The sequence below is a fragment of the Erpetoichthys calabaricus genome, chromosome 9 (assembly GCF_900747795.2).
Source record: "Erpetoichthys calabaricus chromosome 9, fErpCal1.3, whole genome shotgun sequence".
NCBI classification, from domain to species: Eukaryota; Metazoa; Chordata; class Cladistia; order Polypteriformes; family Polypteridae; genus Erpetoichthys; species Erpetoichthys calabaricus.
The window spans coordinates 158,704,522-158,776,610 of NC_041402.2; the positions used below are offsets into that span (position 1 = coordinate 158,704,522).

Below are 72,089 nucleotides of genomic sequence, written 5' to 3' on the forward strand. Positions count from 1 at the left end.
GCCCATCCACTTTTTTCCATAATAATAAGTTTTTAGTTACTAAATTTCAAATAAGTATATTATAAAAAAAATCAATAAAGATCAAAAGTAAACTTCTCTTAAAAATGACACCATTTGCAGGTACTGTAGGTTATTTAGAATTCTGTCAAAAGGATCAAAAGATCAACAGTCTGTTAAAACTCAATGAATATTTTAACATCAGCTAAGGAAGAGAGAAAAACAAAAAGTCCCACAGGAGGAAAATACATTCCTGGCATTTGATCTAGAATAATCGTTTTGAATTCACAGGGAATTAGCTGTCTTCAATGTGGCCACATATCTCATGGGTACAACAGTCATCACTTAGTTTTCATATCAATCCCAGTTCAGTTGTCATCTCAGGGCTGGCTTTGAGCTTTTATGCCTCATCGGATGACTTTGAGCTTTACTTGCCAGGGGCTACACAGGGAGGGCCTGGATTGATAAAGAGCAGGGTTTGATGTACAGTAATTGCCTAATGACAACTGGTTGGAGGTGTGCACTGGAAGTTGTGAAGTGTTAGCTAAACTGTTCACATTTATTGCTTGAAGTGTTTACGTTAGCAAGTTTTAAGTCTAAAGTTAAAAGCTTAGAATACTTGGGCATCTCAAATACTGTATGTGGCAAAATATCACTCAACTATTTCAACTATTGAAACCTGGGCAATAATTGCAAGATCACAGAGAGAGGCCTGTTCTAAAAGAATGCAGGAGTACCATAAGATAATATTCTACCAGTCCATACAATTTCTAGGTACAGTGGTGTGAAAAACTATTTGCCCCCTTCCTGATTTCTTATTCTTTTGCATGTTTGTCACACAAAATGTTTCTGATCATCAAACACATTTAACCATTAGTCAAATATAACACAAGTAAACACAAAATGCAGTTTTTAAATGATGGTTTTTATTATTTAGGGAGAAAAAAAAATCCAAACCTACATGGCCCTGTGTGAAAAAGTAATTGCCCCCTTGTTAAAAAATAACCTAACTGTGGTGTATCACACCTGAGTTCAATTTCCGTAGCCACCCCCAGGCCTGATTACTGCCACACCTGTTTCAATCAAGAAATCACTTAAATAGGAGCTGCCTGACACAGAGAAGTAGACCAAAAGCACCTCAAAAGATAGACATCATGCCAAGATACAAAGAAATTCAGGAACAAATGAGAACAGAAGTAATTGAGATCTATCAGTCTGGTAAAGGTTATAAAGCCATTTCTAAAGCTTTGGGACTCCAGCGAACCACAGTGAGAGCCATTATCCACAAATGGCAAAAACATGGAACAGTGGTGAACCTTTCCAGGAGTGGCCGGCCGACCAAAATTACCCCAAGAGCGCAGAGACGACTCATCCGAGAGGTCACAAAAGACCCCAGGACAACGTCTAAAGAACTGCAGGCCTCACTTGCCTCAATTAAGGTCAGTGTTCACGACTCCACCATAAGAAAGAGACTGGGCAAAAACGGCCTGCATGGCAGATTTCCAAGACGCAAACCACTGTTAAGCAAAAAGAACATTAGGGCTCGTCTCAATTTTGCTAAGAAACATCTCAATGATTGCCAAGACTTTTGGGAAAATACCTTGTGGACTGATGAGTCAAAAGTTGAACTTTTTGGAAGGCAAATGTCCCGTTACATCTGGCGTAAAAGGAACACAGCATTTCAGAAAAAGAACATCATACCAACAGTAAAATATGGTGGTGGTAGTGTGATGGTCTGGGGTTGTTTTGCTGCTTCAGGACCTGGAAGGCTTGCTGTGATAGATGGAACCATGAATTCTACTGTCTACCAAAAAATCCTGAAGGAGAATGTCCGGCCATCTGTTCGTCAACTCAAGCTGAAGCGATCATGGGTGCTGCAACAGGACAATGACCCAAAACACACCAGCAAATCCACCTCTGAATGGCTGAAGAAAAACAAAATGAAGACTTTGGAGTGGCCTAGTCAAAGTCCTGACCTGAATCCAATTGAGATGCTATGGCATGACCTTAAAAAGGCGGTTCATGCTAGAAAACCCTCAAATAAAGCTGAATTACAACAATTTTGCAAAGATGAGTGGGCCAAAATTCCTCCAGAGCGCTGTAAAAGACTCATTGCAAGTTATCGCAAACGCTTGATTGCAGTTATTGCTGCTAAGGGTGGCCCAACCAGTTATTAGGTTCAGGGGGCAATTACTTTTTCACACAGGGCCATGTAGGTTTGGATTTTTTTTTCTCCCTAAATAATAAAAACCACCATTTACAAACTGCATTTTGTGTTTACTTGTGTTATATTTGACTAATGGTTAAATGTATTTGTAATTTGTAATTGTGAATTTCCCATTGGGATTAATAAAGTATCTATCTATCTATCTATCTATCTATCTATCTATCTATCTATCTATCTATCTATCTATCTATGTGTTTGATGATCAGAAACATTTTGTGTGACAAACATGCAAAAGAATAAGAAATCAGGAAGGGGGCAAATAGTTTTTCACACCACTGTATATGGTCAGGGCAATGATCTACATTATAGAGAATAGCAGGAGTACCCAGCATTGCCCGGGAATCTATAACTGGTGAAATTCCCAAATGAAAGAAACAGAACATAGAAATTGAACAAACAGTTTTCTGATTGACATTTTATTGTAATAGGTAATACTAGGGGGCTCTGCCCCCTGCTCGCTTCGCTCGCCAACCCCTGGTGTTGGGAATGACAAAGAGCGTGATGTATGAATGAGATATAGAATAGTGTGACGGTGTAGATGATGCAAATAGAAAGCAAACAATAAAGTGTGTGGCACAGTGTAAAGGTTTATTTGAAAATTTCTTTGTACACGCCGTTTAAGTGTAAAAGGTAATTCCAGCTCAGAACTTGTAAGGTCATTTAAGATGGTTATTGTTGTGATCAGAGTCAAGTTTGTCAGAGCTTAGAAAGAGTTGTGTCTCTCCAGGAAGTAATGGAATGACTTGGGTATTAATGTTTTCCATATTAATATTTTTTGGACATAATATAGTGCGTTGTGTTAAAAGGGGCATTTGGTCTAATGAGATTGCTGTTCGAAATGTCTCTGTAACTAAGTTGTCGCAGATAAAGGCTTGAGGAATTGTAATAATATGTGCCTGAAGTCCAGCTGTTTTGGTGAGTGTACCATCTCTCAGTTGTAATAAGCAATTGTTATGATCTGGTTCTGGACATCGTATCTTTTTTACTAACTGTATCTTTTGAAAGCAATGCCAATTGTCTGCGTATTTTAAGGTGCACTGAACAATAGCTGAGTGCATGGCATCTGGAAGAATAGCTAATCACTGTCTAAAATCTCCTCCTCATAAAAGTACCTTTCCTTCAAATCGAATATTATTATTCATAAACGTTTGTAGAAGTTTATGAATGGTGTTGAGTAAGTGACTTCATGCCATTGAACATTCATCAATAAACAACATTTTTTCAAGACGGATGTCATGTGCAGTGCCACCGTTAATGTTCATAGTGGATACCGATTTGTAGGATCTAATGTAGTTGATAAAGATTTCACTTTCAGGTACATCGTCAGTTATAAGCCTCTGTAGATATTCAGTATATGAATGTAAAGAAGGCAGTCTAATTTGACCCTTTTGACAACAACGTGTAAATGTATAACTTGTATTTCCAGTTGTTTCTTCAGGGAAGTGAACTGAATGACAATGATTGCAAATGACATTCATTAATCCGAATGAATTTTACTGGTGTATGTTTTTCTTGTGCCGTTTGAGAGGCGCGTTGTTGCATGTGTAGTATTTGGGACGTGTTGTTTTGGAGCTCTAATCGATTTGCCTGTGCTGTGTGAGAAGCCCGTTGTAGCCTTCGCTGCCATTAACGTATGTCTGAGACGGGAGGTGTTTCGTTTTGAATCCGTGCCTGTTGCGATGCAGCACTTTGATTGATAGTTTGCGTCATGTGGATCTAGGATGTAGATTTGTGCATATTTGCGTTGTTGATTTGTTTCAGGGTGCACTGTTCCAATGCGATGCAGTATTTGTGCACATATGCGAAAGTAGTATGGGCCATTGCCTTTTGGTGGCCTGATATTTACTCCGGTAGATGCAAAAGCAAATGAACTATTGTAGGATCTAATGCAGTTCATAAAGTTTTTACTTTTAGGTACATCGTTAGTTAGAAGCTTTAGTTGAGCTTTGCGTTTTTGGAGTCGAGACATTTTTTCTTTTAGAAATATGGATAAGTAATAAGGAGAATTGCACTCACTGTTAATATGGAGCCTTTTCTGCGGTTGAACGGTTAATAGTGCCTTATTGTAATGAGATCCACCTATGCTGCATAGCCATCTATTTTGTTGTTTCTTTCGTTTTCGTGTGTTTGTTCCTGTTATCCTTTCCTTTTCGTTTTGTACCCGTGACCGTGTATTCATGACTTGTTTCTTTCTCAGCATGCGAAATATGGATAAGTAATAAGAAGGATCGCAGTCACTGTTAATATGTTTCTTTTTTTGCAGTTGAACGGTTAATAGTGCTTTATTGTAAGGAGATCCATCAATGCTGACACCTATGCTGTCTAGTGTGAAGGTGTTGATGTTCACTTTAGAATATGTGGCTTTGGGTGTCACTTCTTATGGATGTGTGTGTGTGTGTGTGGGGGGGGGGGGGGGGGGCGGGGTTGAGGATTGTTGTCGCGCAAGCGTCTTCTTTCTTTTTGTGTTCCTGTGTCTTGTTGAATCCCCCTCTTTGTGTGTGTCCCGTCCCTTGCTTGAAGGGTCTGTGGGGTGGTTTTGTGTTCTTTTTTTTGTGTTCCATGGGCTTGTTGAATCCCCCTCTTGGTGTGTGTCCCGTCCGGTGCCTGTGGGGGGGGGGGGTGCCTTGCTGTTGTGCGCGAGACTCTTTTTTTTTTTTTTTTTTTGGGTCTAGTTTCGTGTGCAATGTGTTTCGTGCTTTGCTTGCGTTTGAATACTTTTTTATGTGCCGTTTCCTTTTTTCGGTGCTCTTTGCGCCTCATTTCTCAATTTTTCCTGTGCTCACTCCTTTTTTCTGTGGTCTTGTCCGCCTCTCGCGGCCCCTCATCCGCCTCTCTCGCCCTCTTCTATCCGCCTTTCTCGGCTCCTCAGCCGACCCTCGCGGACTCTTTTTGCGCCTGCGCAGTACGTCTTTTTGCAGCTACGGCCCATTGCCGGATGTGCCTGCGTCCATCATCCGGTTTAGCATTCTCGGTTAGTAATATGGATAAGTGGTCATTCAAGAGCGTTTGGATACACTGTATATTTTTTTTTCTTGTGGTGTGAAAATGAACAAATTCTGAGGATTGCCCACTGTAGAACATGGCACGTAGAGTTGTCTGTGTGAAAAGGATGGATTTTCCAAAATGAACTTTGAGTGATTGCCCTTGAGCCTTATTAATTCACATAGCAAAACTGAAATGACCAGGAAAGTGTAGCCGTTTGAAATCAAACTGTTAATCATTTGGAATCAGCGGAATTGTTGGTCTGAAAACATTTTGACGTTTTGCGCAATGTTTCAGACGGCGTTGAAATAAACTTTTTTGTGGCATCGGAAGTGGAGTTGCTAATGGTATGTGTTTTTTTCGTTGGTATGGGTATATTAGCGAAAAGCAGGACAATTATAATGTGTTAAATGGTATTACATACGGAATAAGCACCAGAGGGAGATGAATGTACGTTATTTTAAAAACGTCTGAAAGTGAACAAATAGTACCATTCATTCAGAAAGAGCAAGACTGGAATCGTACTGTGAGTCAGAAAGCGAGCAAATAACACCACAAATACGGAAAGCCAGTCAAGCGCACTGGGTCGTTCACGTTTTACATCCATACGGCAGTTCCCCTTCACGTGATGAAAGTAGTCGGTTTTCTCATACTTGGACACTTCCGCCATCTCTTGGCAATTTAAAGAAACATTGGTAAAGAGCGATGCACAGGGACCAAATGTTTGAAATCAAAGGGTAAATCATTCGGAATCAGCGGAATTCTTGGTATGAAAACATCTTGACGTCTTGGGCAATGTTTGAAATGACCTTGAAATAGACTTTTTTGTGGCATCGGAAGTGGACTTTCTAATGCTACGGTTTTTTTTTTGGTGGCATGGGTATATTAGGGAAAAGCAGGACAATTATAATGTGTTACATAGTATTACGAACGGAATAAGCGGAATCAGTGGATTTCTTGGTATGAAAACATCTTGACGTCTTGCCAAATGTTTGAGACGGCCTTGAAATAGACTTTTTTGTGGCATCGGAAGTGGACTTTCTAATGCTACGTCTTTTTTTCGTTGGTATGGGTATATTAGCGAAAAGCAGGACAATTATAATGTGTTAAATGGTATTACATACGGAATAAGCACCAGAGTGAGATGAATGTACGTTATTTTAAAAACGTCTGAAAGCGAACAAATAGTACCATTCATTCAGAAAGAGCAAGACTGGAATCGTACTGTGAGTCGGAAAGCGAGCAAATAGCATCACAAATACGGAAAGCCAGTCACGCGCACTGGGTCGTTCATGTTTTACGTCCATACGGCAGTTCCCTTTCACGTGATGAAAGCAGTCGGCCTTCTGATGCTTGGACACTTCCGCCATCTCTTGGCAATTTAAAGAAACATTGGTAAAGGGGGATGCACAGGGACCAAATGTACTGCTAGATGGCGCCGGCGTTAACGTCTGCTGCAACGTGCGGCCATCTTGTCGATGATAAGTATGGGGACATGTGAAAAGGTGCCCTGCGCTTCACCCCGAACATTTTTCCCAAACAAACCCCATACCCCATGACCTCCTCCTGGTCACAAAGGAGCCCCATGCCCAGTTTGGTGGCAATCGGACGCCCGGTGCAGATTTATATGGTGGACAAACAAACATACATCCACTCTGCTTTATATATATTAGATAAACTATTCTACATTACAAAATGGACAAAGAAAATAAAATTCTTTATAAATAAATTTTTAACATTTATATAGCGCTTTTCTCACTACTCAAAGCACTCTCCACACAGGGAGGACCCAGGAAGCGAACCTACAATCTCCTTGCTGCAAAGCAGCAGCACTACCACTGCGCCACCTGTGAGGGAGTAGAAATAGTAATAGTAGAAGAGCCAAAACATTGGGAGTTTATTTAGACATTCTTGCAAGAATATTCTTCAATAGCTGAAGGTAAGACCTTATGTAGGTTTAGTCTTTTATAGTTAAGCTGTTACATATTTTCCCACCACAGAAACATTCTTTTCAGAAACTAATGAGTTGCTGTACAGTTTAGGTCCTGGGCCACTTTCACGTGTTGTGTTCCCACCACACAACAAGAACTGCGACGTTTATGCAAAATATATGAAATGCAAAGAGGAGAGATGTAATGCAGAGTGTGACACGATTTCACAGGGTAGATTATTGCTTCAATACGGTTCATAGTGTGGTACACCAGGGAGGCAGCTATGAGGAGTGATGTGGTGCAACGTGTGGCATGATTGGGAGACTGGGTGTTCACAGGGGAAACCCCCATTTTACTTCTTCCAAGTGATTGTGTCTTTACTGGGGAGATTATTGTGTTGATATTGTCTATGGAGCGGCACACCAAGGAGGCAGCTTTAAAGAGAAATGTGGTGTGAAGTGCAGCACTCCACCTTCACAGATAACTCCAAAGTCTAACAAGAACAACATTTATTTATATAGCCCCAGCAGACCCCCGTGACCCTGTGTTCGGATTCAGTGGGTTGGAAAATGGATGGATGGATGGATGGATGGATGGATGGATGGATGGATGGATTTTCATACAAACAATATAGCTCAAAGTGGTTTACAAGATGCCAAAGAGAAAGTTGCAAGAAAAGAAAAACCAATAAGATTAGGCAATAGCATTAAAGAATAAATAACAAAGAAAAAACAAATCTAAACGATCTTAAAAAAACAGATAAATATCAAGTAGAAGAGTAGCATTCTTATATACACTGGTATAAGGTAAGTGTCTAAAGATGATAAAATCAGATGGTGAAGAGTACGTAAAAAAACAAAAACAAAACATTTAGGCTGGAGAAAAAAAAATCTGCAGGGGTTCCAATGCCAAAAGACCACCCAGTCCCAACTGGGCAAGCTACTAACAGATATGTAAGATGGTGCCACTGCTTGTGGTCAGCCAATCAGCATAATTTATCATCTGAGCACCACACATTTTGTTCCTGGTTGAACAAAAAGTGCACACATCGGAGTAGGAGCTAAAAAGTACCAGGAACTACAAATGGCCTCTGCTGGGAATGTTACAAAAGGTCCTGCGTTTCTAAAGAGTCATTGGTTCCTGAAAAAAGTTCCTGTGGTAGGAAATCGCCAATTGACCCAATCTAGCTGGGCGAAATATTGAATGTTAGGGAAATTAATATCTTAAATAAAGAATAGTCGCAATCACCATTATTAATAAATTGATGATGGATGTCCTTAATTACAACAAGCTTGATGGTGCCTGTCATATGCAGAGGTCAGATAACTATGAAAAGCCTGTAGAATATAACAAAACAATGATCATTAATAAGTTTTGTTCATTTGTATAACACAGTAAAGGAACACACCAGTGTGCACAGCATACAGATAAATGGTTTAGCCTTCAACACACTTGTATCTTTTTATACCCAGAGATCCCGAAATAGTTTAACAGGTGAAATCCTTGTTACATATCTACAGTATATCTGAAAAGGAACTGCTTTTACTGTATATACATACTTACTGAAAACAAAATATAAAGTATTTATTGTCATTATTTCATCATTCCTTAGGTTACTGTGCAGGGAATGATAGGTACAGAATATTTTAGTCAAACAGGCAGACACATTAAGAATCACTTTACAAATTCATACAGAAAGTTTTTCCCAAACTTTGGTGAAGTTGCCCACTGCTTCACAAGGCCGGTTTGTAATCCTGTCCCAATCACTGTCTTTGTGGAGTCTGCACATCATCTGTATAAATTTGTTGTCAGATACTGTAATTATTTTTATCTTTCTTTGAATTTATTAAAAGCATGTAACATGTAACAAGTCAAACATAACAAAACTAAATTCATCTCAAATACCCACCCATGAGAAAGAGAAGAAGGCCAACAGAGTAAAACGTTTAGAGTAGTAAAGAGAGAAATGAGCCCTCTTCCCCAGTAAAAATGCTTATTCTAAAATGTTATTGATTAGATCCTGCCAGGTTTTAAAAAAGTTTTGAACAGATCCTCTAAGTGAGAATTTGATTTTTTCCAATTTTAAATAGTATATAACATCAGTTACTCACTGACTTAAAAGAGGTGGATTAGGATTCTTCCAGTTGACCAAGATAAGTCTACGTGCTAATAGTTAAGTAAAGGCAATTACAGTTTGTTTGTCATTCTCCACTTTAAGCCCATCTGGGATGGGTACACCAGTCACAGCTATTAATGGATTACGAGTAATTGTGACACCAAGGCTGTCTGATTTAAAGGTTTTTGTCCAGAATGATGTTAATTTGGTGTACGGCGAAAACATGTGGCTGTGGTGTTCCTGCTCTGTTCAGTAGAGGGCAGTATGCATGGAGGGGAGGAGGAGAAGAGGGAAGAGGATCGTTGGGTGGACTTGGAGTTGGTCATTAAAAAGGATTTTGGTAAAGGAGACTACGTGCTGTTTGTACTGGCTGAATACACAACAGTGGCCTAATGAGGCTAGAGCTCGATTGCAACGTTCGCATGTTGGACCTTGCCCTGGAAACATTTTAGACAATTTTAAACAAGACAGACAGATGTGCTTGATAAAAGATTTTAAATTGAATAATGGAATGGTTTACACATATGGAGCTCGACAGAATTCTGTTCATGGCTGCCTTCCACTCCTTTTCTGAAATGTTGAGTAAGAGATCCTATTCCCTGTGTACTATGGGATCTTTAAAAGGAAGGGACTTTAAAATGGGTTTATATATTATAGAAATGCTGTCTGAGTCTTCTTCAAGTCTGTACAAAATCTATTCTGGAATAGAAATAGGTGGGAGGTGAGGAAAACTGGGAAGATTTCATTTAGAAAAGTTTCTAAGGTGGAGATAGTGGAAAAAATATATTGATAACCAAGCTAAATTTGGAGTGCAATTGTTCGTAGAATGTTTTTCTTACATATTTGGCTATTTGGAGACTCAAAGGTCCTGGACATGCTAAATATAGCCTGTAATGAACTAGCTTGCCATTCAGACACTGGCTACCTACAACCCTTTCATCAAAGTAGTTTCAAAAGATATCTGTAACAGAAACGTTTGGCTTAATAAATCATTATCTTTTAGTGTGAATGACTGTCATGATGTCAATTTCAAGTCAGGTGCTACATAAGCATGTGCCATCCCTGCTAGGTTACTTATTTATAAAGCTAGAAGTGCCATGCAGAGAATAAAAATAAGGTCAGAAAAGCAAAGTTAAAATGACATAATATGTAAACAAACATGAAAATGTTTGAATAAAATGAATATGTTGCTTGAAAAAAAAAAATTAAATTATGATCAATATTAGATGGGTTACCAAATTTTGAGATACTGTAGCAGGCTATTACTTTATTCACACCCACAAAAACACTGAGTCCTCTACCATCCAATGTCTGTATTCTTTTGCCTATTTTAACCTTTTCTTTCTTCAGAAATGTTTTTTTTCTTTGAAACTCTGCCTCTAAGACCACCAACTTGGAATCAGTTTTCCACTGTTGCAGTCGACACCAGTACTTTGTGTGTATTTCAGGAAGCAGTAAACTGAGGACCTGCTTAGGTTTCTGTTTCTCCAACGGCAGACTCTAATGTCCTTATCTTCTTGTGCAGTTGAGTATCTGGGCTATTCTCTTTTTTTTTTTTATTTTGGTTACATCAATTTTCCCTTCTTCTTTTAAGACAGTTTTAGACATTTTTCTTGGCAATCTGTTGAATGGAAAACCCTTCATTTTACAAAATAATTGACTGGCATGTTTCTTGAGAAAGCTGTTTAATGTTGGTCACTTTTGATCCCAGAACTCAACTTTAGGTTTGCCAGTACCTTGCAACCCAAGTAAAGACAATTTACTAGCTTTACTGAGCAGAATAACATGATTTGGCCGTACCAACACAATTAAAATAGTTTCTCTAATAGACAATTAACATTTACACATGATTAAGGGTGAGCTAAGAGATTTTACTAACAGCTGGACTAATGGCAGCTGAAAATGGGGTTTTGCAGTCATATGTGAGTAATAAACTATAAATCAGTCATTTCAAGCAATATTAGCCATTTGTGACAGAATTCATTTATTGGCTATATCTTTAAATCAATTTAATAGTACGTTTATTTTTAAAAAGTAGTCAGTTTCCTTCAAAAACATGTGGTATATTATATACTAGGGTCGTCCAAAAATATTCAAGTTCTCCACAAGTCTAGTTTTATTCTTTATCAAATTTATTACAAACCCAAAAAATGTAAATAAAAATAAACAAAAACTTACAGTAACCATTAAATGTTATGTCAGGTGATCTGAAGAACAGAAAACTGTTCCACACTTGTAGGTCTACAACATTTAGCATGTTCTTTTATAAAAGAAAATATGTCTTGTCTTTGCAGAATTCCCCATCTTCTTTATTCTTCATTTCTGTTACTGCTCCCTGTGCGACAATATCAAACAGCTCTTGAAGATCACCTTGGAACATGTTTTCTTTCATTCTGTCACTTTCCTGCTGCTGTGTTCTGTTCTTCTTGAGTGCCAGATAGTACTCATATAGTTTTGAGAGTTTTCTGATGCATGAATCTACGTGATGTGTTGGTATTCTAGCTTGCTCCCAACCAGAGGGTGCCAGAGAGCCCCAAACCCCAGACACAAGTTCATTGACACTAGTCCCATTAAAATAAAACTGGTTTATGATCACAGTTACCTTCCACAAAGGTTCCAATAACACAATAAGCACAATTCTCTTCAGTTTCTCCCTCTTTACTCCTCCTCTACACCTCCAAGGCGAGTTTTGTCCACTTCCACCCGACTCCAACTCACCTGGAGTTATCTATTTTATCTTAGATCCAGAAGTACTTCCAGTGCTAGTGTATAGCCCGATGGAAGTACTTTCGAGTCAGTGGGAAGTCCTACAAGTGGTATAGTGGGTCCACAGCACAAATTGAAAAGGCCAGTTTTAATAGATGATCGCAGCTTAGAGGGGATGTGGTAGTGTGGCCAGAGTGGTTCCCGGGAGCTTCGTGATGCGGGCAGTCCTCACTTAAGTGCACAGGTGAGGAGTCGTCCGCATCCGTAATTGATGCCGGGACCTGCTAATTGACACACCTGATCCATGTCCCCGTAATATATAGTAGAAACGCAAGGTGGATAGGGGAGTCGGAAAAGAGGAAGAACTGGAACAGAGGTTAAGGGAGAAGAAGGCGACAGGTTGGAGAAAGCTGGTGCATGAGTGAGTGAGAGCGAGAGCTCCCCAGAAGCCTAAATGGGAGCATGGAGTAGAACCTGCACTGTCACACTACAATATAGGGATTGTTAACCCCTTCAGCTCCTCCTACCAGCCCCCACAGAACACCACAGGGCTGTATCAAGGGACTACAGGTTCCAGCATGCCCTGTGGGAGTCCATGTGGGAACTTTAAACCAGCTGCCACCTAACATCCCTGTGAAGGAAATGTACCGAATCGATTGTCCTTCCCAGTCCTATTATATGGACCACCTGAACGGGTATTGTTCCTGAATTTAACCCAGCCGGGGCGCCAGTGTATCCATTCTGGCATAGGCATCTTCTGCCTGTCTTCTGGGTGAGATAGGATGATCTTTGCCCTGTTTCTTGTGGTGGCATATGCCTGGCCTCCTGTCTACTTAAGGAACCATCCTCCTTCCCAGCAGCCAGTAGGGGGCATCTCAGACCCCAAACCGCAGACACAATTACATAGTTCACAAGGTACTTATCTTTATGCTTAATGAGTAGAACACCTCAAACAGGTTTCATGTTCCACCATACATATTGTTTTCTTTTCTTTCTCTTCCATTCTTCCCTGGCAAGCTTTATCCTTCCTCCACACCCAAGTTCAACTTCCCAAGTGTGGTGACGTAGCTCCTTTTATGCTGGTCCCAGGAGCACTTCTGGTGCAACAACACTGCACTACCTACTCTCAGGAGTTCCCTCTGGTGGTAAACGTGGCACCTCGCATACACACACACACACGTGTACCTGCATGCACAAACCTACTCATACATACACCCACCAAAAGGGCAAACACTTTGACTAGTTCACATAAAGAGGTTAAGCAGCACAACACACAACTCCTCAACAAACAAGCAAAAAAATCACCAGCAACTAAAAACTTTAGCAAGTGTAACTGTTACTGCAAATGTGAAGAATGGAATCAAAATGGTAGAAAGCTAGAAATTTTGGTGCCTCCAGTCTCTCTCAAAAAAATAAACTCTTTAAGAGATAATACTTTGGTTTGTCCCTCTTGTTTGCGCTCAAATGGAGAACTCGTCTTAGTAGACTTCTGTCATTCAGGACGCACTAAGTTCTGCAGGGAAGCAGCTACCAGAAAATCCTTTGTCTGAAATGTTTCCTGGCTGCCTGAAGAAACACTCTCTCCAATGAAGGGCCACCATGAAGTTTGCTGTATTAGTGTTTATTAGAGTCTTTCCAACTTCTTGCATGAGAGGCCCTATCTGAAGACTTTGAAAGACCACAAAACCTAGGGTAGCAACAAAACATTTTACTGTAGATGTTAAGTGTAAGCCGCTCTGGGTAAAGGTGTCCACCAAGTATATTGTAGAATAATATAGTAATAATTCACATCATTTATTAATGAAATATAAAACAATCATGAAGTATATAGGAACATATTTAATAACCCTTATTTTAGATACTTGTTTAAGCACATTTCAAGTCATTGTCAACAAAACAGTGCTTTAGTTTTTAGGCCAAACCTGTCTATGTTTAATTATTATTTTTGATGGCTACGATTACTGTGATTTTGTTCACAGTATTTTTCACTATTAGGAAATAGAAAATGAACTGCCATTTAATGTTTTATCTCTTCTATGCAGTGTGCCTGCTTGTTGATACTCTTGGTTTCAAGTCATCAGGGTATTTGGATACTGTACAGTATGTATAAAGGATATCATCAGATGAGCAATGAGAGCTAACATTGTTGTGATGAATACTATTATATAATGAGAGCAAGTATAAAGTAAACAGAGTTTCAAGAGCAGAATCCTTTGACAAATCGTATGTTAAATCTTAAAGCTGGGATTTAGTTTTTAACTTTGTTGCACATAATATATTCTGCTCTGTTAGTTAAGATCTTAGCTTGAAGATGACGGACCCATAGAGACCAGCTTCACTTTTTCAAGGCAGCTTTTTCAGGCATATTCCTTAGGTCTTAAAAGATTAAGAATAAATAGGCCAAAATGAGGAAAGTGTATTTAAAACAAACTTAATCACAGATGATCTTTGGAACCCATGATTCTGCTCAGGATTAAGTGGACTTGGAAAAGGGTTTGGTATGATTGGTGGAAATGCTCTTTGGAACTTTTCATAAATGGCAGATGATACAAGAAAAATAATAAGCTGATTGGCAACTACTTTGCCTGTTGAAACAGGGGGAAACATGAAGCTCAAAGAAGAAGGAGCAGAGTGGTGCAGTGGCTAACATTGTTGTCCCTTAGGTCCATTGCTCCCAGTTTGAACTGGTATCTTGTTGCTCTCTGGGAAAACTCTACAATTCTCCCTGCATGTGGAAAGGTATCTCCTTTGTACCTTAGTTTTCTTACTACATCCACAAGACATAATGGTTAGGTTAAATGGTGACTCTAAATTGGTCCAATACTGTATATGAGCCCTGCAGTTGACTTTCACTTTATCTAGGATTTTGTACTGATAGGTTTCACTGACACCTCTGCGGCCTTTACTTGGACAAAACGTGTTTGAGGATGTATGTATGTACGAAGCCCAAAACCAGATTTTAATTGATTGTTGCATTGTTATTTCTTATTTTCTCTGAGAAAACATTATTTTTACATATAGATTACATCCATGCACCGATTAGTGCTGCTACCTCAGGTTTTACACATGGCTGTGTGTGGAGTTTTCACATTGGAAAAGAACAAGAATGTCAGACAACATGAAAACTGTTCAAATGCCAGCCTCTACTATATTTCTTGATTAAGTGGATGGTACTCAATTTGTAGAATTGTCATTCTGACAATACAGAACTTTCTGTGCCTTTTAACAAATTAAAACATGTTCTAAGTCCAGTCCTGGGTCCCCCTATGACTATGGTATCCCAATTTCACATTTACCTTTAAATAATCTTACCATTTAATCAGCCGACCTTTTACCCTTTATTTGATTTATATTCAGAAAAGTGAAGCAGCATAAGTTTTATATTTGTAAGAAATTAGGATTTTTCCCATAGCTCATGCCTATTGCTGTTTTGTCATTTTCCTTTTAATGTACTTTTTCTGTGCAGCCTTTTTTTTAATTGTGTCTGAATACTAACAATTAATGACAAGGAGAGTAGGCAAAGATACAAATTATGGCAAATGCTAAAGGGCAGCAGCAGCTACCTCAGTGTTATCCACCTGTGTATTAGCAAAAAAGGATTAAATAACCTAAACATTAAAAAAAGACTAAAATATTACATAGCAAGAAAAAAAAAAGGTTGATCTCTGTCTATCACATATAAATGCCTGCTTCATCCACAATTTGCATAGAATAACCAGATTGAAATTTCTCAATTGTGTCACACAGATGTGAGTAGAGAGCTTGTATATCAACTATTCAACTCTAATACTACCCCCAGGACATGAGAGAGTGCTGTCACTTACATATTCACCCCTTCTACCTGTAGATCAGAGGATCTGAAAGTTGAAGACACTTGATGAAATGCCCACTTTGGTTATTATAGTTTTGTCTTTTCATATTAGTTTTTATTTCTATATTTTTTCTGACCTTACTTGGAAATTCAGTTTAGTTTTCGTTTCCATCATCGTGTATGTTTAGTTTTGATTTAGTTTTTATTTCACAAAGACATTTCTATTTTATTTTTATATCTATTAGTTTCAGTTTTAGTTTTAGTAATTATGGTATGGTTAAAGAGCTACTATGGAGTTTAGTTTTGTGTCACAATCAGACAGAACTGTAGACTTAATGGTTTACTATCTGGAAGTATAATCAAAATCAGATACTGAATATGAACAATTTTGTACAATTTTATAATTTATTAAATATTTTCTACGTTATTTGTGCTGAACAAATGTGCACTGATTGTTGGTAATTTTTATCTTTTCCATTTATTGGCTAAAATGGGTCAATTTGTAATGAAATTTAGGTGAATTTTAAGGTTTGAGGGTTCTTTTACTGTAAACGTCTATACCACACAACATATGTCACTCCAAGACAGTGTGCTTATAATGAATGCCTTCAATATTGCATTCAAAAATCTCCACTTTTTATTTTCTACCAACAATATTGATCTCTGATTCCATCTCAGGCACATACAATATATAGACAGAATTTTGTCACCTGCAGGCCTGAAAAGAAAGGCAGTGAGACTTGAATAGCACATGCATAAGAACAGTAAAATAATAATGAGCAGAGCAAGAGTAAGTAATAGATAGATAGATAGATAGATAGATAGATAGATAGATAGATAGATAGATAGATAGATAGATAGATAGATAGATAGATAGATAGATAGATAGATAGATATAATAGGTGTATGGACGGGCACAAAACAAAAGAGACAGCATCTGAGATTAGGAATAATATATACATTACATAAACCTGTTTATCCAGAGCAGGATGACAGGAAACCTGGAGCCTATCCCAGAAGGTTTGGATGCAATTCGGGAAAAATCCCTGGTATGAACTATGTATGATATGGCTGATGTTAAGAACAAAAAGAATATGGCGATTTCAACTATCTATTTTGAGAGAGAGAGAAAAAAATTGGAAAAAGGGGGATAAATATTTTAAAACATAATTCTGCTCCTGGATTATTTTCACAATATCGGGTATTTTCAGCTGTGAATATAAACTAAAAAAAGATAAATTAATAAATATAGAATAAATACAAAAACACATTAGTATGTTTAGTTTTTCACTAGTTGGCAGCCTCTCTTTGCCTACCTACCTGTAGTTCAGTGGAAACATTGCCAACTCAGGAATTTTACAAGGTCTGTATCACTTTGTTGTTAAATTACTTTTTTAAAGCAAAAGTGATTGGTCAGTGATAATATGATGATCTTGTATGATGGCCTAGTCAGTCTCTCGATCAGTAGTGTTTTATTTTCCGAAAGGATTTCTCCTATGCAAAGTGGTAGGTGAATTATTGTCAACAAAACGCTGGCACATGTTGCTCATTATTTTTCTGTCCATACGGAAAAGATTTTGTTGACCAGCACATTCCTATTTCAGCCGTTTGAATTACATCTTGATATACAGTACAACAAGCGCAAAGAAAGGTGGCACAGTAAATCGCTTTCTATTTCACATGCTTTACGTGCTCGTATTCAGCTTGCTTTGTTACCGCAATTGCTGTGTGAACACCTGCCCTCCGTTACTCTGGTAATATATGCAGGTGGCATGTGATGGATTACTTTCTGTTTTAGAGTTAAAAGTTACAACAATTAAACACCAATGACAAGAATATTCATTCAAAAACTAAAACTAAAAATATTTTTAGTATATCATTATTTTATTTCAGTTCATGAAAATATTTTCTAAAAATAGTTTCAGTTTTGATTTTAGTTTTCATTAACTATAATAATCTTGCTCCAAATGTCTCCCCTTCCAGAGAAAACCAGATAAAATGGCCTCTATCACAGGAAGAAGTCAGTCTATTACATGGACTGTTGTGCACAACAAATAATTTTTTCCTTTTTTTTTTTACTTTCTCGTATAGAAAGTATAGGGATAATATTGTAATCGTCCAAAAATTCGGCCTCGAGATTTTGATAAATCTCTGCGTTTTAGATCTCCCTGAGTCTAATTTACTTTCTCGTAGGGAAAGTATTGTAATCGTCCAAAAATTTGATCTTAAGATTTTGATGAATCTCTACATTTTAAACTTTTCTGAGTCCGAAAATGCCATTTTTGGAATTATGTCTATGTGTCTCTGTGTGTATGTAAACATGCTAACTTGAGAATGCTTTGAATGAGGTCAACCAAATTTTACATACATATATTACATTCAAAACTGAAGTTTCTATCAACTTTTGGGCCACTTCCACTAACCAGAAGTGGTACTTTACCTGAAAATTAATACAGTGGCAAGAAACCATAAAAGTATCAAAAATAACATCTTATGCCTAAACATATATTAATACTATGACCATTCTTTTTGGTTTACCCATATGAATGACTCATCCCCTATTTCTTAGTATATGAGAAAGTCGAGGGGAAGTCACTCCCAATTTTTTTCTTCTTTGGTGCACCGTTCCTGGAGATACTGTAATGCCAAGTCTATGCATGGACTGAAAAGATCATGCCCCTAATTACAAAGAAATTTGATGGGATTAACCTCCTTAATGTTATATTTTTTCTCAAAAAAATGTTTGGCTTGAAAAATGACATTTTTATTAAATAACATCTTTCTACTGTAAAAAGTGCAAAACACTAAAAGTACAAAGTCATAAGTGTAGAAAGTATTATAATGATACAAGGAATAATAATAATGATTAATTAAAATAGTACTAATAATGTGACAGAATTGCAAGCATCACTTTTGGATTTCCCAGAATCACTTTCAGTTTTACTGTTCCATTTCAGTTTAACTGCCTGAAGATAGATTTACCTTGTTGTTACTGCTGATGTGAGGCACTGATGCCATCATGGGGCTAGGAAAAGATTCTACACCAGTGCCCGGGTAATGCACGGGCCTGACGCTTATGCAAGACATGCCTATTTCGTTGCCCGAGTAATGCTTGGCACTTTTACAGCCCAAGTTATCTTCGCATCTATATTATTGGCTGAGCGACACTCAGGACTAACACTTTTAGCAATTTTTTTACAGCCTAAATGACATTCAGTTCTAACACTTGAGGTTAAAACTTGCATCCCTCATAGGACTGAATTTTAAAACACCTGTTCTAAAAGATTGTGGCTGGGGTAAGACAAAGCTTTTAATGTGATTTCTCAAAATCTGGAAGATAAACTTTCATCTTTAATCCAGACTCCAGTGAAGGACACCGTTAGACATACTGCAGTTTTCTATTCATATCTGAGCATTCATGTCGGTCTTTAGCTCTCTCTTATTGTCCTTAACATAAAAGGAGTCTCCTAGGACAGTGGTCCCCAACCTTTTTGACAGCAAGGACCACTTTATTAGATGCAAATTTTTCCATGGACCGGTTGGGGGGGGGGGGGGGCAGTTTTATACACAATTTACATAACATTTCTATTATTATTAAGTTATTAAGCAGTTCGCATACGTTTGCAACCTGAGATTTTTCTTCTTTTTTTGCATATAACAAAGACATATGCTTTGCATTTGCCATTCCAACAGATTGCACATCACAAATATTAACACTGTTATCGTTTTTTTCGTGTCTGCCGTTTCTATAGGAGGGTGACAATGAGTTAAATTCCAATGGGTGTTTTTCAAATGTTGACAAGCAATAAGCAAAAGGTATCACTGAAAACCACAGAAAACAAAAACAGCAAAAAAAAAACAGTACAAGGAAAGTTTGAAGAAAGAATTTTTTTTACAATGTTTCTGTTTGGGGATCGTTGTGCAAACGTGCACATCTGAGCTGCGACCACAGATCTAACTGCTCTGTGGATGATTCGTTCAGGCATTTCAAGGTCACTTTGTTGTAATGAAGGCATCTGCTGAATGTACTTCGTAGTAACGCGATTTCTATAGACTCGTGTCATATGGGGAAACTGTCGGGACCGTAACAATACTTTGTTGTAATACTCTCTCACCTCGGTCTCTCTCCTCTCTCTGCACTGCTGCAAAGCCCTGCCCGCCAAGCGCTCTGAAAAGTCTGAGTGAGTCTCCATTGCCGGCAGTTCTCTCGCGGCCCGGCTGTCAGACGGCAGTGGGTCGCGGACCGGTGGTTGGGGACCCCTGTCCTAGGAGATATTAGCCATCTGGTTTCTTACCTTGCTCTTAAGACGGTGGTCCTAAAACTCAGTCCTGGGGACCCCTTGTAGCTGCTGGTTTTTGTTCCAATCAGTTTCACACTCAGGGAGTTATTTTACGTCTAATTGATCTCCTTTAATCAGCTGTTTTTTCTTCTTCACTTACTCTGCATTTAGAAAATGACAACAGTATGATTTTTACATTTATAACACATTTAGAAATAAAAATATATTTGCAACAGCTTTAAATACTTTAACTCTCTTTTGTTATTTTCCTATTAATTTGCCTTTATTCTGGTTAGTTTTGTAAAGGACACATGATACTTCAGCAGGGCTTGAATCGCAGCGTTTGCGTGACTTTTATTTTGATAAGTTATTGGGTGTCCTGGTTTGCATAATTAATTGCGCAGTTTGCCGGGAATAGGAAAAGAAAATGGCGACATATGGAGTTAACAAACAAGCATCTCGCTGAAAAGTGAACAAGGTATTAATTTCTCTGTTATATGTAAGACAAAGGTTATGAATGTTTATGTTATTTACATGCTTTTTATTTGTACTTTGCCTTTTATAGCTCTTACGGTGTGTTTATGAAACAAGGTTACGGAAACGATAATAAACATTCATAAACCATCAGTCTGATAGTTGACCATCATTCAGCCGAGGTCGCTACAAGTTTGCTCCATTAATCGTATCCTAATAATGACAACTAACAACAAGCAGAGCAGACATTGGGCAAACAACACTGAATGCTGAAAGGCTGCAACTCCTTCAGCTCCAGGCCCTCAAATATGCTCATCACAAATAATGAATTAAATAACCAGAGCAATGGGAAAAGCAGAATGTAGATCATGATGAAAATATATAAAATCAAGTAAAACAAAAAAACACAAAATTCTCCCATGTAGCATACATAAACTTGGTTGTGTAATCTACATCACTAGGGGGCTCCGCCCCCTGCTCGCTTCGCTCGCCAACCCCTGGCGTTGGGACATGACAAAGAGTGAGATGTATGAATTAGATATAGAATAGTGTGCAGCTTTGGATGATGCGCATAGAAATAACAAATAGAGTGTTTGGCATATATTAATATTTTATTGGAATGTGCTCCATGATGTCAGCATCCCGATTAATGTAGTCCAGCAGCGATTTGTATTTATCGGCTCTAAGTGAAGGCTGGTTGTTTTTTATCCACTGCAGATCATTTGATTCCGCTCGAACATAAACATCAACGATGTATTGTTGAGTCAGCTTTCCTGCATTGGGTAATGGATTAAAGTCGTCCCTTACTGAGAATGTGTAGGAGAAATATTCTTTCATGGATACACGTGATCGTCTCTGTGCCTGCTGTTTTTTAATTCTTGAAATTGTAGCACTCCATCATTCCTGTACAGTTGGAAATAATATGGGGTATGTTAAAGTATTAAGAAGCGGAAAGCAAATGTCTATGCGTTGGAATGTAGGTGTGTTGTTTTTATCAGGACGTAAATGTAGAACAATATCTCTGTGAAATGGAGGCTCACCATCTCTACATCATCCTCCAAAACATAGAAACTATGAAATAAAAGTCCAATTAAAAAGTTGTTTGGAGCAAAAACCTGCAGCCACATGGGGCCCCCATGACTGAATTTGAGAGCCACTTCTCTAGTGGGATCTTTTCCTTGTACTCTGTAGCTTTTTAAGGAAAGCAGGAGTTGTCTTGTGGCTGCCAGCTAATATAGTATAGAGCATACAGTGGCTGTCTTCCACGCTACAGAGCTCAGACACTAACTTTTTTTCTCTTGATAATCACTTTTTGTGTTAGCTAGAGATTGATGGAAGGTGAACAATATGCATGCACACATACTCTAAACTTGGCAGCATTGTAGATTTTAAAGGAAGCTCTTGCCTGTCTGTAGCACTATCCACATCTAAAGATTAGATAAAGCCCACCGCTTTCAACCTCACAGTATTAGTACCATACTGCAGGACCATGTCTTTAGAGGTGGCTTCTTGCTTTATATGACCTGCTGACTGTAGCTGTTCTAATATAGAGACAAGGCTGTGAGATCAAAGAGCAGAGCTGTACTACAACAGGTTTACCAAGCAGCAGGTACCACAGTGTGACTGTACACCAAGGTCTTCTGATAGTGGATGAAGAACCATTACAAACATGAAAGAATTAAAATTAAAGCAATACATGTAATTTTACATGCACAGTCTGTGTAGCCGCCGAAGCATAAGGCGAGATCAAGCACGGGTAAAACACGTCTCAAAAGAAATCTCTCAGTCCAAAGGTTCATTTTAAAATTATTTAGTGAAAGTTAAAAGCAAATAATCCACACAAGAGTAAAAGAAAAAATAGTTACACACGTAGAATAAAAGGCAAAAAAAAGAAACATGTATCTTCTCTAAACTTAGCTTTTCTTAAGAAACTTTAGTTATTTTTGTACTTAAAAGTTCTTTACTACTTCTTCTTTCTATACTTAAAGGTTCTTAATTTCTTCTTCTGTACGCCTTAAGTGTACGGCTTTGCGCTTAAATAAGCACGAGTTACTTCACACACTCAAACGGCCCGTAGGCACGTTAGCACGAGCATGTGCCCAGGCACGGTCACAGTTTAAAACCGTATGCCTCTACACCTTACACATGGCAAGGCTGTCACTAACTAAAGAATAATATTTACTCAGAGCTATTAGAAATGGCAAGAATATACCAATACAGTTCTACTTATGGGGGCTTTAGGAACCTCCCATAGATTATACATTGTCATCTAGTAAAATATTTATGAATCTTACATAACTAGGAAAATGACTCTTACAGTCTGTCTCTTCTGGGAACTGATGAAAGGTGTACAAGGGGGGAAACAATGGAGTGGTAGACAGAAATCTAACATCTCTTCACTTCTACCCTCAGCTAGAAAAAGCTTGACTAAGTGGACGAGCTATGATGCCATCCAAGCCTCACTTCCTCTTCCAGCCATTCCAACATGTTACGGTGTCTGTCACAGCCCAGGAGCAAGACAAGTATGAATCAACCACCTTATGCAATATTTTCATGACAATAGCTATCAATAAATAGTGTAGTGTCTGGTGCCCCAAATCTTCTTGACGCTCTGTGCTTTGATCATAGAATTTATGTCATAATAAAGAGAATAGAATACAAATAGTGAAGGGTCCGAACTGTGAAAACACTGTTTGACAGCCATTGGCATGATGGAAAGAGTTTTCTTGAAAATAGAAGAAGCAGTGTCTTTGTCCTTTTTAAAGCAAATCGTTATTTGAATTGCACTGTTATTTGTCTTGCATAGGTCCATCAAATGACACTCACTTCCTACTGGCATATCTTATTCTAGCATGCTACCAGAAGGTGGAATTTACATCAAGGATGGAGTGGCTCCACTCTAGGCATCAGAAGTGGAAACAGAGTTGAAGACTGTGTCACATCGTTAGCTTTTCTCTTGTGTCCCTTTAAATCAGTCCCTGTAAGACACTCACCAAGCCTACATGTTTGACAATATCCATAATTCAAACACAAAACCTAATTCATGAAGACAATGATTTCCACAAATACTAGGCAAAAACATACTACACAAAAATAAGAAACACTAAATCAGTAAACTCTACGATGACATTCCCACAATAAAGACTGCAATGGTAGAGCCAAGGAGGAGAATGCCAGCTCTCACTTTATTTCAGTTGCACCTTCCATCAAGTAACATTAGACCAATTATAATTGCTTGGCCACAAATGAAGTTGAGTGGTTAAATAGAAATCCAGAGGCAAACGCCGGTCACATATTGCTACATAGATTCTTCAATGGTTTCATTAAAATGCTAATTACTGATCACAGTTAACATCTCATGACACCAACTGAAAAATCGAGTTTAAGCCAGCTTTGTTCTCTGTAACCCCTAACTCTAAAGGGGTGATATAAGTGTCATTGAACCCAACCGTTAAGTTCTAATTGGATGAAATGAAGAAGGCTAGCTGAAACTTGTGCCCCAGATGTCGGACACTGCTATAGCTGCAGCCTGTGCATGCAGTAGAAACATATTAGGACTACCCACAAATACCTTACAAGTCTTTGATCATTGTAGATCGCCTTTCTGACTCAGTAGGTTCTGCATGTGTATCTCATGTCTGTTATCTCAGTAATGAAGACCTTGTGTTCTACTGAAAACTGAGGCCAAATGAGACAAGATCCCCCTCCATGAACTGCCCCACAACACCACTACTGTAATAATGAATATGAGCTTTCCTTTAATAGTCACAATGACTATCTTATCCCATGGTGGTTACCCAGAATGCTAATCAACAAGCAAATTAAAATTATACACAGGGGCCACACTTATGATGTTTCAATTATTATTAACCTCCTGCATCTCAAAACTGCGATTTTCTCAAATTTGACTGTTTTTTAAACTAGCAGTCTAACAGTTTTAAATTTCTTACACATAAAGGCATCCAGGTTGGCAAATGGCTGAGCTGGTATTGGCACTGAGGGCCTTGTAGTTCCAAGCCTTATACCTATTGGGACACATTGAGTGTCAGTGGCTAAGCTGAGGTTTGAACTGGGAGCTTTTTCGGTTTAAGTTGTAGTGCAGAAAGACAGAATGGCAGATCACAAGCCAATGAATTGATTTGCTCTAAGGTGGCACTGGGACTCCGAAATTTCTCTGGTTCACCACTGGTTAGGTCTCAAGGGTGCAAGAGGAGCATACATTATATAAAAACTGCAGCCTACAGTATTCTGTAGGTTCATGAGTGCATTTGTATCTGCATATGTGTGTTGCCTCTTTGCTGCCAGATCTGTAATCAACAGATAACTGTGAACATGTAAAGAAAATGATCTGCTGACATGTGTTTTGTTCCTCTTGCATCTAAGAAACTAAAGTGTCACTATCTGTCATTTGCAGAACTGAGCAGCACATTCCTGATTGGTTGTTATTAATGTACTGTGAATTAAAAGAAATTCAAAAGCCTTCACTTTGTTCTTTTGTAAACTCAAATATGTGCTCCCGCTGTTGAACGAGCATTGTGACATACTGATAGTCTACAAAATGTCTTGTGTGCCATTTTTTTTTATCTGTCATGCCTGGTTTTCAAAAGAGACAGTTTGTTACACATTTGAACTACTGTGATATGTATTTTTATTTTTTTTTCCTGAAAAATGACAGCTAATTCTGATTTGTGTTTGTACCGTACCTAATAGTACTTTGTTAAATGTTTGTATACAGTAAGCAAGACTTTTCAAGCTCTCATCACATTTCTGTCTCTTTTGTGCAGCTCTACTAAATATAAGAACACTGAAGAATAAAGCAAAAGCATTAATAAAATCAAAAAGACTCCTACCACTTTAAGCTGTATATCTGAACGCAATTAAAATTGCAAGGTTCCTGCCTACATGTATTTTTAATTACAGAATTCAGAGAGATTGCATTTTCTGACTGAGACATTCATAATTACACAGTTTAGAGAACAAGTTAGAGGATCTGAATCCCTGGAGAGCATTTTCCCCACAGAACTGTGGAAATAATAATAATAATCCTAATAATTTGAGGTCCATATAAACCCGCTGTGCAGCATCTCACTGCTGGTTAGAAATGCTGTAACTCTAATACTGTCAGAGCTTTATTAAATAGCTCTCTGAGGAACAGTGGGAAAAATAACATTTGGCTTGTGGCCTGAATATCTCATTTTTATGATGGTGTCCTCAACTACGTTATACTAAACTGCACTTTATAACATTTAGAGTGGCATAAAACAGAAAATGGTAAGGGTGTGGCACATAACCAATGGTTTTCTCTTGTAAGGAATGTTTTTAAGGGTGCACAGAAGTTTAACTCGTCTCCCCTTCTGCCCAATCCCACAAAGAGCCAGAATCTGTAAAACCCACCTGCAACTCCACAGACAGATTTAATCATAAAGTCACCCGGAATATGATTGGCCATCTGACTGCCCAAGACAGACAGGAGAAAAAGAGAGTGCAGGCAGGGTGGAATGGATGGAGAAGAGTGTCAGGAGTGATTTGTGACAGATATCAGTAAGAGTGAAATGGAAGGTCTACAGGACGGTAGTGTGACCAGCTATATTATATCGGTTGAAGACGGTGGCACTGACCTGAAAGCAGGAGACAGAGCTGGAGATAGCAGAGTTTAAGATGCTAAAATTTGCATTGGGTGTGACGAGGATGGACAGGATTAGAAATGAGGACATTAGAGGGTCAGCTCAGGTTGGAAGGTTGGGAGACAAATTCAGAGAAGCGAGATTGCATTGGTTTGGATATGTACAGAGGAGAGATGCTGAGTATATTGGGAAAAGGATGTTAAGGATAGAGCTGCCAGGCAAGAGGAAAAGAGGAAGGTCTAAGAGGAGGTTTATGGATGTGGTGAGAGAGGACATGCAGGTGATGGATGTAACAGAACAAGATACAGAGGACAGAAAGATATGGAACAAGATGATCCACTGTGGCGACCCCTAACGGGAGCAGCCGAAAGCAAAAGAACTGCAATGGATATGGACTCCGAATGTACCCAGTCCTTGACCTTCTGATTATTTTAGAACATAATCTGTCCAGAATTAATACATGTTCAAAGAACTCTCTTTAATAAAGACTGCATCATATTAAGCTGCATGCTTCATACAATTCATGTTAAAAATGTTCTTGCCTGGTACCTTTGGGACCTGGGGGCATCTGCACTACGTGCCCATACCACCTCAGCTAGCACATCTCAATCCAGAAAAACAGCAATTCTATTCTACTGCATTCACAATATTTCAGAAACAGCCAGAAAAAAAATCCTTAAAAGCCAAAAGAAATCAGAAAGAAATCTTGTAAAAGAACTTCATTTTGGCCAATTGTTTGCACAGTCTAATTTTTTTTTTTGGTGAGTCTTCTGAGCTTCTGTCCATACCGGAAGATGGGAAAGTCAACTGACTAGTAAACTGAAAGATTTATCCAAGGATTTTGCTTCTACTCTACAGTTATAGTGGAGTTATTTTCACATAAATATGAATGGTGGTCAATCTCATGATTATGTGTATTCTCACTCATGAACAAGACGCTGTGGCACTTTGAATCTTCACTTTGCCGCAGATCCTCCCTACTAACCAGCATTCTCACCATCACCAAATTACACACAGCTTTCCAACTACACCAGTACAAGCTGGAGATTAATGAGCTAAAGAAGATAACATCATCCACCAAAAATACAGATACATCCTTCAGGTCCCAACAGCGGAAGCTCTCCAAGCTTTGGCTGAACCTATCCATCATTAAAATGACAAACAGGAAAGGCAAAAAGATATATTGTCAGTTCACTGTCCAACCTGTATGCACTAGAAGGTGCAAAATAAAAGGAAACCTGAGGTTGGGACCTTGGATTCTTGGTGATGCATGAGTAGGAAAGCCTGCTATGAACAGCCAGACACTGTAGCACATATATTTGAACAATTTTTAGATTCTGCCTTGCTCAGCTTTTGATATGGCATCTGTCTTTACATCCTCTTGACTCATTAGACTTAGGGACTCCCATTTATTCTTGGTGATGCATGAGTAAGAAAGCTTGCTATGAACAGCCAGACACTGTAACACATGTATTTGAACAATTTTTAGATTTGCTCTTGCTCAGCTTTTGATGTGGCATCTGTCCTTACTTCCTCTTGACTCATTAGACTTAAGGTTAAACTGTCTGGGCTAAAGACTAACCAGTGGGTGAAAACAGGTCATTGATATATTTATTTACCCTGCTCAGTAAGGTCAGTGATATGGAGAAAACAGACAGACATGTTAACCTATGGATTTAAAGCTCCAATATGGAGTTCCCTGAAAAGTTGGTGCAAATATCACACTCTTGACTTAACAGCAAGTAGCCAAACCAAAGTGTTGCACTGCAAATCCAAGGAGTGAACAGCATATGGCAGTGGGCCCAAAACCTCATAACATTTTGCCGCCTTCCACAGGATATCTTCAGTAAATGGTTACAAGTCTTCTCACATTTTCTGTTTATCATGGATTCCTCATGTGTGATCCATTAAACATCAGGATTCTACCAGTGTAAAACCAAGTTTACCTATTGCAGTGGTTTCCATTCCCAGTACTAGAAGACCCTTGTGGCTGCAGGTTGTTGTTGCCACCAGTTTTACAATCAGCGAGTCATTTTAAATCTAACTATTTTCACTGGTTAATCAGCTTGTCTTTTTACCTTCTCTTATTCTGTATTTACAGAAGAGCATACGGTAAATGTAAAATTTACATTTATAAAATTGTAGAAATATTTGTATTTCTGCCATAACTTTAAGTTCTTGTCTCTCTTTTGTCATTTTTATCTTTGTTAAGTTTTCTCCTTTTATTGTATCCTAATAATAACAGTTAACCTTCGGCATATTAGACACCTGGGGTCTCATTTATAAAATGTTGCATGGATTCAAGCTTGAAAATGTGCACCTGCCAAAAAAAACAGATTGTGTACACCAAAAAATTTAATTTATGAAACCTGGTGTACACACATTTCCATGTACTATACCGTTTATAACTCACAATCATCATGCAAATGTGAGTACATGAATGCACCTCGAACGCCGCCCTGAAACATCCATGGAGCATGCAAATTATTCTCATATGTGTGCAATAACAATGCTGCAGAACTTCATTGGCTGGTAGAGCGGCCTCCCTCCTGATGCATCAAGACCCTGCCACGTGCATTCAAGAGTATCTGGCTGTGTTCCAAAAGATCCTGCGTGGCATTATAGCCCTTCTCTTGAAGGTCTGGGAAAGCTGTAAGGCAACAGCGTCTGAGCAGGTAGCCACCATTACATGTGCCAGGTGATAATGTGACTGCTGTTACAATGAATAGTACAGGCCATAGGAAACCAGTTACGTTACTAACAAGCCATTCACCACATACAGTACCATCACGTCTGTCAAAGCTACATTGTCTCAAAATAAATGAATCGTGGGTTATCCCAGACCACTGACACATGATGCTTGTCAGTCTCACCTTAGCATCAAAGATGATTTGTGCATTAATGGAACGAAACTGCTCACAGTTAAAAAAGCACTTTCATTCTCACCCTTATTGTAATATGAAAGCTGTAAATTGCTCTTATTACATTAGGTAAAAGAGACAGGCTGCAAAGTGCCAATTTATGCTGGCAAAAACATGATATGTTTTATGTACAAACAACCACACTATACGAAAACTGAACGTAGTGCTTCGCCGGTCGGTGAATGGATTCCAGCACAGCAGGCATGATGGAGTGAAACATGGCTTGGATACTTTTGACCTGTTGGCCAGTTCCCTGAGAAGTGAAAACAGGTAGGCAATATACACTGAAAAAAAAACCAAAAGTTCTTTAGTGTAAATATATAGCATTGAGCCTTTTCAAAAGGAACTAAAATACAATCTGTCCATCATGTTCCTCATTTTTGAGGTGTAATATGTCTGTCACGTCAACACACATTATAACTGCTCAGTAATATGAATTATTATGCGTGTGAGTCATCAGTTAGCTGGTTTGCCTGAATTTCCCTACCTTATCAAGGGCTTCATCATTTTCATTTTCTCTGAAATGTGTTTGCATGGGTCAGAGTTGCTGTATATATATATATATATATATAATTCACGGCATTCGTAGTCTGAATCACAATCTGATTGTATGGGTGGTTACCTACCAGGTAACGCTTCTGGTTGGTCAGCAAGTCGGCTAACATCCGCCATGTGCCCTCTTTCAGTTGCGAGAAGCAGATCATAGAATGGTTGAAATAGTTTACTGTCAAATAATGCAAAGAGTACGCGACACGTGTTTCGCCCTAATTCTGGGCTCATCAGGCGTACACACTCACTGCACTCCTTTACGGGAATCAAACCTCGGACGTCAGCGCTAGAGGCAAAGCCCCTAACGTTGCGCCACGGCGTGTGGTTCGTTCATTTGACAGCATGTAGATCGGGGTAATTACATTCACGGCATTCGTAGTCTGAATCACAATCTGATTGTATGGGTGGTGACCTACCAGGTAACGCTTGTGGTTGGTCAGCAAGTCGGCTAACATCCGCCATGTGCCCTCTTTCAGTTGCGAGAAGCAGATCATAGAATGGCTGAAATAGTTTACTGTTTGCATTATTTGACAGTAAACTATTTCAACCATATATATATTGTGGCGGAAGGGATGCCCCTCTGGCACTATATCCGTATATATATATATATATATATATATATATATATATATATATATATATATATATATATATATATATATATATATATACTGTGGTATATGGCCTGCCGTTCATCCCGCCCAATACCCCCACACCGCTAGATGGAGCCTTCCCGGCAACATGGAGGTACCCTGAATTCCAGCAGGGCATCATGGACCTTGGAGTTTTTCTTCACAGCCCTGCTGGATACCGTGGGGGCCGCCAGGGGATGCTGCAGGGAAGCCCAGGAACTTGTACTTTCCATATAGCCCGGAAAGACTTCCCAATCACGGGAATGGAAGAGATGATATACTTCCGGGCTGAAGAAAAGAAGAGTTTTGATCTGACCCGGAAGTGATAAGAATCACATGGACTGGGGGGATCAGAAGCACTTCCGGGTCATGAACTATAAAAGGACTGTGGGAGATCCCTGCAATGAGCCGAGTTGGGAGGAAGGGTGACTGAGCTGCTGGGAGTGGAGGATTGTGAATTGTATTTGTTATTGAGTATTGTGGAGTGGAGGGTGCTTTGTGCACAGTATTATTATAATAAATTCATCATTTGGACTTTTATCTGGTGTCTGACGTGTGGTCTGAGGGTTGAAGGGGATGCCAGCGCCCCCTATCTGTCACAATATATATATATATATATATATATATATATATATATATATATATATATATATATATATATATATATATATACAGTGGAACCTCGAGATACGATCACCTCTGTATACGAGAAATTCAAGATAAGAGGAAAGTATGAGCGAAAAATTTGGATCTAAATACGAGCATCGGTTCACGTAACGAGCCACGAGCCAGGCTGTGGGTATGCGTGACGCGTTTCCCGATTCGCCTCGACTCGGGGATTCACCCAAGCTGACGCTGCCCGCATTTAATGTGAAAATAATTATTCCAAGCTGACGCTGCCCGTATTTAATGTGAAAATAATTATTCCAAGCTGACGCTGCCCGCATTTAATGTGAAAATAATTATTCCAAGCTGACGCTGCCCGCATTTAATGTGAAAATAATTATTCCAAGCTGACGCTGCCCGCATTTAACGTGAAAATAATTAATCCAAGCTGACGCTGCCCACATTTAACGTGAAAATAATTATTCCACGATGCCTCTCAAGAAGATTGTTGCCTCAAAGAAAAAAAAGGAAGCCGTGGCCGTTGAAATTAAGAAAGAAATCATAGATAAACATGAGCGTGGTGTAAGAGTGACAGAACTGGCGAAGACTTACGGCCGTTCGACATCGACGATCTGCACTATTCTGAAGAAGAAGGAACAAATTAAGAAACTTAATGTGGCCAAAGGAGTTACCGTGACTTCCAAGCACCGTCCAAAACTCCTAGAAGATGTTGAGAAGCTGTTGTTGGTATGGATTAACGAGAGGCAGTTAAAAGGCGATTCGGTGTCGGAAGCTATCACTTGCGCTAAGGCTAAGACGCTGTACTTGGACCTTCTCCAAAAAACACCAGGTACGTCGGCTGAAGATGAGGAGGCATTTAAGGCAAGCCATGGATGGTTTGCAAAATTTAAAAAGAGAACCGGTATTCACAGTGTTGTGCGACATGGGGAGGCTGCCAGCTCTGATACAGCTGCTGCTGATAAATTTGGGCAAGAGTTCCAACAATTTATTACTAGTGAGGGGTTTATTCCCCAGCAAGTGTTTAATTGTGATGAAACAGGTCTTTTTTGGAAGAAAATGCCTAAGAGGACCTACATCACGCAAGAGGAGAAATATTTGCCTGGCCACAAGCCAATGAAAGATAGGCTTACCCTCTTGTTCTGCGCCAACGCAAGTGGAGACTGTAAAATCAAGCCGTTGCTCGTCTACCACTCAGAAAATCCACGAGTTTTCAAGAGGGGGAAGGTGCAGAAAAAACAACTGAATGTGATGTGGCGGGCCAACAGCAAAGCCTGGGTAACACGGCAATTTTTCATTGAGTGGGTCAATGAAGTTTTTGGCCCCTCAGTGAAGAAATATCTTCAAGAAAAAAAGTTGCCACTCAAGGTTTTGCTCATCCTGGATAATGCTACTGCACATCCTCCAGGGCTTGAAGATGATTTGCTGGAGGAATTTCAGTTCATCAAAGTCAAGTTTCTTCCTCCCAACACCACTCCACTTCTCCAGCCCATGGACCAGCAAGTAATTTCCAACTTTAAAAAGCTGTACACGAAGGCCTTGTTTCAAAGGTGTTTTGAAGTGACCGAAAATACAAGCCTGACCCTCAGAGAATTTTGGAAGGATCACTTCAACATCTTAAATTGTTTAAACCTTATTGATAAGGCCTGGGAAGAAGTCTCAGTGAGGACCCTGAATTCGGCATGGAAAAAACTGTGGCCTCAGAGTGTTCCTGACTTTGGTTTCGATCCTCAACCTGTGGACAAAACAGTGCAGCTAGTCAAAGAAATTGTATCTCTGGGGAAAAGTATGGGTCTGGATGTGGATGGTGCTGATCTGGATGAGTTAGTGGAGGAGCATAGTGAAGAACTTACGACGGATGAACTTAAGGAACTTCACAAGGAGCAGCAGCAAGAGGTGGTAGAAGAGCTTTCATTAGGGGAGGAGGGAGCAGGGGATGAGACCCTCTCTTCCAGTAAGATTAAAGAAGTGTTAGCAAAGTGGGAAGAAGTAAAAACTTTCTTTGAAGAAAATCACCCTAATAAAGCAGTGTGTGGGCGCACCATGAACTTGTGTAATGACAATGTAGTGTCGCATTTTAGGGGCATCTTAAAAAGAAGACAGAAGCAAGTGTCATTAGATAAGTTTTTGGTAAAGCAACCTGCAACTAAAAGAAAGTCAAGTGATTCTGACCCAGAACCTGCTTCCAGTGGGGTAAAATTCCCAAGAAGAGAGAGCCTTCCTGAATCAGAGGGGGACTCTCCTTCCCCACAGTAACCCGTTTTATTTACCAGTGTTATTTATTAAAGGTAAACTTTAATTAAAGGTAAACTACAGTATATATTTTTTATCAGTGTTATTTGTTTATGTTCATATTTTTGGGGGTGCGGAACGGATTAACTGGATTTCCATTATTTTCAATGGGGAAGTTTTGTTCTAGATACAAGAAATTCACTATACAAGCTCAGTGCTGGAACGAATTAAACTCGTATCTAGAGCTTCCACTGTATATATATATATATATATATATATATATATATATATATATATATATATATATATATATATGCATGTTGCTCCTCCATGTTTTCTTTTATAAATCCCAGTGTTTGCATGGGAAGTTGTGCACTTACATTCTGAGCTTCTTTTTTGTGTGTACACAGACTTTATAAATGAGCCCCTTGGGCATATGATCCATCATGGTTTACTTAATTTTTGAAATAAATTTATTTTATTAGAATGTAGCAAGTGTTTCTGTGTGTTAGACTTTTCACTGTTTTTTTTTTTTAATCTTCATTATTAAGACTTGCATCATTATCATTCTTATTTTCATTCTGCTTTTCCAGGTGTTCTGGCTATTAAATCAAGTCAACTTTATTAATAAGGCACATTTAAAACAACTAGCATTGAGCAAAGTGCTGAACAAGATAAAACAATTCAGACATAAACACACGCACTTCCAAAGGCTAAAAAGCAATTGAATAAAAATGAGTTTTTAAATGGGATTTAAAAACATCCACTGTTGGTGCAGATCTAACATTAAAAAGCAAATAATTCAAGAGCCTTGAAGCAACTACTGCAACGGCACGATTACTCATGTGCTTTAGTTTAGCATTCATGACAGAGATAATAAAAGGCCATCCATAGACCTGTGTGATCTGAAGGTGGAGTAAGGGCAAAGAAGATCAATGATATTTGAAGCAGCTAACCTATGGAGAACTTTTGAAAACAAATAACAAAATTAAAAATCCACCCAATAAATTACTGGGAGCCAGTGCAGAGAGGCCAACACAGGAGAAATGCAATGCCTCTTTCCAGTGCCAGTCAGTAGCCTAGCAGTAGTTTTTTTGCACCAGTTGCAACAGGGATGGCAGCATAAAGGATGAGTAATTGTAATCTAAATGGGAAGAGATAACATCATAGGTCAGCTTCTCCAGGTTATTAAAGGAGAGAAAAGGTTTGACATTAGCACTGGCCCCGAGCTAAAAAAAAAAAAACATTTTCCAGCAACGAAATTTATTTGTTTAAAGTCAACATCAAAGCAACGTGTGATTTAATATAAATTTATGATGCCAGTAGACCCGTTCTATTAGAAATGGTGCAATTCAAGGGACCAAACAGAATGACCTCAGTCTTGGTTTTGTTCAGCTGGAGAAAGCTGCATGCTATCCAGCATTCAATAGCTTTAAAAAAGTTAAGAGTACTAATCATAGCAGCCATATTATTGACGTTCAATGGAAGACAGACCCAAGTATGATCTGCATAAAAATGGTAAGGAGATGTTACATTTCTATGGGATAGTACAAAAGGGAGACATATACGGTACAAAAGTACAGGACCCTAAATGGATGCTTGAGGGACCCCAGATGTAACACAGGTAGAGGTAGGTAAAGAATTCCCCAGACTTACAGAAAAAGTCCTGTTCTTTAAATAGGCAACAAAGCACATAAGAGCTGTGCCCGTAAGAGATTTCTTGGTTTGATTTCTCAGTAAATGGCATTTCTGAACCTCTGACATACATTGCACTGTTTGGTTATCTCTGCTGGTGATTTTGTGGTGAGGATCGTCGGTTTCCTTACTTTCACTTGGTTTGGAAAGCTTAGGTGGTGCACACAAATGCAAGTGCAAACTGACATCAGTAAAGTTGATAAGTGCATAGTTTGTGTTGTTAAAATATGCAGCTATACCAACTATAACAGTTTCTTATTTTATAAATTATCTGTATAAACCCACCTGATGATAATATCTTTTGTGCCAGAAGGAGTTTGAAATGCTCCTGGATGATTTTCAGATTCATCAGCGTCTGAAAACATGAAGAAGCTTTAAGGTCATATGTTACCTAAAACACAATCTTTTGATATTCTTGTTTGTTCAATATATAAAAATACAAATGTAACAGAAGTGTTGCAGTGTAATTATTAGCCCAACTTTAACTTCTAATTTAAAATTACCTGATTATTCAGCTGTGTCAATAGCATGGTCCTTCAGTCCATGTGATTTAGCAAAAGCACTGCTGCCCAGCCCTGCTCCTATGGAATGCCATTTATGCCAAAATGAAATAAAAAAAGCAATTATGAAATAAATAATCACATTCAAACTGCAGTGATATATATATATATAAATGAATCATTAAGTTGGAAAAAACTGCAATATTTATATAATAGATTTATTAAAGTGTGAAAAATGCATGACTAAATAAAAGTTGACTAGTAATCATGAAATACTACATCAGCATTTTATTCAGTTTCAATAATGTACTTACTTTTAATTTCACTTTTGCAGGTTTTATTTCCAAATGGCTTTATTGTTAAAGGCTGTTTATATTTCATAGTGGGCCTTTTTGAAACAGCCTGTTTCAGCATAACTTATTTATTGCCAGCGCTATTTATTTGAAAAATTCTCTTTTCATACTAGTTGATCAATCAATCAATCTTTTATAAACACAATGTTGCAGTTTTTAAAAATGTATATATATATACACTAGCTTTGCCCCGTGGCTCTGCCCGCGTATTAATAAAACATGACAGTGAGGAGGGACCTGCCTGGCTCCCTACTCCTGATGTCACGCTTGCCCCTCCTCTCAGCTCGCAGCCTCTGTCTTACATTAGCTCGAATATATCACGCATGCAAGCAAACTATGATTCTTAGCGCGATGAGAGAAGTCGCAAAATCAACCGGAATGTTCAAGCAAATTATAGAAAAAAAGCCCCGATCTAAATCCGTGAAGTAGTTCTCTCGTTCGCTTTCTAAGTGGATGTAAGATACGCCCCGAGGCTGGTGCATGAGTGAGGAGGTCCTCGCCCCCCTCCCATAGGCCCAGTGCATGCCTCTCGGATTTGTGCAAATAAATCAGTATCGCAAGCGATCTATGATACTTAGTGCAATAAGAGAGCTCACAAAATCAACCGGAATGTTCAAGCAAATTATAGAAAAAAACCCGATCTAAATCCATGAAATAGTTCTCTCGCTCGCTTTCTAAGCGGATGTAAGATATGCCCTGAGGCTGGTCTGTGAGTGAGAAGGGCCCCGCCACGTGTCTCTCAGATTGCGCAATTAAATCGGTACTGCAAGCGAACTATGATACATAGCGCAGTGAAAGAAGTCGCAAAATTAATGTTCAAGCATATTATAGAAGAAAAAACCCAATCTAAATCCGTTAAGTAGTCCTCTCGTGAAAAGCAGATAGACATACAGACAGACAGAAGTTGGATTGTACATATATAGATATATACGTTGTCACACACGTTTGAGTAGGAGGCAGCTGAAGGGCTTAAGTAATGGTAATACCACATCCGACCAGGGAGCGGCGGGGTGCACTAATTGTGTTTCTCAGTTCCCTGCAGACCGTTCCCGAGAAATCCTGCCAGGTTTCCGGCCCCCTCGATGATGCCACTTCCGGGTCTGGCCCCCTCGATGATGTCACTTCCTATATGGGCCTTTAAAGCCACCATCTTACCACCAAGAACTCAGTTCTGTTTTGAACTCAGTATTGCGAACATTGCTGTCAACTTAAAAAACCTTTTGCAGCCAGGGATATTACTGTATACGGGTGGCTGCCCCAAACCTTTTTATGATGTCTGGTCTGTGTCTTTATCACAACATATATATATATATATGTTTAAATATATACATACAATGCACATTTAATGTGATTACTTATTGCATAATTGCAGTCCATATGCTCCTTTCAATCAAGATTACGAGCCTAATTTAATACACCTGTCTCTGATATTCCAATGGTCTTTCTTAATTGTGATGAACATACAACCAAATTTTAGCGATTGACAAATTCACAACAGTAGCCAGCTAATGGTTACTAATAGTAGATGTTAGAAAATGGCTTTCTTGACTCTTAGCAACCCAGTAGACAATGTAGTTAATAATGTATTGCAGAACACGAAAATTCCAGTTGAAAACACTACTGTGTCTTCCTTATTCCTGGAAAAGCTGCTCTGTATTCTGGAACCATCCAGCCAACTCTTTGTTTCCTTTTTTCTCTCTTCTTTTGCACCATTTTGAAAAACTACCAGTTGCTACAAAGATGCCGAGGTGAATCAACCAATTAACGCTGGCTACTCTTTTGTTTTGGCATTCCAGTATGCATAGTGGTTTTAATTTTCATATTTAATTTGTGTATTTTTTATTTTTCAGTATAGCATAATGGAACGTTAAGCACTTAATACTTATTATGTTTTATTTTTCAGACTGCTAGCAGTTTAGTATAGGTCAAATGACCTACTTAAACCCTCTGGCTACACCCATTTCTAAAGTAGTTAGTTCAATAAACTGAGTAATAAAATAGGTAAATTATTCCTAAAAATGTATGCAATCTTTTACGCTGGAGATAAGATAAATCTTGATGAATAATTTGTGAAACTGTCCCCTTTTATATGTTTAATGCTACCGATTGAAATTGTACTGAACTTCTACAGCTTATCTCAACATTTTGATATTTCCTGGTGTTCTTCTGATTCTCAATGGTCCAAACATGTCCTTCACACTACCCGTAACTTGAAATCTATCCAAGAACTTTAGATAAATGTGGTGAGATGGAATTCTTCCTCACCAAAGCATGTTAAACTTAATTCAAAATCTTCCTTGTACCTCTGCTCCAGATTTTGATTCAGTGTTTGTCACAACTGTGAACACATGATGAAGTATTAACAAAGGCGATTGAAACAGCTTTTAGTATAAAAAGTTCTGTATATATTCCAATCCTATTCACTCACCCTTCCTAACACTCTTCTTGTGCTGCATCATCCATCCATCCATCCATCCATTTACCGACCCGCTGAATCCAAACACGGTCACGGGGGTCTGCTGGAGCCAATCCCAGCCAACACAGGGCACAAGGCAGGAACCAATCCCGGGCAGGGTGCCAGTCCACTGCAGGACACACACAAACACACCCAGCACACACTAGGGCCAATTTAGAATCACCAATCCACCTGACCTGCATGTCTTTGGACTGTGGGAGGAAACCCACGCAGACACGGGGAGAACATGCAAACTCCACGCAGGGAGGACCCGGGAAGCGAACCCAGGTCCCCAGGTCTCCCAACTGCGAGGCAGCAGCGCTACCCACTGCGCCACCGTGCCTGTGCTGCATCAGTTAAGTTAATTTCAACATTTCAAACTAGTGCTATGGTTCCCTCACCTCATAATCTCGTCTGCCATTCCCATGTCTTTGCTTGTCAGTGATGCCAGCTTGATTGTTTCAATGGTTTAGGTTTTTTATTTTTTCATACAATAGACATGAAAGATTTCTGTGATGAGTTAAATGTGTTGTTTTGCACGCTAAATAGAGGGCAGTGTATCAACAGAATTTGGACTAACTGGGCCAACAACTGGATGGAACATTCAATTCCAGGACATTAGATAAATGTGACAACAGTGAGCCACTCCGGGTTAAAATAGTGGGCAGATCTAAATTGCCTCAATGGTCACCTTATTGTTCCAGGCTGGTTATGCGACTCTAATGTGAATTAAGCAGATTTCTTAATAAATGTTTGGAATTACTATTTTACTCGTAGGGTGGCCTTAACCTGAATACCAGTGTTAAACTCAAGTTTCTGTCGCAACATCTCACAAGCTAATATATATAAAAGCAATTTTTTTTGTTTTGTGTTCTAGGTTTAATTTCTACCACCTTTTTGGGAAGAATATGAAAACCAGGAAACTCCCAGTTTAATTCTTTCCTAAAAATCTGACACTCTGAAGCAGCTCCAAGCCAAGCTGTCCTCTGTGAATATAACTATGGGCTCCATTCATTAAAGAGTTGCGAGTTTCCAGCTGAGTGCTTTAACTCACTGTGCACCCTGAAGCACATCACGTACACATCCAAACAAAGTGTGAAAACCGAGTTACTTTTGCAAGTGACACTCTAGCGATTGTTGAAGCGGAATTCACACCTGTGTTACCATGGTTTACTTTAAAACCCCAACAGAAATTAAAAGGGAAACTAAAAAATGTATTAAGCCTCAATGTCTAAAACTGGGTCATTGACAGGCATTCCTTTGCTTACCTTTCCACAGCACTTAAGGCTGTCGTGCTGCCAGCTATGTCTGATCCAGCGTTTCATATTTTCATGTAATACGAGTGGGTGTGTGTCAAGATGGATATTATCACAACTCTGCACTCCTGCATTTAGAATGTTACACATTCTTTTCACATCTCACCTCCTACTCAATTCCAGTTAATCCCAATTCACTGCCACATTGGGGGCAAAGCCTGTCCTGGTAGCACTGGGTGCAAGGCAGGAAACCGCCCTGGAAATAGCACAAGCCTATCAGAGAGCATACAGGCCAATTTGGAATTGTCAGTTGAAATAATCTTTGGTGATGTAGGAGGAAAGTCAAGGAGGAGTAACCTGGTTGGGAAGCCTATGTTGAAATTCCACACAGGCATGAAACTCAAACAATTTTTAGACATCAGTTTTCTATGTGGATGTTCTAGTTCTTAGTGCTGATACATGACATCTACTGGGTTCAGATCTTAGTCAACTAGCCCCTCTGTGGATGTAGCAATACATTTTGCATGAATTGCTGTTGTTTTTGAACACAGATATTTTGTGGCAAGTGCAAGGTGTGGTGTGTTGTTATGGTCTGTGAATGTAGCAATTTAAATGTTGTCACACATAGGAGGTAGTCAAAGGGCTTAATTAAGGGTAAGATGCCAGCTCGAGGGTTGATAAAGTACATTAACCTGGCGCCCTGCCTGGGGTTTGCTTCTTGCCTTGCACCCTGTGTTGGCTGGAATTGGCTCCAGCAGACCCCCGTGACCCTGTAGTTAGGATATAGCGGGTTGGATAATGGATGGATGAATAAATGAGCATACATATAGCAAATACATAAAAGGATAGCCCCTCTCCAAATGGTACATCTCTGTGCACGTGAAATTGAAACTATCCATCCATCCTCCATTTTTTCTACCCGTTCACTGTATTTAACCTTTTTATAATGGCACCAAAGGCAAAAGAAAATAGAAAGCTGGTCCTAAGAAAGCAAGGTTTAAGCAAAAAAATGGCACTGGAGAAGGATGCAGTGTAATGTATGAATATATCAGCTTTATTTAAAAAAGGTGAGAAAAGATGTCATCTGTTAACTTTACAACACTGCGTTGGTTCAAAACTTTAGTAACTTTAGGGGACAACAAAGTAGCTAGATAGCTACAATAGCAAAGTGACTGGCCCTTTAGTCTGTGATATTGTCTAAATCGCATTGGGTTTCTAGTGTAATTAACAGGAAAAGATCAAGGAGGATGAGGATGCATGACATGGAGATAGCCCTAGCTAACCTCTAAAACTACCATGAGCCTCTCGTGCCTCCTTCCAAAACTTCTGAAACTGACTTCTTCTCTGCTATTCCTTGACAGTCTGCTCAGCACAAGGAGATGTCCTCCGACAGGCACCATCATCCTTTTAACCAGCTAGTGACCCTTGCCTCCATTCTTCGGCCTTCAGTGGGACCCCGTGAGTCCTGCTCCATTCCCCCACCACCGTTCCCAACCATTTGCGGGAGCTCCTACTCCTTGGGTGCTTAGAAGGAATTGGGTTGGTTCCCAGCTTGGACTCAATGCTCCTAGAATAAGAACTGAATTGCCTTGATCTTGAATAAGATAACCAGGTTACAAAAAGTATGGACAGATTTTTTTTTATTTACAGGTACTTGCAATTCTTTTCATATTTTAAGAATTAAATGACTTAACTTTTAGTGCCCCATTTCTGATAAGTCCCATCTTGTGATTGATTTTTGCTAGGATATTCATACCTCTCATGACCCAGAATGTTATTTACTGCTTAGAAATAATAAATGGATGTGTAGATGGAAATGACTTCACAATGGTAGCACAGTAAGAGTTGTAGGAACATATGAAACAAACTACCGAGGTATGTAGTTGAAACAGAAAACTTGACAGCCTTTAAAAAGTATCTGGATGAGTCATTTGGACAACTTAACTATTAGCTAAACAAACAAGACTGATAGAGCGAATGGTCTCTTCTCATTTGTCAAATGTCTTATGTTCTAGTGTTCTTTTATTGGTAAAGCTTGGTGGCACAGCAAGTCACGTGACTTGCAAGGGGCATAGCAATAATGAATGACATGGCCAAGTGTATGGAGGATGCTTTGACCTTTTCAACTGACAGATTTCAGGTAAACGGCAAAGGCCTGAAAGAATTTTTAAGTCAGACAGGAGTGACATGTATTCTGGGAAAACTGAAAGGTAAAGCAGGACCTTAGAATGTTTTGTATAGCCTAGAGGGGTAAAATAACAAAATATAACTACTTTGTTACTTCACCTAAGTTCACTTTTCAACTATTTGTACTTTACTGAAACTTTTACCCCATAAAATGTTTAGGTCAATTCACATACTTTTTACTTCATTACATGTTCCAGAAAGTCCTTGTTACTTTTTAAACAGCCAAAATATTATAAATTCATTAAAAAGACCTTTGAGGTGTTTTGTCAACTTCAGTTATAGCTCAATGTTGCTCATAAACAGACAATAAAATGCTGTGTATAATTCAAAAATAAATGCACCATAGGGAGATGTCTACTGCTCATTTGGTAGGTCATTCCCATGCTTCCCACTCACTGTTAATATGTGGAAATTTATTTTTCATATTTCAAAACAGCACCTAAAGAAATCTCTGCTTTCAAGAATTCACCTTCAGATTTAAAGAAGCATTTTGAAATAAGTGCTTATTTCTGAATAGGTGGCTTGTTAAGTGAATATGCAATTTTTGTGTTCAAGGATGAACTTTAAAGTAGCAGTATTGTTTGTCTTGATAAATTATTAGATTCGGTCTCCCACGAAATTGCAAAGTGTGTGACTTATTTTCTCTGAGCTGTGCATTTTATTAGTCCTTTACATGATTCAGGAGAAAGCATCTAAATTTAACAGGACTGACCCACATTGTCTCTAAGATTTGTAATTACCATTTTATTATGTTGTGTTGAAGTTGAATTATTGTAGTGCAATAATAATGCAAGTCGGTTTAATGCTTATATGTGGAGGAAAATGTTATTCCTGAGGTTTTAAATTGTCTATAGGAGTGCATTAAAATTATGAATGTATATTATGAGACAACCAACTGGTATACATCTGGTTATGCTGGAGAGTTAATAATATGCCTTGAGTTTAATTGTGGTTAATTCTATAGTTCACATGAGTACCAGAATGGATAATTTAAAGATAAAATTGGATACCAGACTGGCCAAAGGAAACCACAGCTTTCTTAAGAGAATTTTTCTTAAAAATAAACAATTCTTAAAATGTTATATTACTATTTAATGTAATAATGTAAGAGTTAATAACATGCCTTGAGTTTAAATGTTGTTAATTCTATAGTTCACATTTGTGCTAGAAAGGATAATTTAGAGATAAAATTGGATACCAAACTGGGCAAAGGAAACCACTAGCTTTCTTAAGAGAATTTTTCTTAAAAATAAACAACAATTCATAAAATGTTGTATTATTATTTAATGTAATAATAAGATAGTTAAAAATATACGTCGAGTTTAATTGTGGTTAATTCTATAGTTCACATAAGTGCTAGAACTGGTAATTTAAAGATAAAATTGGATACCAAACTGGACAACTTTTTTAAGAAAAATTTTCTTAAAAATAAACAACAATTCGTAAAATGTTGCACTATTTAATGTAATTATATGAGATTTAATAATACTGTATACTTGAGTTTAATTGTGGTTAAGTCTGTAGTTTACATTGGATTAGATTATGTTTGAAAGCAGATACTTTCTTACTCTTATTTCTAACTGAAATACTTCTTACTTCAGTGAAAGAAAAAAATTGACAAAGTACTTTGACTTTACCTCAAGTATCATTTTTGAGAAATTTTGACAACATTAGCATAGCCTGTCCGTTTGTAGCTTAGTAGAGGTTTTCATTCTGATGGGAATCAACTTTGAGCTTGTGTAAGAACTTTCCTGTGTTTTTAGAAACTGTAAAAATGTTAGCCACTCATATAACAGAAGAAAACCAACTGCTCACTTTGAACAAGAAACGGGGATGAGAGTGGCTGCCTTTCATTAATTTTAAGAGCCTCACTTTAGTTAACAGTTCAGTTTTAGTTTAGTTTTAGTTCAGTTGATGCTTTTTTTGCAGAAATGGACGGTTTGATTCGATTGCTGCCTTCCTGACATGTTTGAGAGTAGCCACAAACATTTAAATGAAGCTTGCTGCCCATTTTGCTACTGGACAGTTTCCATGGAACTCTGTCTCTAGCAGGCAATCTTTATTTTCACTTTTTGATTATGGACATGTAACCAGCAACTAAGGAGCTTCCATCGGGGAAATGTTATCTGGGACTGAATGAAGACTGCATGAACCAACCCAGGTTGTATAATTCCTTGTTTTGTTTATATTTGCTGATATTGACTATCATACAAATGAATATAATGTTTTAAGTAAAAGCTTAAACTCAATGTCTCTTTTTAATTGTTGACTAGCACTGCCAAGTGCTGGACTGACCATTCCTTTTCTAGCTGCAGAACTTTAAGGGCATAAAGAATGCTTTGTGATATCCATTGATGTTAAACTGGTTTGAAGGAAAGGAATCAAAATAAAAGACAGTCCCAGAAAACAAGCAGCCTGCCATTAGAGGCTCTAGTGTTGAATATGTGCAGTACAAAAAGGACAGTGAGACAGGTAAAAGGTTACAGATGACCGGTACAGAGCTGGTTTTGACATTTCTTCCTATCCCCTATTAAGAAAAGAACCCAAGAGGTTATACTGGTAGCTTCGTATTAGGTGTGCATCACAAGTGAAAACACTATAACTGTAAGAAAACTTCAGAAAATAGCAGAAAACAATCTTCAGAAATGGTGCTGCTGTAACATCACCTTCAAAACATTACAAATAAATAAACTATGCCATAAAATGTTCCAAAGTTCGTAGAGGTGTCCAAATGAGGATTAATCACAGTTTGCTTTGAACAAAGTATAATCTTTTCCTTATAGATGAATAAGTAAGAACATTACGTGCAATCTGGGAGACCCTTGGAATAGGGTGCCCTTTCCATGTCATGTCTGTACATATTGGCCAGGTCAATTACCAACTCCTTTTATACTTAATCGTATCTCATTCCCCGCCCACTCACTGCAATATGTAGTCTGCTAAACTGTCCTTTGAATTAAACATATTCCCAAAGGTAGAAATGATGAGATAAATTGGATGTACCTTCTTTGTAAATGAGGTGCTGCATCTATTCTTCACCTTAAGAGCTGCCACGTATTGACACCATTTGTAAAAGAGGCCGTCTGGCTGCAAAACTCGCTAAATCATTTATCTGAAAATTTCTTTTTTTTCTGCTTCATTCCTTCAGTTTAGAATTTTGTTACAGTAACGATCTGACCTCGTTCTTATCCCCGTTCATCATCCTAAGCCCTTGCCGTTTATAGCTGTCGGCACAATTAATAGTGCCAATGTATTAATTGCACAGTCATGTACAAGTGTAATATGAGGGCCTAGGATGATAAAGATTCAAAGATGGTGGTCTAGCCTCTCAGAGGGAATGTAGGCAAGGATAAAAGAGAACAAAGTCACTGTGGACAACCCACTGTGGTAGCACAAATAGTAGAAAATTTTGTTTGTCTGAAGCTGTGCATTTGAAAAAATAAAAACAGAAAGTTTTTATGTTTAAGTAGCTAGACATCTAAGAGAATGTTGCTTCATGTTAGAAGGACTACCACCTGCTGAGATCTAAAAGGTTCAGCCCTCCTTGGTTGTAGAGCAAAAGGCCTTTGAGGCGGAACAGGTGCAGCCCTCAGGGTGGTGAGGTCTTCAAACGTTTGATCTCAGACAACATCAACAAGTCAAGTCAGTAAAACTACAGAAGTCTGAGGTTTGAAGCACCTCATCTCCAAACTGGTGGAGCTGAAGGCTTTTCAAACATTACCTGATTAAAGTCTGGTTTCTACAGAACTGACAGAATCAAGCTGTGGGCTGGCAGTGCAAGGAGAAGCTTGCACTGGTCTTAGGGGGGCTGAGAACTACATTAAGCTTAAAGCCTTATTGGCTGTGCTTGTGTTGAAACTAGAAATTGACAAAAGGAATTTGAACTACTATATAGGCTTCTACAATTATATTCAGAGACTGTAAATCTAAATTCATATAAATATTTAGCCAAAATGGAGCTCATATTTCTTTTTTACTTAATCATTACTAATATAAGAGAAGGTGTGGGACAAAGGAAGTCAAAATTTTGATACTAAGTTTTCAACAGATTTACAATTTTTAGGTATCTTCGCCATTTAGTGCATTATGGCTCTGTGTGTGTGTGTCACAAACAGTTCAATAATATCATGCCATAATATTTTCAAACTTTCTCATTCAGAAATAAAGGGGTCTAAAGTATATGTCAAGAACACTGGGTGCAAGGCCAGAAACAGAGTCAACTCCTGCACACACCCAGAGGCCAGTTTGGAATTTCCAGGTGGCCTAATCGCAAGACTTCGGGAAACTGGAGTACCCGGGGATAAATGCCATACAAACATTGGAAAAATGTGCAAACTCCATAAAGGCAACAACTGAATTTAAATTGAAGGATGCTGGATTCGTGAACTGACAGCACTAACCTCTGTGCTACTCTCAGATCAATCAGTTATGATCAGAATTGGAATACTTGCAATCCTGAAATGTTAGGACCTTATTGATACTGAGAAAAATTTTTGAAGAATTTCTATTGAATTGTATGTGATTTACATTTTTTGCAGTAAGCTACTCTACAAGTTCCCTTCATGAAAAAATCTTCTGAATTAAACCTGCAGAAAATGAAAAAGTCCACAAGTTTCATTCAAAGCATTTCTAGATCTTTCTTACAAATTTTAGGTTGTCACCATTTTACATTTATTTTGCAGAAATGATTTTTCATTGCAATGGTTATAAAGGGACTGCTAACAATAGATTTATAACCATTGTAAATGTTCCCCAGGCCACTACAGGACACCGTAGGTTAGACTTGCAGGGGTACTGGGGAGAATGGACAGTTTGGCACTCCTCATTTATACAGTAGTCTATAGCATGGAGAGCCTGAAGAGAAACCTTCCTCAGGACCACCAACAGGCCTTTGAATGTTGCTAGTATCTCAGAAGTACTGGCGAAGGGCTATGCAGAAGTGTCCTGAACTTGGGTTAAAAAGCATTGTTTAGTACTCTGTTTGCTTGGAGTTGGGAGCTAGCTGGTTACATAGATCAATATCGGAGGACGAAAGGCAGTCCAGAGGATTGAAAAGAGAACATTGAATCTGTGTGGTGACAAAGTCTTAGTGGATGAGTTCAGCAGCCACCTCAAGGGGGGGTTAGACGGGCATCCTGTGTGTCCTTAGGGTGGGCAGAAGGCTTAGTCTTCATTGTTTGCACCTCTTTAGCATATTCTTTCTTTCCATGCTCATACTATTTGCTTGTCTTGTTAAAGGATATGTTCAGTATTTTTTAAGTCGAAGTTAATTCTTCACAATAATGGGTTATATTAATTTGCCAAATAAAATTGTGTTTGAAAGTGAACATTATTTTATAAATTTAAAAAAATATTGTGTCTGTTTTTGCAGCTTACAATGGGGCTGGAGGGTACCAGGGTACATAGGTGAATGAGAACGACTTAAAACCTACCGAATATGTCTGCTTTGAAGAGCAAAGGTTTGGATTTAATACTAAAATCCCTGAAGCCTATGAAAAAACTTGTAATTCCGGGCCACCTTAAATTCCCTTGCACCTCCTCATCAGTGTCTTTTGTTTTGCAAATGTGTTGATCAGCACAAGCAGCAAGCAGCCTGCTATCCCATCCCTCACCGACACAACTGAAATTCTTCCACCTCAAGTCTGCTTATCTGGGTGTGAGGTGCCTGGAGTTGTATAGGGTAAATAATATATCGTTATTTGGAACACATACTTTTCATGTGTGTTCTATGTGTACAAAAATCTGGGTAAATTTAGGATGACAGGAAATGTGAGGCAAGAAATGTTGAACACATAAGTAGAACAGAAACTTTTTTCATGTTCTACTAAAAATTGGCAAAATGCTGACGTGAAGTGTATAATGTGTGAAGACTGAAGTCCAAATATCAAATAAACACTTTCACAAAAGACACAGATATAACAAAACAAGTGTGTTTTTGTCTAGACTTTAACCAAAGAAATTGGAATAGGGTACGACACACACACACATATAGGTGTGTTTGGCTGGTGCAGCGGTAAGAACTGCTGTCTCCAAGTCAAAAAGTGTGCCAGTTATTGCTTAAAATTTATTAAACATGTCTCACTTTAGAACACAATTTCATGTGGCAAATGAAAACATACCATGATTGTAAAGAAATAATTTTAAACTTATCCTTTAATAAAATTATTTTTCTTTAATTACTTTCATTTTTCATTTTGGATTGGGGATAACTCATGAGGTCCACTAAAGTCCATAGTGGCAATATAACTTCATCATTCAAAAAAAATTCTGATGAAAATGGTTTGGTATTTGTAGTACTTGTTTAAATTTTCCTTTTAATTCTTATCAATTTTTGATCAATATTTTTTATCAATAAAAGCAATCACCACCATGTGTCCAAATGGCAATAAGCCATCGATTTCCAGCGTTCTGTATTTCCACCATGTTTACTTCTTTCAAGTGATGATAGTTTTTCCATTTGTAAATCTGTACCATGGAACATAAATTTGCTCCCATTGGGCGCAAAACTCCATGTTTAGCTTCGCAAATAATTCTGAAAATGAATCGTGTTTTGCTTCCAGCGATATTTGTGCAATTGACACAAAAGGAAAGGTATGTATTGTCTGTCTTTTTGTGCATTGATTCTGCATGTATCTGCTTGTCATTAGTATTTAAAATAAAGATCTTTAGCAAAAAACAAAATCACCCAGAAGTGTGCATACCCTCAACTAGGATATGGCAATTGCTACTGTATGTGAAAGGATGTTTGTCAGGTAGTGGCTACTTTTCATGTAGTGAGTTTTCCTGTGGACAAAATACAATGGTATGCGCAATGCGGTGTTTTAGCGTGTCTTTGTGTGTAAAATATGCAGCACCTCGAATTAAAAAAAATGTATTGCACTCCTCCACAGTGATGTGAGTGAGAGCCAAGAATAGCATTGATTTTATTGGTGTTGAGTTGATTACATGCATTACACAGCTACAGAAAAGAACAGGTAAACATGGAAGTCTCATTAAGGTCTTAGTGAGCAATTTTATTGTTTTCATCCAAAAAAAATTCTTAAAACTCCGAAATAGTGAGTTTCATGTTTCACAATTGCAAAATCACCTATGAAACGTATTTTGGTATCAATTTCTCAGAATTGTATATGAATTGAAGCTTACCTGTTTAGTGGGACTCCCAAGACAGTAATTTAACATTCAACTGTACTAAAAGATTCTCCATATACTTACCGTCATTTGGACATTTTCTATACAGCTTCCTATTAGACCATAACTCAATAACACAACTCCAAAATCACTGCAAATTAACCAGAAAAAAGCACCAAGAGTTTACTACATTTGCGTAGTATCATAACCCTCACATCACTTCAAAATGATCAAGCACTTTATAATCGGAAAAACAACCAACTTTCTTCTACAACATTTCAAGAGCCAATAGACTCTCTTTATGTTTAGGTCAACCGTGACCTGCCAGTTGCTTAAGGTAATTAGAATTAGTAATTTGTGAGAAAATGACATTACAATGATGCCTGTAAATGTCTTTTCAGCAAAGAAGAATGACACTTGGTGAGTTCTTCAACTTCCGATGTGGGGAATTATTATCCATCCATCCATCCATTTTCCAACCCGCTGAATCCAAACAGGGTCACGGGGGTCCGCTGGAGCCAATCCCAGCCAACACAGGGCACAAGGCAGGGAACCAATCCCAGGCAGGGTGCCAACCCACCGCAGAACACACACAAACACACCCACACACCAAGCACACACTAGGGCCAATTTAGAATCGCCAATCCACCTAACCTGCATGTCTTTGGATTGTGGGAGGAAACCGGAGCGCCCGGAGGAAACCCACGCAGACACGGGGAGAACATGCAAACTCCACGCAGGGAGGACCCGGGAATCGAACCCAGGTCCCCAGGTCTCCCAACTGCGAGGCAGCAGCGCTACCCACTGCGCCACCGTGCCGCCCGGGGAATTATTATTCAGTATGTAAATAATTCTGCTGATCTTTAAATTGGTGTTCAAAACATTGTGTTTTGAAAAAATAAAATAAAAAAAACACATTCAGGTGTAATTGGAATTTCAATTGCCATCACCCTTTCTTAAACTTGTGTTTGCAGGGGGTGAAGCCTATGTGGCCATCACTGGGCATAAAGCAAAATGTGAAACCTGAAACACAGTCCTGGACTCAAACCCAGACCCCTACAGATGGAGAGTTGGCAGCACTAACCCAATGTATTGCATGTATTTACAACCCATTAAAGTATTTTGAAGAACTTGTTACATTTACATTTGTTACATTTACATTTTTGTGAATAAACATCAGCATTTCAAGACTGAAAGTTATGACTAAAAAACTTCAAACAAAAACTCAGAATTCATGGTTAAAAGCCAAAGCACAGATATTAAACTTTCTTACAACAAGGACTAGTGCCTTTTCCTGCGCTTTTACTTTATGCCAAGGATCAAAAAATTAAGACATAACTCACTCTTTTGGTCAAAATTTTGAAGATGATTTGTAGAGACAAGTAATCAAAGAAGACAGTGCCAGCTACTGTCTGAAGCTCTGGGCTAAAACTCAGGCAGATGGAAGGCTTTGCTCACTGCCAACTGATTTCATCAACTATGTGAAGATACATAATGAAGGAGGATTGGTAAACGATTTCTTCCTCATGGACTATTGGATCCAGTCATAAAATAAGAAGACATCTTTTTCCAAGTTGGACCACCATGGCAATCTTGAATAGCTTAATAAAATCCAAGGATGTATACTGGATACCAAATGTCCCAATAGTTAAAACATTGCTGGTGAGGCTGGTGATGAATCTAAAAGTTCTGAAAGTAAACGTAATGAACAAGAAATGGAAATCCTCATAGGAATGAAAAATCAAAAAAGAGATATCCTTAATATCTTTTTGGTTTCTCCTAGAAAACAATGAAATCAGAAAGAAATAAAATGGAAACATTTTCTTTTGTCTCATGCATCTCAGATTTTTCCCCTAAGATAAAATACCCCAGTAGTCTCACAAGTGTCTCCCCTCACAGCTTTGGCAGAAACCTCAGTGAAGTTGTACAATGGATTCAGATTTTCCAAGTAGTTTGACTTTTGCGATTTGAATGTATTTGTATTGTGTGCTCCGGGAAATGTATGGACAGTTGTTTGTGGTAGTAAAACACTTTACTGTGATCACAAAACTGTAGTCCTTGCTTCTGATTAATAATTTTAGTTGCTCTAATTTATATATTGTGCTCTAATTAGATCTTGCTTATTCTAGTAGAAAAATCGCCTGAACCAAAAACACAAAAACAAAAGTCATAATTAGGAAAGGTGGTAAAAGGTGCTTATTTAAACTTAAGCTGCCACCAATTGACCATTTATGGCTGAAATGTATCCAATTCTCAGCAACAAGACACTGGGTACCACCATCTTAATAAGGAAACAGTCTATCACAGTGACATCTATTCACAAGCAACAAATGTCATTGTTCCATCAACAGTGGCCACAGTCTTAAGAAGATACCAGAAAATAATGCCATTATGATGTCAAAGACATAGCATAGCAATTAAAAATAATAAACAATGTAAAAAATGCTTCAAAACTTTTAAAAATGACTAAAGGTACTAAGGTACTAAAACAAACATTTATGACAGTAGAAGCCATGATTAAATACAAGAATGTTATAATGGACAGATTTTAAATTTGAAGTAAAAACCATACGTTAACAAAACTGAATTTAAAAATATTGTGTTTGTCAGAATCAGTATTGGTCTCACTGGGGGACATCAATGCTAATGTAAGCAATGTGTCACCACTAGAGGGCATTGCAGAACAACAAAAAACACTGTTGAGACACAAGTCCTGAGTTCAAATCAATGGTTTATTATAACTAGCTATGTAAGCCCGTGGGTTCCAGAAATTATTGAATACATCGGAAAAAAAATTAAATGCAGAGATGTCAGGTAATTGAAAGGAACTACTCTGGACGTCTTTCTCCTAGGTTTTGTTTTGCCGATGTGCTTGCATCACTTGTGCATTAATGGCTAAGCGAATGTCTTTCTTCGGATGTTTCCTTTGCTGATGTGCTCGACTCACTTCTGTATTAGCCGCTAAGTGAGTGTCTCTTTCTTCTGAGGTTTCGTTTTGCCGGCCTGCTGCCTCGCTTGTGTATTAGCGGCGGGAGGAAAAGTAAAAGGGATACCATTTTGCCAATGTGCTCGCCATGCTTCTGTATTAGCCGCTAAGCGAGTGACTCTTTCTTCAGAGGTTACGTTTTGCTGACGTGCTCGCCTCGTTTGTGTATCCTTGGAAGTGGAGCCCTTACCCCGACTCCACCTCTCACTTCCGGGCCGAACAGACAGACACACACACTTCCATGTGTATACGTTTATATATAAGATTACCTTAGCAAAGACTTCCTTTCTAGTATAATAACCTTGAGACATGCACAATCACAATCCATTTCTCTTCTTCTTTCTCTCTTCTCCTCCACACCTCTAAGATGAGCTTTGTCCTTCTTCCACCCGACTCTTCCAACTCTCCTGGGTGAGACAGCGCAACTCTTTTTATCCAAGGCCCAGAAGTACTTCCGGCGCTAGGGCATATCCAGTTGGAAACACTTCTGGTTCAAGCAGAACTCCTGGAAAGCAGGGAGCAAAAATCCCCACAGCACCCCTTGGTGGCACCCAGGGAACCTAATAGGTCTGCTCCATGGCACTACAATTCCTAGCATCCCCTGCGGGTGCCCATTTGGGTACTCAGGGATGCTGTCATCTAGTGTAAGAAGTCCTCACCGTTTGTTCCATAATATTGTCCTTCTGGCCAATCTCATTGCAAAGATAGGAAGTCTCCTGCTTTTTCTTTCTCCTGGCCTACTCCATCCTGGCAGGGCTGCCAGCCCAGGCGTGCCATCCTTGAAAAATGGCTTTGCTTATATATGACAGACTCTATCTTAACACATAAAATAAGATTGTAACATATACCACCTACAATGCATCACTCCTTTCCATACTGCTGGGCAGATGACCACAACACGTGAGCACAATTGTTATGTCAGTGTGCCCTTGTGCTATGGTCTGCTAAATGCCTAGCATTTTATTTTTGTAATTGCCTTTGGTTTTCATATTGTTTTCAGGTCTCAGTTTACTAGGTCACAGAAATGCTGCTAAATTAGTTATCCCTGTAAGAGTGGTGTCTTTCTCTATTACAGAATGCAGGAGACACTTCTTTCACTTCAGGCCTATCCTGCGCATCAATAGCTCAGCTATTGAGTTCCTATCAGACAGCATGACAGCAATTGCGAGAAATAACCCACTCTACCGATGACAAGCAGATGAAAAACATATCAACAGAGCATAAATATACACTTTTACAAAATAATTGCTTATGGAATCAAATGCATCCGTGATATTGACTTCAGTGATCAGTGCTGTCCTTTGTTCTGGTTTGTAGCATCAGAGCGTGCTTTTTTCTTTCTCTTTTTATATTTTGCCTTTTGCAGTTTTCCAAAAATAACACAGTTGTCAAAACTGTTGTTTTTGATTTTTATGATTTTTTTTTATTCATAGCTGTCAGAATTCTCCTTCTAAGTTAACCTACAGAATAATGGTTAGTGCGGAGATTTATTCCTTGGTGTGTCTAATTCTGACCATTTACTTCTTGAGAAAGACCGTGCAGGAAAATGAAAGCATTAGCCTTTTCTGCATCTGTGTCCCTGGCATTAATTCAATTAAAACCCAACAACCAATAAACGTAACCTACTCTTTAATGATGATAAAGAGGAATGAGAGGAGGGGAAGTCAGGAATCAAATCAAGCTAAATTGCTGTCTGCATGGACATGGCTCAATCAGGACAGTCCATTAGGAAATTCCAAGTTGGCTCAATATGCAAAGTACCAGCCATGCACTGCCACCTAGAAAGAAAGACGAGAATGAAATTCCTCAAATGACAAGATCACATTTCTTTCTTCCACTTATAACATTTTCTGGCTAATTTGCATTTGGATCCTTTTGACCTTTATCTGTTGGTAATTCACACTGTTTATGAAGGGTCACAGAGGGAAGAAACCTGAACAGGACTGGAAAAAGCTTATTAACATGAAGAAAAAATTGTATGTTTTTATGGTATTTAGTCTTGTTTGTTATACAGGAATGATAATGAAATGATAATTTCACAAATGTAACCTGGCAAATGGACAAAAGTAAATTTCACATGAATAAGTCATAGAATTCTGCAAACAACATTGGGAAAATTGTAAATAAACAACCAAAGGTCCAAATGTGCAGTAAATGTAAAAACTGCACATTACCACAATTTTCTGCTATCCCTTATTCCACAGTTCTACTTGGGATCTCCACTGTCATAGCTTTTTAAGCCTCCAACTTTCATTTTTACTTCAATTCAGTTTGTTTTTGCATACCATTCTTCACTTAGTGCAGGCATAAAGAGTAGATAAATAAAGAATGTGATGGACGGCCAGCAGCTCAACCCGGTCAACACATCCAGGACACTAGATGGAGACTTCCTTGCAGCTTAGAGGTGCCCCAGATTCCCGCAGGGCACCATGGGAGATGGAGTTCGGCTTCACAGCCCTGCTGGGTGCCGTGGGTGCCGCCGTGTGATGCTGCAGGGAGACACAGGGATTTTTATTTCCCATATAGCCCGAAGGTACTCCCTAATCACGGGAACAGAAGAACAGAAGTACTTCCTGGATGAAGAAAAATACAAGTCTTCATCTGACTGGGAAGTGCTATTAAATCACATGGGCAGAAGGACAGGAGCACTTCCGGGTCAAGGACTATATTGGGATTGGGAGGGAGTGTGACAGAGCTGCTGGGAGGAGAGGAGGATTAATGTGTGTGCATTTATTATTATTGATTATCTGTGCATTGTGATGGATGTGGTGCTTTAGAGGCACTATATTGAAGAAAATGTAATTATTTCTTAGTGCTTTTAAAGCTGTGTCAGTATCTGTCTGTTGGGTCTCACGGGGAAACAGCGCCCTCAAGCATCCACTTATTGACAAGAGGTAGATACTGTGGGCAGTAAGGGGGCATCCTGGAAACTCAAACTGCACAAACACCAGTTTTGCATTTAAATAAGCTTTTATTTGAAGTTTATACATTCAGTGAACCCAGTCCTAGCTTCCCCTTTATTCTCCCAAATCTCCTCCAACAAGAGTTGTCCACTTCCTGACTCCAACTCCCAACTTAGATGAGGAAGGCCCTTTTATGGCTGTCCTGGGAGCACTTTTGAGTCAGCTATTCCCTGAAGCTCCCCCTGGTGGCTCCCATGGTACAGAGCAGGGATGCCTAATGGGACTGCAATTTCCAATGTGCCCTGCGGGTGTGTGTACGGGTACATCAGCTCAGGAGTGCTGTCACCTAGCATACCTGAGAAACACACACTCGTCTTAGATGGCAGCTTACCCCATCAATCCATTTTCTAGTGGACAACAATCCAGTGTCACCTCCCAATGCAAAATAAATACAAACTTTAGAAATGACTAATTCTAGGGCTAGGAATCAATTAAAAAAATAATCACATAAATCTATGTAATTAATCGCAATTAATCACATCTAACGTTAAAACATGAAATTATAAAACGAATACATAAATCATGAAGTAAATACACATTGAATTCCAAAATGAATATAGAATCAACACAAAACAATGGTATATTTTAAACTTAAACAATGACCTTAAACCAGAACTTTTAACAAAATACCACTTGAGCAAGTCCAACCTGAATCTGAATGCCTTCCTAAAAGGAAAGTTGAAAAGAAGTCAATAAGACAACAAGAGTAATGCATTAATTCTCAAATTGGTATAGTATATGAGACATCGACATGTCAAAGTAAAAATTAGACAATCGAAATGACTGTTGACTTTGAATGCTGTGCTAAATAATGACTTAATTGAAAAAATTGCAAATTGCTCCTGTTAGGGGTTGCCACAGCAGATCATTTTCTTCCATATCTTCCTGTCCTCGACATCTTGCTCTCTCATACCCATCACCTGCATGTCCTCTCTCGCCACATCCATAAACTTCCTCTTAGGCCTTCCTCTTCTCCTCTTTTCCTCTTGCCTGGCAGCTCTATCTTTAATATCGTTCTCCCAATATACCCAGCATCTCTCCTCTGCACATGTCCAAACCAATGCAATCTCACCTCTTTGACTTTGTCTCCCAATCATCCAACCTGAGCTGACCCTCTAATGTCCTCATTTCTAATCCTGTCCATCTCGTCACACCCAATGCAAATCTTAGCATATTTAACTCTGCCACCTCCAGCTCTTGTCTACTGCTTTCTGGTCAATGCCACCATCTCCAACCCATATAACATAGCTGGTATTTAACTGAAAGAATAAGCATCTCTTAAGTGGGCATACATTAAAACTCTGCAAATGCCATCCTCAATTGTTCATCACCATCAATGACTGAAAATGTTACTCTTCACAAGTGCTGTATCTGCAATCTCCAAGCTGTTTTCTTGCCACACCCTGTTCCGACCTATTGGACAGTTTAGCACATCTAAAAGATTTAATGCTTTTGTGGTTGGTAGAATCGTGGTGTGCCTTGGATTTTTTGGGTTACAAATGTATGCCACCACAGAAAACGGTTGGAAAACAGTGCTCTACCTACACCTTTGCTCATGGCATGTTAAAAATGATCTCCGTAGCTGCTATCTCACTTAAAAACTGACACTGTGCATTACTTGGATGGTTATGTTGCATTCTTTGTATAAATTAGCAAAGGTACTGCAGACTTGAATAATGGGTAAGCATAAGCATTACACTTCTGTTTTGTAGAATTTCGTCATTATTTTAGGGGCGTCAGTACTGTATGCTGGCTGTCAGAGCAGCGAGTTAAATACAGAGGTACTAGCATTGCACCAGGAATGCTGTAAACCCCACTATCCATCCCATTTCCTCGCACTCCCCTACACCCATGTCAGTATGTATAAAACAAGAAAATGAACACCAGTGCTACGTATTAACGTGGCATGTTGTTGTGATCCACGTAATATGAAATTTTAAACCTTTAAAAGAAAATTGTACTTTGCTAAATTCTTAAAGGTAGTATAGAAGTATAAACTCAGAACTGGATGGGGTGCTTCTGGATTAATTGGGGGTGTTTAGTGGGGGCAGCCAGGCTTGAGCCTGACCTATTGTGTTTTGTGTTATTACAGTTTACATAACCTGTGAATCAAGATTTATCGTGTCAGAGATTGGTGACATGTTCTGTGTTGGTGAAGCATGCAAATAAGAATTTCGTTGTACCATACATGTGCACTGAAATGATTCTACCAAATTGCATTTTTCATCAAATTACTACTTTTGATTTTTGAAAGAGAAAACGCCATTGGCCACTTGCACGTAGGTACCTAGTTCGCAGTACCAACTGACACTCAGTGTTATATGCACCTTCTGTGGCTTGACGTATTCATGAACAATATGAGAAATAGTGAGGAAATGAAAAAGAATGCAGTAATTTTCAAATATCATTAAACAGCAAGGAAACAGGACAAAGTGACAGAAACCAATTACTATTTTTTTAAACAAAACAAACCGAGGAAAGCCATGTTGACATCAGTGTGGATATCTGATACAACATGGACTCAACATCAACTGAGATGTAATGTATTCTTACACTGTTGTCAGCTCTTCTTCCTTTTCTGCTCTGTTTCTGAGATTCACTGCTCAACTGAATATTGCAGGGCTCTTAACCAACTTCATCAACTCTGATGTTGTTAAGAAGACAAAAAATCTGGAGTGGTCTCCCCTAGACTTTCTTGTATACTCAGATATGGGGATGGATATTTGAGGAGTAAACCGCAAGACAATGATTATATTTTTTTATTATGTACATTAAAAAGCCGTCAACAACAAATCAAATCAAATGAATAATATATTGAACAATTATTATAAAAGTAAAGTTGAATAAATCAGACTATGCAGCTGCATCAATAAAAGGTAAAGTACCGCTTCTGGTTAACGGAAATAGCCGAAACGTTGATAGAAATTTACGTTTTGTACCTAATAATTGTATGCAAAAGTTGGTTGACCTAAGTGAAGGTGTACTCAAGTTATCGTGTTTACTTATACACACACATGCAGACAGACACACAGACATGGTATTTTCGGACTCCAGGAGGTCTAAGACGTTGAGATTCATCAAAACCTTGAAATGGAATTTTTGGAGGATTCCAATACTTTCCCTATACTTTGTATACGAGAAAGTCAGGGAGCTCTAAAACGTTGAGATTTTTCAAAATCTTGACATCAAATCATTGAACGATACAATATCTTTCCTATACTTCGTATATGAGAAAGTAAAAGTGATGAGGAACTGGGCCATTTCAATGTGCTCGATCAGTCCAGGGACAATGGGATAAAGACTTCAGCTGGCTAAACTGCAAAGCTTTTTTGCACCCAATGTTGGTTCAGTGAAAAGTCAACATTTTCTACAGATGGCTTCCAAAATTGGAAAATGTCCTGCTGCCTTTTTGAGAGAATATAAGCTGTAAAAATCACAGAGAAGTCGTTGTCCGCCTTCAAACGTATGTGTCTGGGCAACCTGGCATAAACACAACTAGATACCCAATTAAAAGCTAAGCAGACTTTCAGTCAAGAGTTGACACAGTTAAAGCTCATAGAAAATCTGAGGAGATAACTGAAGATGGCAGTTTACAAATGATGTCCATCCAGTCTAATGGAGCTTAAGAGGATCTGCCAGGAAGAATGGGATAAACTGGCCCAATCCGGGTGTGCAAAGCTTATAAAGACTTACCCAAGAAGACCCAATGCTGTGGTGGCTGCCAAAGGGGCTTCGACAAGATACTGAATTAAAGGTCTGAATACTTCTATGAATTAAAGATTCCAGTTTTTAATTTTAGTAAATTTTTGAGATATTGTGTGTACATCGATGTGCAAAAATTGCTAATGTATCCATTTGAAATTAAATCTACAATGAAATAAAGTGTATAGAAAGTGAAGGGATCTGAAGACTTTCTAAATCAACCGTATATACAAACTCACCTCTCCATAAGCCACTGATTGTCCTAGTGTCACTATTTCTGCCTTCTCTAGCTCTGCGGTCAAGCTAGCAAATCAAGGTCTTTACTCTCTAATTATTTACTTCATGTTTGTGTCCGTCTATTTCTGTCATTTCATTGGCATCTTTTCCATGTCACATTACTACATGAAGCAAATGCTGCTGCAGACTTCCATACATACTTTACAAATGTAAACACAGATATGCATAACTTGCTTAAATATGTAACTATACCATTGCTAATTTATATTGTTATGTGATTTTCAAGATCCATTGCATTTCTGGTTCCTAAAGCTACAATTTTCTACAAATGCAAATGTTTATTTTTGATGATGTAAACCTCAAATGTCTTCAGGTCTTTATTTTCAGATTTAAAATAATAAGCACATTCAGCACATATTTTTCACTGTTCATTGATATAGCAAAGCTAAATAAAATGAATGATGTAATAATTAATCTTACTGCCACCTATAAGCCTGTACTGATAGTAGCAGCTCTTTGTTATCCAAGCCAGAAGTTTTTAAGTCTGTTTGGGAGGGTTGTTGCTTGCTTTTATCATATTTATTTATTTAATTATCATTATTTTTTTGGCGCTTCTATAAAATTTTTAATTTACCCTTGGGGACTAATCTAATCTAAGTGAAATATTGAAGACCATTTCACATGTGTCCATCCATTTCATCCATTTTCTAAAGGCCAGTTTTTCTAAAACAATAATCCAGGGACCCAAAGCCTAACCCAGTAACAAAGCAGCAGCCAACCCTAGATAAGCAGCTAGTCTATCAAGACGTGAGGCGGTAGTGTTAAATACTACATCATCATGTCAGTGCTCTGGATTAGAGCAGTGGACAAACAGAAACAAGAAGGTATGTCAACTGACCGCACATCTAGTGAGTTCTGAGTATGAAGCCTGACCTAAGTACCACTTTTATAGGGTTTGTATGTTCTCCGTTTACTGATTGAGATTTCTTGGCAGATCTGAATTGGTCCGGTGCTAATGGGCTTGGATGTGTACATCAGTGTTCCCTCTAACAAGGTCTTGTACCATCTAGGGTTGGTTCCTCATCAGCATCTAGTGCAGCATAGCAGCATAGATGTTTTCATACAACACACACATTTGAAAAATTCATAACCATCATTTTTTTTTTCTCTTGTGCTGCAATATTATGTCTTATTATATATAAATAACAGGGTATGCTGGGCTTCTACACATAAGTGATTACTGTCTCATATTAGCATACAGTATGTTCAGCTCCAGCTATGCTTTTGGGGTTCTTTTGTATATTAGAGGGTGTCAAAGAGATTTCAGGAGTAATCACAAAGAAGACCATGCAAACTCAATAAACAAAGCACCCAAACTAAGGCCTGACCCTGTGCTGCAAATGCCTAGAGGAGGTGACTCTGCCTGCTGTTCCATCTTGTCATCCTGAATTTCCAGAGCCGAGTGATTACAAAATGACCCGTGTGTTGAAACCTTGTAAGCAAACATTACTGCAGTGGACAAATATGTTAAAGATTGTATTGAATGGTACTCGAGCAGGTGTCCACAGAACTGCAAACCTCAAACCGTGCCCACAGGTAGGCTTGCTTCAAATTTTCAAGTTTAATTGAATAAAGACTGTCTAAGGGAAATGTACCATATACAGTAGATATGTGACACATTTTCTATTTTATCATCACACATACTGTAAATACCAGCCATTTCAAGCACAAAAAGAAGATGCCATGTTAAACCTACGTGGAAATGGCATGGTTTAATATGTCTTACATCAATAGGGCACAATAATTATGAGGCGCATTTTCTGCTAAACAAAATACAGAATTTGATTCATAAAAAATCATATTGACTTTTTTTTGACATTTTGTGCTATTTGTATTAACTAAAGATTGTTCTTGCATAAAACATACACAGCATGGGTCCCTCTGTGATATGTGGATCTACTGCCATCAACTGGTAAATCTTCAAATACATCTATCGTTTTAGTCATACTTTACAAAAATAAAAGGCAGCACCATAGTTTGAATGCTAAATGTTTAACTTATAAATTGAAGAGCAATTTAGATTTTTTTATAGTATTTGACAGCCATTTTTCTGTCCCTGAAGAAGACACAGATTTCAAATTGGTGTATAATCTCAGTGTGAGGGTCATGTCTGAATGTTCCTGCAGTGCTTAGTAGTGAGAGTGCCCTCAGAAAAGTAAAAATGGCAGAAAATGAACTTCAGGAACGGGAAATATGTTGTGTTAATGAAGATATTCTTTGAATGAAGATATTGTTTGAATGAAGATAGATAGATAGATAGATAGATAGATAGATAGATAGATAGATAGATAGATAGATAGATAGATAGATAGATTGTAGTATAAATGCACCCATATGTGGAAGGTCCATTTTGTGGTGAGTGTCTACACAATCAAGACAAAATAACACTCCAAGCAACTCCACAAATATCCAAGTCACTGAATAGCCCTTTGGAGTCGACTAAATGCTGACTTAAAGGGGGTGCATACCTTTTGCAATCAGTTCTTTTATGTTTTAAATTTGGAGTGAATTTAGACGACTTTAGAGAAATCTGTTTTCTCTTTGACATTAAAGAGTCTTTTTCTGCAATGTGTCAAAAACTGCACATTAAATCCACTGTCATTCAATGTTGTATAACAATAACATGTGAAAACATTTTTATAGGCACTGTAAGTAAAATAAAAATTTAGTATCAGCTGAATCACTCAGCAAGAAGCCAACGGTTTATTTGTGCTCTGCTGTTCTCCATCAGGAATTGATTATCAAACTAGGGCAACCCAACTGCTCCTGCCTGTGGCCATGCCGTGCTCCCTGTTCAAAGGAAGGTACAAGAGAAGGTACCTGCTAACCTACACCGCCATGGCCCCCCTCCATTTGTTGTTGAGCCCGTTGGTCAGACTAGCAGTAGCACTGCTGCCCCCTGTCAGGGTGTTTGAAGTCACCAGCACAGCTTCCTCACTTAATGGGACAAAGCAACAGCTGTCTTCACTTCATCTCAGCCAAAAAACTGTAGAATCTCTAATTCCTTTCCAAATCAGTGCACTCTTAGCACCTATAATATATAGTGTATGGAAATCATAAATGCTGCCTCACAGCTCCAGAGTGTTGGATTCAGCTTTCAACCTGCTTACTGCTTGTATGAAGTTTTCCAATTCTACCATGTCTGTGTAGATTTTACTCTGACATCCATGCATGATAGGTCAATTGAATCAGTCAGATAAATCGGTCTGAGCCAGTGTGTGAATGGGCTTTGCAATGGACTGACAAATTACACCCTGTGCTGCCAGGATAGGCTCCAGCCTCAGCTATGTCGGGTTCTGTTATGGATGGATGGATTCTTCTCTGGAAGTGTGTGGGCTCTACATCATCTGTTACAGTGAAACGTTTCTGTTTCATTCAAGTTTCTTTAAAATAGGTTTCAAATTAAATTCTTCACATTGTAAAAGTGTTTTTTAATCTAAGTACACAATGTTCCATTCGTTTCAAATACTTAAGGTTAAAAAGTGTAATACATTCTTTTTTATTTAAAAAAGCTAGTGTATGTTTCAGAAACTAATTACAATTTATGCTTCTCCATAGGTGGTCCTTTCACATTAAGAGGGGTGAATTGTCTGGGCCAATGAATTTACATTATTGTAAATTAATTATTTTGCAAAGAACAAAGAAATAATTTAAATTTGTACCATCCTTCCTCAAATTACATTAAAAGTGTAATTTCTAATTTTGTCTTGGTAGGATAGTAAAAGCACATACTCAAGTGTAGTGGCCTGGATTTCTGCACTAATTAAGGAATAATTTTAAAAATGGAGTAAAACTCATCATACTTGCATTCCGCAAGCCACTGCTGCACTCTGTCTTTGAGTATGTGGAAGAGAGCTAATGGAGTTTATACATTTAACTGTTAATTTTAATAACTTTCTTTGTGAGAATTGTAGCATAATAGACTCCAATACAATGCACTTTATAAATTAATGACATAATATAACATTCTTAAACCTTCTGCATCCAATTCACGATCATGATGCAAAGCCCACATTGATGAACCTGCACTAACCAGAGTGCCTTGACCACCCAGGTCATTTATGGTGCCATGTAATCATAAATCATTCCATACAATTTCTGCTGCTATTAATTGCTACTTTTTCATTTGTTAAACTGAATTTTATGTACTGCTTTGCTGCAAACTGAGCTATGAAACAATGAAAAATTGTCGCATTTGTTTTAGTGGGGCATGGTGACACTGTAATTAGATCTGCTACTTGACTAATTTAACAATGTAGTTTCATATTCCATGCCCAATTGTTGTCTATATGGCATTTGGTTTATGTGGATTCTCCATTTCAGCCACAGCCTAAAGATGTGATAGATAGATAGATAGATAGATAGATAGATATATAGATAGATAGATAGATAGATAGATAGATAGATAGATAGATAGATAGATAGATACTTTATTAATCCCAAGGGGAAATTCACATACTCCAGCAGCAGCATACTGATAAAAAACAATATTAAATTAAAGAGTGATTAAAAATGCAGGTAAAACAGACAATAACTTTGTATAATGTTAACGTTTAACCCCCGTACCCCCAACTCCGGGTGGAATTGAAGAGTTGCATAGTGTGGGGGAGGAACGATCTCCTCAGTCTGTCAGTGGAGCAGGACAGTGACAGCAGTCTGTCGCTGAAGCTGCTCCTCTATCTGGAGATGACACTGTTCAGTGGATGCAGTGGATTCTCCATGATCGACAGGAGCCTGCTCAGTGCCCATCGCTCTGCCACAGATGTGTGCTTTAGTTTCATTGATAATTCAACATAACAGTCGTTTTACATGTCCCTGTAAGTGTACAAGCCAGATCAAGGCTGGGTGCATTCCTGGTGTCCCCAAAATAACATAAAGAAATCACAGTTTGAACATGTTGTGAATCTGAACATCCTGCAACCACTACAAAGTAGCTCCTAGGTAAGTGGCACTTCATGCAAGGCCATATGACGCCTTGCAGTAGAAACCTTGTACAGACGTAGTCTGCAGTCGTAACTGACCAGACCAGTATATGTGAGAGACTGAGACACACACTCAAAAGACAGAAATCGTCAGTCCAACAAATGCCAGTTATTTCCAAGACAGTGTCAGGCAAATATTAAAGAAGAGTTTGATGCTACAGCACAATTAAAAAGCAAAGATACTGTAGATAGATAGATAGATAGATAGATAGATAGATAGATAGATAGATAGATAGATAGATAGATAGATAGATAGATAGATAGATAGATAGATAGGATACTTTATTAATCCCAAGGGGAAATCCACAAAAATGAAAAGCAAGAGAGTACAATAAGTATAGTGATGCCAAAAACAAAAGATGAAGAAAAAGAAAATAAAAAGGATTATCTTCCTCGTTCAATAAGAACAATTCAGAAAGGTTCTTTCCTCCAGAAACAAAAAGAAACACAATTAAAAAGTGCAGACACAAAAATAATGCACACCACAAAAATAACCCAATTACCTCAATGAAATCCAAAGCAATTGGAGGTAAATCTACAGTATATATACAGTGCCATGAAGAAGTTTTTGCCTCATCCTGACTTCTTCTACTTTTGCTTCCTCATAATGCTTAATTGTTTCTAATCTCCAAACAAATTAATTATAATACAAAAGACGACCTGAGTAAACAAAAGATCAAAACCAATTAAGTGTTGTGAATTAGCAAAAAATACCAGAAATTAGGAAGAAGGCAAATACTTTTTCATTGTACTGTATATCTTTTTACAAAAAAAGGACTAAGCTCTTCACAAAAAAGCTCCTAAAGCTGAGCAGATCAGAAAAGCAACCCACCAGGTCCAATGGTAGTCAAAAGATGATCTCTTATGGTTATACGTCTGATTTATAGGTGTAGCCAGACTTACTCTGCCAATCCTATCTCACGTTTCCCAGGACAAGCCAATTGTTGAAGACGACGAGACTTTCACTAATCAGGCGAGTGAACTCTATACCTTCCCTTCTTTTGCTTGCACATGCACACATACATATGTACCCCTGAACAATACTTGTTCACTCTGACCTCTTCACTTCACTAACCTACTACTCAGAGCACTATTCTTGTGTTGCTTGTTAAAGGAGACACAACAATGTGAATGGGTTGGGACACCGCCTTGGTGACCTCTTTAACTGTAGGTTTTGCACAAAACAAAAAGCATGTAACAAGTTGCTGAAACATCTTTTCAGAAGCAAATTCAAAACAGAACTCGCTCAAAGGTGGCCAAACTTCTGGTCATGTGGCTTCCAGGCAGGACGAGGTGGGTCCAGGAGAGTGGGCAACACAAATGCCATTAGAGATGGAATGGCTGTCAGTCTTTCATTTTGTAGAGTGAGGAAGAGATAAGGCATTAGCAAAAAGGGCCAGCCCCTGGTTTGGCTGGTAACTACCATCAACAGAGCCCCCCTAAACTGTCTCCCAAGTTCATTCATGTGACAATATTCTCAATAATAATTTTAAATAACTATTAAAACTCTAAATGAATTAAATCTGTGTTGTGCACAGTCACAGGCTGGTCATGCCTCCAGTGTTTAAAGGACAGACTCCCATCCCGTTGCCCTGAATTGCTTTAAGCTTGGAAATTTTATGTTATTTTTATTTTCTAGAGTGCTTTATTACAAATCATTTTGCAAAGAAGTATGCATTTGTGAAATAAAGAGACAACAGTCGATTAAGGGTTGGGGTTTTTATGCCCCGTATACTGTAGATCAAAAATAAAAAGATCAAAAATCAGTTCACTGTAACTCAAAATTCGACAAAACCAGCAGGGAAGGACGGACATTTTATAACGGTGAACAGGACATGTCCGGGCGCTCTTTACGGCTCCACCACTTCGGTCTTTCTGAGGAAGTAAAGAAAGAAAGGTTAGTACACTGCCACATGTCCCCCCCAGGACATTTTACGCCACAAACCGGGTCGCTCAGCTGCTCTCTAATCGCTCGTGCGTGACAGGACCCCCCCCGTTAGCCCAGATCCACCAGGTCGGGCGACCCGAACCGAGAGGTCGTGAATGCGGGAGAGAGCATCAGCGTTGGCCTGTAGGGACCCCCGACGATAAACGACAGTGAACTTAAACGGCTGCAGGTCCAAAAACCACCTGGTGACACGAGGATTCGAGTCCCGATGCAGGGCCATCCACTGGAGAGCGGCATGGTCCGTTACCAACGTGAATTCCCGTCCCAGCAGGTAGTATCGCAGGTGGGTCACCGTCCATTTAATAGCCAAGGCTTCCCTCTCCACCGCTGCATACCTGGTCTCCCGGTCCAGCAGTTTCCGGCTCAGATACAGCACAGGGTGCTCGACACCATCGATGCTTTGGCTCAGCACGGCACCTAAACCTGTGTCCGAAGCATCGGTCTGGAGGAGAAATGGTAAAGAAAAGTTAGGAGTGTGTAATATGGGTGCCGAGGTAAGGGCCCATTTCAAGTCACAAAAAGCTCGGTCCGCTTACTTGGTCCACACCACAGTAAAAGGAGCCCGCTTCTTTGTAAGATTCGTCAAAGGTGCTGCTCTCTCAGAAAAGCGGGGCACAAACCGGCGGTAGTACCCAGCTAAGCCTAAGAAGGCTTGCACCTGTTTTTTGACCATCGGACGGGGCCATTCCAAGATGTCTTTAATTTTAGTGCACTGTGGTTTTACTAATCCTCCTCCCACTAGGTAGCCTAAATAGCGGGTTTCGTTCATCCCAAAGTAACACTTTCGAGGATTGATACGAAGTCCAGCCTTCGCTAGCGTCAGGAGGACCGTATAAACCTGCACTATATGTTCCTCCCAGGTGCCGGAATAGATGACCACGTCATCCAGGTAGGCAGCACAATAGGATTGGTGGGGCCGTAGCACTCGATCAACCAGACGTTGAAATGTCGCTGGTGCCCCATGCAGCCCAAATGGGAGTACCTTATAGTGCCAGTGACCGCTAGGGGTACTGAATGCTATCTTTTCTTTCGCGGAATCCGTTAAGGGAATTTGCCAATACCCCTTCGTCATGTCAAGCGTAGTCAGATAGCGGGCCGTCCCCAGTCTCTCTAGGAGCTCATCCACCCGGGGCATGGGATAGGCATCGAACTTCGAGACCTGATTGAGACGTCTGAAGTCGTTGCAAAATCTCCACGACCCGTCCGGCTTGGATACGAGGACGATAGGACTAGACCAAGGGCTATGGCTCTCCTCGATGATGTCCATGTCCATGTCCCATGTCAGGGAGGCGGTAGGGTCGTTCCCGGACATCCACCCCCGGGGCAGTCACAATGTCATGCTTAATTAACGAGGTCCGGCCAGGCGCCTCGCTGACCACCTCCGGGACAGACAAGATGGCTCTTTCGAGCTCTTGTCGTTGGTGGGACGTCAAATTGGAGCCGAAGTTAAGGGGTGTATTTTCAGAGAAAAGGGAGAGAGTAGGGCCGGGAGGAGGGTCAGGTTCCCGTTCTCTCCACGGTTTCAGAAGGTTAATGTGATAAACTCTCTCACTCGGTCGACGATTCGGCTGGCTCACCAGATAGTCGATGAGTCCTTTTCTCTCCTTAACTTCGTATGGGCCCTGCCAATGAGCCAATAATTTGGAGTGTGAGGTGGGCACGAGCACCATTACGCGATCCCCTGGTCGGAATTCGCGTAAAGACGTATTCCGGTTATAATTCCGGACCTGCACTGCTTGAGCTTTGGACATGTGATCTTTCAGTAATGGTCTAATTTTCTCCAATTTATCGCGTAACTGTGTGACATATTCTAATACATTGGTGGAGGGACGGGCCTCCCCCTCCCATCCTTCTTTAGGTATATCCAATAATCCCTGTGGTTGACGCCCATACAACAATTCAAATGGGGAAAACCCTGTGGAGGCTTGTGGTACTTCCCTGTATGCGAAAAGTACTAGTGGTAAAAGCTGATCCCAGTTTCTACCGTCCTCTCTGACTACTTTGCGGAGCATCTGCTTCAATGTTTGGTTGAAGCGTTCAACTAGTCCATCCGTCTGGGGATGATAAACGGATGTCTTAAGATGCTTAACCCAGAGTAGTTTGGCAACTTCCCTGAACGTTTCCGAGGTGAAGGGAGTACCCTGATCCGTGAGGATTTCTTTGGGTATGCCCACCCGGGAAAATAATCCTACTAATTCCCGTGCGATGTTCTTTGTATTAGCAGCTCGCAAGGGAACTGCCTTGGGGTATCGAGTTGCGTAGTCCATCACTAAAATATATTTGTAACCACGCACCGAGGGTTCCAGGGGTCCCACCAGATCGACACCGATCCGTCCAAATGATATATCGATAAGGGGAATCGGAATCAGAGGAGCACGGTCCCTCCTAGGAATCTGTCGTAATTGACAAACCGGGCAGGATTGACAAAAACGTTGGACCTCCTCATTGATCCCAGGCCAGTAAAACCGGAATTTCACCCTCTCCAGTGTTTTTTCGGCCCCGAGATGGGCGCCTAGGAGGTGGGCGTGAGCTAGTTCGCAGACTTCCCACCGGTAAGTCCGCGGTACTAGCAACAACTTCCGTACCTCGCCGTCATGCTCGGCTACTCGATACAACAAATCATTCTCCAATACAAAGTAGGGTCCGTGTGGTGTGGAAGCCATAGACGACACGTCGTCAGCGGACACTATAGCAGTTCTGGCGAATTTTAAGGAATCATCGTTCCATTGTTCTCTTCTGAATGACGCGGGAGTAGAGCGATATTGTACATCTAATCCACAAAGAGTATCCACTATTGGGTCCGTGGGAGCACTCAACTGCTCCGGAACTCCACCCGGTACCACTTCCGGGCTGAGGTCCGGCGCCGAAGAGCTCTCCCCCGAGCTCCCTACGTCATCAAAAGTCGTCGAAGTGCACGCCGTGAGAGCAGCTGGGAGGGCTTCCTGACCGTCCATAACCAGACCCAGTTCGGTTTTTGGAGTGGTGACAGTCCTACCGCTTTTATTGTCAGACCAATCCCGTCCCAATATTACTGAGAAGGGAGGCTCCGGCATCACGGCAACCATCATTCGTTTCAGAGTCCCTTCCCAGGAGATGAAGCACATTGCGGACCTGTAGGATCTGGTCTTTCCATGCACACACTTGACCCCCAAATGCTGGGCGAGCCACTGTCGTGGTAAAACATAACGGCGAGCAACAATTGTAATGTTACTCCCAGAGTCAAACATCGCCACCACCAAGTGCCGATTCAATAACACCACTCCTGTATTAGTAACTGTGAGGGAATTAGACAGTGCACAGTACCTTTCTTCTTGGGTCCAGGTGCAGTCCATGGGCTCCTGATTGAGGGGGCAAGCTGGCAGCAAGTGTCCCGGCTCCCCACACTTGAAACAGCGCGGGAGCGCGAGTTTACGCTCTTTGGGCTTGACCGGAGCCTCAGCAGCACGGCGAGAGGGCTCGGGGACAACGGGCCGTCCTTGTCGAGACCCCCGACTGGAGCCATCAGACCCCCCGAATTGGGTCACCGCCAGTTGTCGCTCTAGTACCTCCAGAAGACCATTCATGTCCTTAAACGGGTGCCTCTGGACCTGCTGGGCGAGATAATCTGGCATCGCGTAAATCAGACCCTCGCATGCCACTTGCTCTACCACCTGGCGAGCCTGGTTCTTGTCTGGCCGTAGCCAGCGCCCTAGCTTACCCCAGTACTCAAAAGCCTGGGCTCTTGCTGGGAGTGCGGGGTAAAAACGCCACTGCCACCAGGTGCGTGCCTGCTGGCCGGAGGTCACTCTGTATCTCTGATAAATTTCGGCCTTCAGGAGGTCGTATTGGGCGGCTTCCTCCTCGGGGAGGTCGTGATAAGCCCGCTGCGCGGGTCCCTTCAAATACGGCGCCAAGAGAGACGCCTACTCCGCCCGCGGCCACTGGTTACGGGTGGCGGGTACGCTCAAAAATACTTAGGAATGACTCTATGTCGTCATCGGCCGTAAGGGGCAACATCGGAGGGAGAGGAGACTTCGCTGGCTCCGGTCTTACCGCTTCTGCTGCCACCAGTCGCCTCCTCGTATCAGCGAGCTCTGTTTTAATCGCGGCTGCGTCCATCTTCACTGCCTGCAGCTCCGCGACGAGTGTGTTAAGGACCGCGTTCAGGTCTTGTTCTTCTGTCATCTTTGGACGTTGTATTTTTTCCTTAATCCGCACGACTACGCCACTGTGAAATAAAGAGACAACAGTCGATTAAGGGTTGGGGTTTTTATGCCCCGTATACTGTAGATCAAAAATAAACAGGTCAAAAATCAGTTCACTGTAACTCAAAATTCGACAAAACCAGTAGGGAAGGACGGACATTTTATAACGGTGGACAGGAAATAACGAGTGAAGGATGCTGGGAAGTGGTGTGTTGGATTGTGGGAGTCTGACATCATCATAGCTCGTTATTGTTTACATCTGCACCCGGAATTGTGCGTTTTCTCGACATGTCCGGGCGCTCTTTACGGCTCCGCCACTTCGGTCTTTCTGAGGAAGTAAAGAAAGAAAGGTTAGTACACTGCCACATGTCTCCCCCGGGACGTTTTACGCCACAAACCGGGTCGCTCAGCTGCTCTCTAATCGCTCATGCGTGACAGCATTATAAATCAAACATTTTATAGGGTGCTGTGAAAATGACTGGGGAGGGAGGTGGGAGGCTCTCTTCACCATCTCACACCAAATACTCATCTATCTCATCTCCTATTCCTCTCTCTACATTTCACCAGACGAGTTTTCCCGTAACTTACCTCCAGCTCCATGCTCATGGGATTCAAGATAAGAAGCAACTTAATACTCAATCAATTGGTCAGTTCTGTTTACACTCCACAAGTGAGTGTGGCTCTAATCCAGACTAGTGCCCTCTACTGACCTCTGGTATCCTCACAGCATTTGTCATAAGCTCTAAAGGGCCCGAGTCTACAGGTAGCTCCCAAATCTGTCCTTATAACATTAAACTAAACTGAAGGTAATATGTATATAAATAAAAATCATAATAAGTTTATTTGTTTGCCAATCATGTAAAAATGGCTGAACTGATTTTCATGAAAATTCACAAGTGCATTGCTAATTGTCCAACTTAAAATAAAGGCAATATGGTGTGACAAAAACTAGCACTGACGCAAGGACTAAACCTCCTATCAGAAAACAGAGGGAGGTTGGGGCTGACGGGAGGACACCATTATCAGCAGGCACCAACTTTTGTACTGGCCGTATTCAGCATCTCATCTGAGACCGCAGGTACAGATTTTTCCTTTCAAAGAATATGGAAATTGCCTTACTGGATTACAACATGTCTAAGAGTACATCATTTTGTCTCATCATGAGTTGTGTTTAGCCATGTTGAATTTCTAAAGGACAGTTTTTCCAAGTTTATTTTTGGCAAATCCATTTCTAAGAAATATATAGATCCAAAAGGGTTGTACAGTTTTGTCAGGGTTCCTTTCTTTCAACCTTCTAAAAATGTTTAAAGCTCCAAAACGCTTTTTTTCATTGATTTTGTGCTTGCAAAATCAGATATGAAATGATGTTCAGCATGAATTTTGCAAAACTGTATTCAAAATTAAACTCAGCTGTTTCACTCATCACTACCTATTACTTTGTAATGTTATGTTATACATAACCAACGGAGTGAGACATGGACAGTGGTGGTCTACTGTGTTGTCAAACATGCAGGCAGGAATTTCATTATGCTGTATACTCATCTTCTTATATAATATGCTACCATGGCTGTTCATTTGTCTATCAAGGATTTTAAATCACCTGTAGCTCGCAAACCGTTTGACCTATTGACCCGAAATTTGGTACACATATACTACGTGACATCTGCTATCTGCTTTCAGGGTGATCATTGACCTCCAAGGTTATTCCTCTTTTTATTTTTACTTTATTGTAGAATCAACTCTCATCAGCGGCCAGCAGGGCAGCCATGCGCTGCATGCGTATGGGTGTCGTTCTCATTCCCTACCACCTTCGCCATTACTTCCATTACCTCTTCATATCTTAAATCATTCTTGAGGCAGATTGAAGACTTAAGTGAAAAATTAAGGAATTAAGTAATTGCAACACAAACACTGAATTAATCAGTTTTAATGCAAAAAGAGGCCGACAAAAGAAGAGAAGAAGCAGGCCGCTAGTGTGGAGAAAAGCAGAGCTGCTCAGGAAGCAGCAAGAGCATCAACCTCAGAACAAACAAATGCTAAACGTACAGAGAAATAGTATGAAAAATATGAATGCTCAAGTCAAGTGTATTCACTGCACATTATCTTGCCGTTACTGGTGATAAATAATGCTGAATTGGACAGACGACACACCACATTTTCTTATCAAAGCAAAAGCTTACATTTTTGAAAAAGTCAATGCTATCATACACTTTGTGAACCACCAGGGGACATACAACTCCCCAAACACCAGACACAGAGCACAAGTCCTGCACACAACACACGTTTATTAAGAGTGGGAAACATTTTTCCCTCGTTTCCCACCACACAGCATGGTACAGCACCAAGC

At 39.4% G+C, this 72,089-nt stretch overlaps 1 protein-coding gene across 1 annotated transcript; it reads left to right on the forward strand.

Annotated features, from left to right (window-relative positions):
- The first annotated feature begins 9,517 nt into the window (after positions 1–9,517).
- On the forward strand, positions 9,518–40,894 carry LOC114657673 (tigger transposable element-derived protein 1-like). Its single transcript, XM_028809546.2, has 3 exons — positions 9,518–9,616; positions 31,376–33,067; positions 40,727–40,894. The coding sequence occupies exons 1-3, from the start codon at positions 9,518–9,520 to the stop codon at positions 40,892–40,894; spliced, it is 1,959 nt and encodes a 652-aa protein (XP_028665379.2).
- The last annotated feature ends 31,195 nt before the right edge of the window (positions 40,895–72,089 follow it).

What these genes read in the sequence shown, in the direction of transcription:
- LOC114657673 (XM_028809546.2), top strand. Translation starts at nt 9,518, where the DNA reads ATGCATGGAGGGGAGGAGGAGAAGAGGGAAGAGGATCGTTGGGTGGAC. An exon ending in AAGGAGACTACGTGCTGTTT is followed by an intron (nt 9,617 to 31,375) that starts GTACTGGCTGAA and finishes GTTGCCTCAAAG; the next exon opens with AAAAAAAAGGAAGCCGTGGC. An exon ending in CAGAACCTGCTTCCAGTGGG is followed by an intron (nt 33,068 to 40,726) that starts GTAAAATTCCCA and finishes ATTCCTTGACAG; the next exon opens with TCTGCTCAGCACAAGGAGAT.